Below are 72,089 nucleotides of genomic sequence, written 5' to 3' on the forward strand. Positions count from 1 at the left end.
TTGTGAAGATTAGCCTTACGTCACATCCAGACAGAATTGTGCATATTAGCTTGTGTCACTTCTAGACAGAACTGTGTATATTAGCTTGCGTCACATCTAGACTGAACTGTGAATATTAGCTTGTGTCACATCCAGACAGAATGGTGAATATTAGCTTGTGTCACATCCAGACAGAATGGTGAATATTAGCTTGCGTCGCATCCAGACACAACTGTGAAGATTAGCTTGCGTCACAACCAGACACAACTGTGAAGATTAGCTTGCGTCACATCCAGACAGAACTGTGAAGATTAGCTTGCGTCACATCCAGACAGAATTGTGAATATTAGCTCGCGTCCCATCTAGACAGAACTGTGTATATTAGCTTGCGTCACATCTAGACAGAATTGTGAATATTAGCCTCTGTCACATCCAGACAGAATTGTGAATATTAGCTTGTGTCACATCCAGACTGAATTGTGAATATTAGCTTGTGTCACATCCAGACAGAATTGTGAATATTAGTTTGTGTCACATCTAGACACAACTGTGAATATTGGCTTGCGTCACATCTAGACAGAACTGTGAAGATTAGCTTGCGTCACATCCAGACAGAAATGTGAATATTAGCTTGTGGCACATCTAGTCACAACTGTGAATATTGGCTTGCGTCACATCTAGACAGAACTGTGAAGATTAGCTTGCGTCACATCCAGACAGAAATGTGAATATTAGCTTGCGTCCCATCTAGACAGAACTGTAAATATTAGCTTGCTTCACATCTAGACAGATTTGTGAATATTATCTTCTGGCACATTCAGACAGAACTGTGAAGATTAGCCCGAGTCACACCTAGATAGAATTGTGAAGATTAGCATGGATCACCTCTAGATGGAAGTGTGGACATCACATGTGTCCCATCTAGATAATGCTGCCACTAGCCAACCCTATTAATTAAAAAAAACTCAACTCCTGTGGCGTACACCTCTCAAACTCTGAACTACACCCAACCATACCTTTAAAGCACAGCAAAGCGCACGCACTTCACTACACCGCAACAACAAAACAAAAATAGCCTCGCACAACAGCACATGAAGGCTAACAACTGAAAAACACACCTAATCTCAGCTAACGGTGCAAACCGAACTGAAGCTGCTAACAGCTCTTCTCCCGCTCAGTCCTACTAACTTACCCTACCCTTATGCTTTTCAGATCCGGCAGAGCACCAGGGGACCACTCCAGTGGTGACAGTGCGCGTTATAAATATCCTTTAACATAACATAAGAAACTTTAACATAACATCTTGCTCTAAACGCTGCACCTGTGAACGTAGTATGTATTATTTGGGCATTATGACCCAAGGAGGGGGGTCCCCGGAGCCATAGTTAGAAGCCAGAGTGAAGTGAGGGCTTTAACAGAGCCATGGGGGCATTACCCAACCGGTAATGCCCCCTTCCTTGGGTCCTATTGCCATTAGTACCCCGGCACGTCGTACCGGAGTACTAATAGCAATTATTCTCGAGTTGGGAAATGGCACTGCAACAGTTTCTCGACTTGAGAAAAAAAAGCAAACAAAAAATGTCTGCTAGGGCTTGGGGCAAAGGGACTACGCGTAGACCCTTCTGCCTTTCCATGGAGGCCATTAAAACCAATGGAAAAAAAAGTAAACAAAAAATGCCCGCCATGGACATGTAGTCCCTTCTCCCTTTCCATCGCAGCCACTCCGGGAAGTAGAGGCTTCAGAGCCTTGTAGCAAGCTGGTTGACCCTCGTCGGTTACTCCTTTCTTTAAATCTCATTGAACTCTTGATTAGGGCAATCCAATCATATTAGTACCAGACAAGGCCGATGGCCACCATATTGAGCTAAAGCAGTTGCATTATAAATTCTGACTCTCTACAATGAGTTGGTCTCAGGTCAGTGGGACCAGGCCATCAAATCCAGCTATCCAAAACTGATTTGTACAATGGAGCTCTTCTCCAGCACCAGACATTGTCAGAGGGGTGGAGACCAATGCCTCTCACCTGAGGGAGATGTCACTGTAAACGCATCACTGAAGCCATGTTTTAACTTGAACTGATTAGTCAGGTGGTCCATTCAGTGCACAGACAAACAGACTATTCCAAGGAGAAAATTAAATAATTAAGGCTAAGTGGGAATAGAAAACCGGAAGTCCTTTTAAGGGCCGTTAGACATCGTCGGGTCAATTGTCTGGAGTGCACAAAATTAGTTCTTCTGGAGGGCGGGGCGAGTTGGTTGGGAATGGATAAATGCTAGGATGCTATCTATTTTGTCTTGCAAGATGAAAACTGTAATAAACCTTTTACGCTCATCCCAGTAAGAGAAAAGAAGTCTATTTGTTTTCTGGCGTTTACACCTTGAAGTTGGTGACTGTGGTTTGTGCCAATCGATTGTGCCCAAGGCTTTGAAATCACCTAGTACTACCTCTTCAAATCCTCAGAAGGTTGGAGCTTGGAGGTGACTGAAAAATCCCTGGAGGCCCAAAAAAACCACCCAGAAAATGTCAAAAACACAGGAAGAGATTGTATCTCCTAAGTGACTCCTGGCATGCTTGTTCATATTCATCTAGAACAAAGAAAAAAGTATGGGCACTCATTCTCGACGGATTCTTCATTCGACAGACGTCAGGTGCATTTCCCATCCAGATCTGCCTCGGTAGTAAAATGGGATGAATTCTTTTTTTTTTTAAACGCTGGACTTGGGGCATTTTGATGCTAGAAATGCATTGGAGGGACAGGACCTCCCTGTACTTGTCCTGTAGTCCTTTTTCATTTGTGTTCTGTATTGTTTTCTACCCAGGGGTCCATATGGGACTCCTGGCAGTGCAGCTCTTCCTGTTTTTGGTTTGGTTTGGTGTACAGACCCATTTGATACCCTTATGGCACGCATGGGTGGGGATGCAACCCTGTGTCCCACAGAGCAGGGTATGGGCTGGTGGCAGCTCCATGCTGAATTTGACAGGTGCTCGGAGTATCCTTCCTTTTCGGATATCCAGGCTCTGCCATTGGAATCAGTTGATTCCTGATAGGAAACAAGATGGCCCCTGTGGCCTCTTACCTTGTTTTCCCAAAGCCCTGGGAAGCCCTGATTCTGTCCCTTCCCCCTGAATGGCTGTTCCATATATGGTGGTGTTGTGAAGTCCAGGCCAGACTGGCTGGAGCCTTCCCAGTGACTGTGTGTTGTGGGTACACCCTATGGGTGGGATCTGGGTGAATGGAGTGTGTGACCAATATGCACTTGTTGTGGATGTCTGGTTTCTGGTGTATGACACAATGACTGAGACAGCCCTGTCCGAAACTGGTATGAATGCAGTGTGTAGTGTTGAATGGCTGGGTACTTGTCCCAATACACATTCCTTGTTGTGAGTGAGAGGGAGGAGTATGGCCTGAATGCACAGTATGCCTGATTGGCTGGCTGACTGCATGAATGCCCTTCTGCATGATTGGCTGCTGAGTGTGACCTAGCAGTGTGGATGAGAGAGTAGTATATCTGGGGACCTCTCACCACTGGAAATTGTTAAGAAGCTGAGTTGACACTTGAAGAGTAACTGGAACTGCTTATCCTTGACGCCCAACTGGAAGAAGAACTGCTGCTGCATTTGTTTCAACCCAATCCGAAAGCTGTCGAGTTCATCAAGGACTGATCCGAGAGAGGGCCTGGTTAGGCACCCTCTTCCCATGCTTTGAGGGACCATCGAGCACCGCTAACCTTCGCAGAAGCTCCCTGGTAGTCAGACCCTCGAAAGGCTGCCGACCGGAGACGGGACCGCTGAGGAGAACGAAGTAAAGCACCTGGACATCGACGCCGTCGAAGTCCATTGTCGTCGACCAGGGATCGGAATATCGCCGTAACTGCTGGAGGCCCGGGTTGCCAAGAAGAGGGGACCAATTGACGCTGTACCGCCGACGACCAGAGCCGCACGCTCCTTTGCCTAAGACTTTTGATTCATGGACACGCTCATCCGCACCGCTGCCCGCCTTATCCCGCCGGAGAAAGCCAGGCCGTCGACGTGCCGAGGGTTCATCCGCCGGTTGGTTTCCCGCCACCCGATGACCACAAAGACTTCGACGACTCGACGCCCTTGTCGGGCCACAGTTCTTCAGAAACTCTTTGCGGTCCTGAACTATCAAACACAGAGGTGCCCGCACACAACATCCTCGCAGGACGTCACCGACGAGCACCGCCTGGATCGATGCGTGGTCTAGGCACCATCGAGAAACGAGAGTGAACCCGACATCAGGAATGCTTGTAAGGAGGAGAAAAGTGTAGCAGGAACGGAGGAGACTGCATAGAGCGGGGGAGAAGTACTCTGACCTCTAACGGAGAGTGGAGAAATGAGGAGTGGGTGAGACAGCTGCGGTGGTGCGAAGGGCCTGAGGGGAATATGGCTGGCGGCTCTCACTAACCCCGCAGAAGTGAGGCAGACTAGAGCGAGAAGGGACCCAGTGCTGAGAGGTCCCACCAGCAAGACGGGGAGGCAGTCCCATAAGGAGAAGAGGATGGCTGGTCCGTGACAGGTTCCGGGCGCTGGTGCGAGCAGAGCGATGGAGAGGTGATTTGTGAGGAGCCGACCGAGGTGGGAGACCCGGATAGAGGGGTGCGGCAAGCAGCGACCAGCCCAGCAGCACCGTAGGGGGCCAAAAGCTGAGGAGGAGCAGGCCAACGGGTGAAGAAGGAAGCAGGGCGATGAAGGTTGCCGGGAGTGGCGCGGGAGACAGCCAGGAGCGGAGGAGCTCATAGGAGCGGAGGAGCCGTGGGCAACCCAGGGAGCGGAATGCTGCTGGAGAGGACAGACAGTGTGGTGAAGTGAGGGAGAAGGCACCCGGACTGGCGAAGGCCCACCCACCAGTGCTGCTGTGGCCTGGAAGACGAGGAGGCAAGGAACAGTGACGGGAGAGGAGAGCAGCTGAAAAGAGGCTGCGGGAAGAGCGTGAAGTGCCGGAGAGACTCGGGAAGAGCCTTGGGAGTTCAGGTGAGGAGGAGCCCGGGTCGGAAAGAGTGATAGACTGCAAGACGAAAGGCAGGCCCATAACTCATCGGACAAGGATACAGAGAGAAAGGATGGTGGTGAAGAGTTGGGACACGGCCTGCCAAAAGGGGAAAGAGGGCACACATATTCAAGTAATCCAGAGGGCCAGGTCCTGGAGATAGCCCTGAAAGTTAGTGCAAGCTCAATGGAGTATAACACACCCCGGAGGGCCAGCTAACAATTTGACTACCAGAAGGCCTAGTGGGGCCTGGAAGTGTGTGGAGGTGTGATCTGCCTTAAGAGCCCTTTACTAACATGGGCCTGCTCAGGAAAGCCTGAGGGAATTAGAGGTATCAGGGGTCAAGAGGACTACGGGGAGAGGGGGGGGGGAGGACCCTCAAAGACTTAAGAGAAGCGGAAAAGGGGCCTTAGGCCCACGACAACGGGTATGAAAACGGTGGGGAAAAGGAAAGGCCCAGGGGGCACCAGGAGAGCAACCCTGGAAAAGACATAAAGGGGGCCTGCTGAAGAGGCGGTGCAGTAGGAGCCATCAAGGGGGTAACTCCTAAGGCAGGAAAAAGGGCCAGACAGGAGAGAGCAGAAAGGGGGTGGCAAGTAAGCGGAAAAAGGGCAAAGAAGAGAAATAGAACACCGGGGGGATAGCAGACAGGGGTGCCTCCAGGAATGGAATAAAGGAAAGTTGATGGGCCCAAAGAAGAGGAATACTAACCCAGGAGAGGGGGAAGGAGAAGGGCACCACAAGGGACATATTCAAACAAAGCTCCTCTTTGGAAACTCGACCGACCACAGCGACGGGAGAATACCGCTTACCAAAGAGGATCTACTGGTCGCACTGGCTCAATTAAAAGGTGAGCTCACGGAAACTGTCAAGGCGGAAGGAGCAAGCATAAGAGAAGAACTGACGTAGGCCATCACAAGCAACAGGAAAGACATTGACTCCCTAGGGGAGCGGGTAATGGAAATGGAGGAGCGCTTGACTGAGCTGGATACAAGAGGACAGGAATGGACACAGCAGATACAGGAAATGGAGGAGAATAAAGGCACTAAAGGAGAAATGTGAGGACATCGAAAATAGATTGCGGAGAGACGTTTGAATTAAAGATCTGCGGGAGGGAGAGGGGGGCCCGGATTTGGAAGTCTGCATCCGAGAAATGTTTGAAAATCTAGTGGAGGGGGAAGAGGCTCGTAGCATGGAGATAGAAAGAGCGTACAGAGTGGACATGCGGAGGATGGAGCCAGATGCGAGAACCCGGGACATACTAGTGAAAATGCATAATTACAAGGACAAAGCGTAGCCAGTAGGAGCGGCTAGGAAGATGGGGAAGATCTATGTGCAGGGGTGTGAAGTCCAGCTATTCAACAATTTATTCCAAGCTCCACTGGCAAGGAAGTGATCATTCAAACCACTCAGAGGAATTGAAAAAGAGGAAAATGAGATACCAGTGGCTCTTCCCAACAAGGTTGCAATTTCGCAAGGGCAATGTGGAAAAAACAGTGTCCCAGATGGAGGATGGTCTAAGAGCCCTAGGGATGGCACAAGGAGAGATAAGAGGGGACGGTGCGGAAAACCACCGGGGAGAGAAGTCCGATGAGGCACGAGCCGGGCCCCAAGGGTGGACCACGAAGAAAGCCAAGAAGACATGAAAGTGAGCACTGGGACCTGGGAAGAAATTTGCTACAAAAACATAAGGACTAGAACATAGCCTGTTGGGGTTAAGATGCAGGGATATATGGAGGCACGGGGTGTGGGCAAAACTATCCATGGTTCACTGAAGGGGACCATATCGAGAACCTGGACAATGAATGGATCAAGGGACAGTTACAAGTTGGGGGGAATAACCAGTTTGGGGGGGTGGCAAGATATTACAGGACAAATGCTTATGCCCTCAGAGGGAGCAGGGGGTGCAGGGGGCGACAAAGGGAAAATAGTGATGAGAAGGGATGTATAAGCTAATCTCATGGAATGTAAGGTGTGTGAATAGCCCTAATAGGAGGGCCACAATCCTGAGGGAGATTGATAAAGAGGGGCCTGTAATAGTCTGCCTGCTGGAAACACACTTGACAAAGGGAGATGAGGGGCGCCTGCGTAATAGGAACTACCCATTTTAATATTATGCCACTGCAGGGAGTAAGCGGGCAGCGGTGGCAGTCCTTTTGCATAAAAAACTGTACGAGTGGAAGGGGTCAAGGTAAAACGAGATACGGAGGGGAGGTATGTGATGATCAAAAGGGAATGAGGGGCCAGACATGCACGTTGGCCTCAGTATACACCTCCAATCAGAGGCAGGAAGGGCTCTTTGGCAATTTTCTGGAGGAACTAAGCAAGTTCGGGGAGAGGGAAAACATCAGGGGATTTTAACCTAGCAGCGGACCCCCGTACGGGATAGATAGGTCAAGAGGTCTGAGGGGACATGCGACAGGGATCATTTCCAATTATTTGTTAAGAGGTTCCAAGAAGAGGGGGTTAATGAAGCATGGAGGACGCACCACCCACAAGAAAGGGATTACTCCTACTCGCACGTCCATAAGGCATACTCTCGAATAGACTACATTATGGCAACACAAAGGGTAGTCCAAAAAACTAATGGAATACAGATTGGAAGTATGACAATATCCGACCATGCGATGGTCTCACTAAAATGGGAGGGAAGGCATGCGCGTAGGAGGGACTGGGGATGGAGATTAGAAGAATACATTATTAGAGACTGTGAGGTGAGGCAACAAACAGAAAACGAGATACACAAATTTATGGAGGACAGGGTGGATGAGGACAAGGGCCCTGGGGATAGATGGGACAGGTTCAAGCAGCACATTAAAGAGCACTTCATAGGGGTTGCCAAAGAGAAGCGGAGGAAAGGAGGGAAGCATAGGGGAGGCTAGAGAAAGATACGGGGGCTAGACAGGATGCATAAGGAGAAGGGAACAAAGTGGCCAGGAGACTAGCACATGCGAGTGGACAACTCAAACAGATGACCAAGAGGACGGTGGAGAGCACTCTACTAAGAAGCAAGCAGAGGTTTTATGAGCAAGGTAACCAGGTGGGGACAGCGTTAGCGTGGCAGATAAGGGTCAGGAAACAGAAGGCGTTTATAGACATCCTGGAAGACAAGGGGACAGGAAAGTGGGTGCAGGGGGTGCTAAAAGGAAGGTAGTGAAAGAGTTCTACAAGGACCTATACAGGATGGAAGCCGCGGTTGGGGAACAGCAGGCGGCATACCTAGCGGGTTGGGAAGGGTCACGACTAACTCCTGAGCAAAAAGACCAGTCGGAGGAACCCATAAAATACGAAGAAGTGCTAAGAGCGATGGCGCGACTGAAGGGAAACAAAAGCTCTGGGGAGGACAGGCTAACGACAGTGTTTTACACAACATTCAGGGAACTACTCGCCAAGGCCCTTACTGAGGTATTCAACTATTTTCGGGAGACTGGGGAGATAACCATATCAACGAACATAGCACATATCACTCATCCTGAAGCCGGGGAAGAACCCACACTAGTGCTCCTCATACCGTCCTACTGCGCTTATCAACGTGGATGCTAAATTATACACAAGGGTACTGGCGGCAAGGTTAGAAAGAATTCTACCGTGTCTGGTGAAGCAGGACCAATCAGGGTTTCTTAAAGGACGGAGTTCGTTTGTTAACATAAGAAGAGTACGGCACATCATAGATCAGGCGGGGGGGGCGTGCTACAACCACCTGTCTGATGATGCTAGACACAGAGAAGGTGTTCAACCGCGTCAATTGGGTGTTCATGGAGAAAACACTCAGCAGGGTGGGAGCTAGGACCGAACTTTATGAAGATGATACAAGCTAACTATCGGTATCCTTGGGCTAAGGTCAAGGTGAATGGGGGGGATGACCGACCCATTCTCAATAAGGAGAGGAACAAATCAAGGTTGCCTACTCTCCGCACTCCTTTTCGCTCTGGTGATGGAACCCTTTGTGCATTGGATTAGGGAGAACAGGGTGATCCGCGGAGTTGGATGGGCAGGTGCACACCATAAAATAGGCCTGCTTGCCGATGATGTGATCTGGGTGATCACTGAACCGAAGAAATCATAACCAGCAATAATGGAGGAGATAAAGGCTTTCTCTGCGGTGTCAGGTTTTAAAGTGAACTTCAGGAAGTCGGAGATCTTAAATATATCCATAGGGGAGAGGGAAAGGAGACAGCTGGAAAATAGTAACCCGTTCAGATGGGTGCCGGGTCAGATACCCGGGGGTAAATCTGACTGTGTCCATACAATAAATAGTGGAGGCAAACTACCCGATGTTAATTAAACAAATCAAGACGGATCTAATGAGATGGAGGATGTTTTATATATCATGCTTCTGAAGGATTGCCGTTGCCAAAATGAATATATTTCCCTGTCTTATATATCTTTTCCAGGCAATCCCCCTAGCAGTCTCTGGGAAAATGATGGACCTTCAGAAATGCATTATGGGATTCATCTGGGGAGGGAAGAAACCAAGGATATGGAGGAAGACCTGTAGTATTTAATTATATTGGGGCAGGCCTTCAAAACGTTACACAACCTAATCCTGCAACCACCCCATCGGCTCACACTCCGGCACCATTCAACTTCTCACCACTTACCATCTTAGAAGTTGAAAGTATCATCTGCAAACTAAAACCTTCCAATTGTTGGGGTGATACTTGTCCTGCTCCATCATCAAGGAAGCTGCTCACGAACTAGCCCCCTTCACCACGGCCCTTATTAATTCTTCCTTCAACACTGGTACTGTCCCTGACAACCTCAAGGACTCTTGGGTAATTCCCCTCTTTAAAAAAACGACACTGAGCCAACTATAGGCCCATCACCACTGTCCCTTTCATACTTAAAATCCTAGATCGTGCGGCTTATCTGCAGATACAGGACTATCTGGAATCAAACAATCTCCTTGGCCTTCGACAATCCGGCTTTCTCCCTAGGCACGGAACTGAGACTGCGCTTATTGACCTTAAGACGCACATTGAAGACCTTAAAGATAATGGTAAATTAGCCCTGCTACTTCTCCTTGATTTATCAGCGGCATTTGACCTGGTCAACCACCATATCCTCTATCACCTCAAAACTGCTGCCCATTTCTCGGACAAAGCCACTACCTGGATCAGATCATTCTTGAACAATAGGTCCATGAGGGTCTTCTCCCCCTCTGCCTCGGCCGAACCATCACCAGTCCTATGTGGGGTCCCCCAAGGATCTTGTGTTTCTCACACACTCTATAATGTGTTCACCAAACCTCTATTCGACATATTTGACTATCTGGGTGTCACATTCACCAATTATGCTGACGACACCCAGATGCTTACTCCTATTACGGGTGACCACACTATAGACACTAAGGCTTTGAATGAAGTCTATCAAGTCATACAGGCTTGGATGGCCCAATATGAGTTCTGTCTTAATGACAAGACAGAGCTCCTCATCCTTGGCTCACAGACCGGATTAACAAATTGGACCCGGCCTTCAAAGTTTTCAACATTAATGGTAACACTATCCAGGTCTCGAATAATACCAAAACTCTTGGAATCTACCTCGATTCCACACTTTCACTCAACAGACAAACTAACGTGGTCATTACAGCCTCTGCATACACCTGCAAACTGATCTCAGCCTGCCGCCCTTTCCTCACCACTCCCAAATGCATTATTCTAGCCAGGACATTGGTTATGTCTAAACTAGATTACTGCAATGCATTGTACCTAGGGACTAGTCAACGCAACCTAAACAAACTCCAGGTTACTAAACAAAATGCCATTAGGGTTGCCCTTAACTTTCCTAGATCTGCACACATCTCGGACACTAGACGAAGCCTTCACTGGCTATTGGTCACGCAAAGAATATCACTTAAAATGCTTGCTCTCGCACATAAATGTGTGAACAATCAAGCCCCCACTTATTTGGTAAAGCTGTTTGCATATCACTCTTCAACACGCCCACTGAGATCTGCCCAATCACATTGTCTCAACGTACCAAGATGCAAACTTCAAAAATCTGGCGGGGTGAGCTTCCCAGTCCTTGCTGCTAAATTATGGAACTCGCTGCCCTACCCCATCAGGAATGAGCCATCCTTCCACTCCTTTAAGCACAAAGCCAAGACATGGTTGGTATCCCAAGATATCTAAAGCCGTCTTGCTGTACATTAACTTTGTATTTTATACTGTAGCTCTCGTACTTTTGGTACTTTTTTAGCTCTTAATTCTAGTTGCTTCCCTAATGTATAATCTTTCACATTTCTACCTGTCTACTAGACTGCGTACCATTTGCTCATGCTTCTTGTACATTTGTGTAACTGCACCTTGTGGCTCATTTGCAACTGTAACATAAGGAAGAAGTTACTTACCTGTAACTGTTGTTCTCCAGCATGGATCTGGCATGGATTCACACGCTCATGAATATTCCCCGTCGTCAGGCTGGGAATCCTCGGTAAAGAAAAATCAGTATCAGTTTCGTTTCTGATCTGTCTTTCGTAGTAGTAACCAATCACTGATCTCTGCGTCATACTGACCACAGCCAATGACTGCCCTCTACCTAAGCCCCGCCTCTGGCAGCCATCTTCAGATTTGGTAGCACGTGAAGTGGCAGTATGACCAAGTGAAGAGCCGCAGAGGGGTAGGCGGGAGGGTTCGCATGTGAATCCATGCCAGACCCATGCTGGAGAACAACATTTACAGGTAAGTAACTTGTTCCTTCTCCAGCATGGGTTCTGGCATGGATTCACATGCTCATGAATATAAGAATAAATAGCAGTACACACATGCACAACCACGAGAGGTGGCAAAAGGCTCAACATTAAGCAATACAAAAAACTCAACATTAAGCATCTCTTACCTCCTCACCAGGCTCACCTTAAGCGAACAGGTTGCGCAGCACTGCTTGGCCGACCCTGGACTCCTCCCTGGAATCCCGATCGACGCAGTAGAATCTCGTGAAGGTGTGCGTTGACCTCCACGTAGCAGCCCTGCAGATGTCCAGCAGGGGCACACCAGATAAGAACGCCGTAGTAGCAGCGATTGCTCTGGTCGAATGGGCTCTCGGACGCCCTGGCAGCGGTCGGTTAGCCAACTGGTGGCAGTGCATGATGCAGCCGGAGAGCCATCTGGAAATAGAAGACTTCGAGAGAGCCTTCCCTTGATTCACAGGTCCAAAGTTCACGAACAGCTGTGATGTCCTCCGAAAACTCTTCGTGCGGTCCACGTAGAACTTCAGCGCTCTAGCCACATCCAGCGAGTGCAAAGTCCTCTCGGCCGGCGACGAAGGAGACGGGAAGAAAACAGGTAACACCAGGGGCTCGTTAAGATGGAAGTCCGACGGCACCTTATAAAGGAGGGGTGCGTCCTAAGCACCACCCTCAAGGCATGGAAAGTCAAGTACGGTGCTTTGCAGGATAGGGCCTGGATCTCTCCCACTCGTCGTGCGGAGGTAATGGCCACCAGGAATGCAGTCTTCCACGACACAAACTTCATCGGTGCGGAGTGCATCGGCTCGAATGGGGGCCCCATGAGCCTGGTCAGCACCACGTTAAGTTCCCACGCCGGGGCCTTCACCGGCGGGAACGACCGGAACAGTCCTTTCATAAACTCTTTTACCAGTCGATGGGACCACAGGGACGTCCGTCCTGTGGTTCTGGTATATCTGGAGATCGCCACCAGATGAATCTTAATGGAGGCATGGGCTAGCCCAGCCTTTGCCAGCGATAGCAGGTACGGCAGCAATTGAGGGGCCGTAATCTTCTGTGCTAAGCACCAGATAGAGAACCTCTTCCACTTATGACCGTAGCATTTGAGAGTCGAGGACGCCCTGGCCTTTGCAAGAACCTCTCTGCAATCGGCCGGTATATCGTAGCCTCCAAACTCTAGCGCTGCAGGAGCCAAGCCTGCAGGTTCAGCGACGCCGGGTCGTGGTGGAAGATGGCGCCTCCTTCTATGGAGAGAAGGTCCGCGTCCGCCGACAGCTTGATGGGAGGGGACATTGACAAGTCCAGAAGGTCCGGGAACCAGATCCTGTGCCTCCTTGGATAGGGCTGGGGATCTGGTGCCTCACTGCTTCCGTACGTATGTAAAACATTGTCGTGGTGTTGTCCGTGAAGATCCGCACCACCTTGCCCTTGAGCGACGGGAGGAACGATTTGAGAGCCCAGAACACGGCTCGGAGTTCCAGGACGTTGATGTGCAGGAGCCTCTCCTCCGGGAGCCAGAGGCCTCTTGCGTGGAGATCTCTGGTGTGGGCGCCCCAACCTTTCAGGGAGGCGTCCGTCGTCACCGTCTCCTGGTACGCGGGCGACTGAAAGTCCTTGCCCGCCGTGAGGTGCGCTCAAACGCCACACAACTGAATCGCCCGCCGGAACACCTCGTTGAGGGGGACCTTGTCTTCGAAGATGCCCGTCGCCTGCATCCAACGGGCGTCGAGAAATTCTTGAAGAGGGCGCATCCGTAGTCTGCAGAGGCGCACCAGGTAGATGCAAGAGGACATCATCCCCAGGAGGGACTTGATGGACCTCACCCTGGCCACGTCCGTGGCTAGCAGGCGCTGCACTTTGCCTAGAATGGTCTTCGTCCGTTCTTCCGACGGTGCCGCCAGGTGCCTCACTGTATCGAGCTTCGCTCCCAGAAACAGGGCCACCTGCGACGGCACCAGGTGGGACTTTGGGTAATTTATGGCGAATCCCAGGTCTGAGAGTAGCTGGACGGTCCTCGCAGTGTATTCGACGGCGAGTTCCCTCGTCCTTGAGCGGATGAGCCAGTCGTCCAGGTAGGGGTAGACGTGAATCCCCTGCAGGCGCAGCCGCGCCGCCACAGGTGCTAGGCACTTGGTAAAAACCCTGGGGGCCGACTTCAATCCGAAAGGCAGTGCTCTGAATTGGTAGTGGCGTCCCTGGACGACGAACCTGAGGAACTTTCGGTGATTTTTGAGGATGGGAACGTGGAAGTATGCATCCTCCAGGTCCAACGACGATAGAAAGTCGCCTTCCTCCAGCTGTCCCAGTACGTGCTGGAGGGTGACCATCCTGAACTTTCGCGACCTGATGTATTTGTTCAAACGATGAAGGTCCAGGATGGGGCGCCAGCCGCCCGTCTTCTTCCTGAGGAAGTACCTTGAGTACACCCCGGAGCCCCGGAGCCTCTTCGGGACAAGCTCGATGGCGCCTTTCCTGAGCATCGCCCGTACTTCCAACAGCAGTTGCGGGACGTGACTTTCCTTCCTGGCCACAGGTGGAACGTGAGGGCACTTCTTCAGGAATTCGATAGAGTGTCCTCTTGCCAGGGTATCCAGCACCCAACGGTCGATGGAGATGGACTTCCACACGCCGACGAACTTCGTCAGCCGGCCTCCCACCGGGGTGCTTCGGTGGGTGCCCGAGACCACAGCCAGTTCAGTCCTGCTTGGAGGTGGTGGCCTTGCCGCCCTGGCCACCTTGCCGACGGCGGCGAGGCGCTCCCTGCTTGCCGCGACCCCTGTAGGCCTCCTGAGACGAGGAGCGTGCCGCCTGGCGGTAGGACGACGAGCCACCGCTGGATCCCTTGGAGGCACCCTGTCTGCCTCCGGAGCTCCGAAAGGGCCATCGTTGCTGAAGGGCTCCTAGGGCGCGGGCCGTCTCCGTCTTTATGGCTTGGAGGGATTCGTCCACCGCCTTCCCGAACAAGTTGCTGCCGTCGAACGGCATGTCCAACATCCTGGTCTGGACGTCCTGACGGAAGTCGGTCGCCCGGAGCCAACCCCGTCGTCGTAGGCAAACACCGTAGCCCAGCTGGCGGAACCCGGTATCGGCAATATCGGTTGCCACCGTTATGGCGTGGTCCGACGCCACCTCGCCTTCCTGAAGTATTTCCAGGGCCTCGGACCTCTTGTTGTCCAGTAGGAAGTCCAATATGGGGGCCAGTTTAAACCAGAGCTCCCTGTCATAACGGCCACGATCGCCAGGGCGTTGGCCGCTTTGATCGTCGTCGCCGCCACGAAATGGCCCGCCGCCCCATGGCGTCCAACTTCTTTCCCTCGCCGTCCGGCGGGGAATTCGACGTCGAGGCTCCTGACCCCGCCGCTTTCTTCTTCGCCGCCACCGAGATGACTGAGTCTGCCGTTGGCTGGGCCCTGAGGCACAGGGGAGCAGTTTCGGGGACCCGGTACTTCTTCTCGTACCGGTCCCGTTTGGCTGGAGGGGTTCTTGAGAACCGACAGGCCCTCCTCCCAGATGTCATCGATTAGAGGCACCGCGATGACAGTCTTCCTCTTGGCCTCCCGGCGCTGATAGAGGAAACCTTCCTTTTTCTGCTCCTCCGGGCAGAGCTGGAACAATTCGTATGCCCTGGTGATCATGGCGTGGAATGAGCCAATCTCGTCGGGCGGCGAGGCCCGTGCGACGGGAGACCCGTTCCGTCGTCGTCGCCCTCAGAACCCGTTGTCGAGCCCATCGCACCGTCATCTCCCGACTCGTGGGAGGATAAGGAGGGAACTGTAGGCCTTACGGGGGTGAGTGGAGGAGAGGGTTGGGTCCTCCGTCGTTTGTTCTGAGGACTTCCCGACGGGCCAGGTTGCGGGTCCTCCGGCCTGGGCCGTGGGAATCTCGTCCTTACCTCAGAGCATAAGGACTTGATCGCAGACAGAATGGCCGCCGAGCTATCCTGAGGCCTATGTTCTGGCTGCGCCGGAAGGGAAGGCTGCTCTTCCTCGCAATCGTCATCTTCCTCGGTTATCTCCCGAGGATCTTCCTTACGGGATCGAACCTTCTCGAATTGGACTTCGAGGTTCCTCACGGCCTCGGTCAGTTTCTCCTCCGAGGCTGACTCCGAGCTCGAGGAGGCTACCGTGCCCTCCCTCGCTTCTTCCATCATGGTGGCCATGACGATGGGCTGAAAAGAGGATTCCCTCCTTGGCGGCAGGGAAACTCTAGTCCCGGAGGCAGTCTCCGCTGGCGGGGTCTCTGCCGGCTTGGCCAGAGTCGCCGCGATCGCCTCGATAGAGGCCTTTGCCTGCTGGGTAGGGGCCTTCACCACCTTAGGTGCGTCCCGGGCCTTCTCCTTAGGGGGGAAGGGCGAAGCCTCGCTCCCCTTCTTCTGAGATCGGACGGGCTTCTCCCGAAGCTTACCCGGGGTCTCGGACTTCCTCTTCCCCGAACCGGAGCGCTGGCTCGTGGTTGACCCTGCCGGGGAAGGCGCGCCCTGCCTGGCGACCGAAGAGCCCAACCTTTCGCCGCTCCCGGAGCCAGCGGACTCGCGGCGCTTGGCCTGGTGTTGGGCCCCCGTCACCGGGGCGCCCACACAGGACTTAGAAGCCCGCTCGGACCCTTTCTTCTTCTCACCCGTTGAGCCCTTCTCCAACCAGCTGGCGAGACGGGATCGACGGTCCCTCATGGTCCGCTCCGACAAGTTCTTGCAGAACTGGCAGTCTTTCTCTACATGAGTCTTGTCCCCATGAAGACAGTAGAGGCATCGCAAATGTTCGTCTTCCTTAAACACATTCAGCAGCCCGCATCCAGGGCAGCTGCGAAACAGCTTGGGTCCGGGTGACGAACTCGCGTCCTGGGCCATCTCGAAGTAGGCCGCGAATCTTCTGGAATCCTCCAAGAAGTTGATTCGACGAAATCTTCACCCTTGAGGGGCGTAGGAAAATCCTATAACGGGTAGCTGTTAACGGGAGTAGAAACGGTGGAGCTTGAGGCTCGATTAACCGAAAAAATGTGAAAATTCACCTGAAAAAGCGCGAAACACACAGTAAAAGCTCGAGAGCTAAGCACGAGGACTCCCAACACTTGAATGTGCAGTAAAAATCTGAAGATGGCTGCCAGAGGCGGGGCTTAGGTAGAGGGCAGTCATTGGCTGTGGTCAGTATGACGCAGAGATCAGTGATTGGTTGCTACTACGAAAGACAGATCAGAAACGAAACTGATACTGATTTTTCTTTACCGAGGATTCCCAGCCTGATGACGGGGAATATTCATGAGCATGTGAATCCATGCCAGACCCCATGCTGGAGAAGATACGAGTTTATGCTTTGTAAATATGTGTAACTTTACCTTGATGTTCATATGTAACTGAACATAAGATATGCGCCCAGATGCCTTTGGGCCAGGCACGCTCTACAAATAAAACAAATACAAATATTCAGTAGGGATATCGGGCAGTATGAGGCACAGTCTAGAGTATCTTTCCCTGCTTTGGGGATCACTATTTTTGTGTTGTGAAAATCCAGTCGAAAGAACGTTAACACTGTTAAGTAACTTGTTCTCCGAATGGATTGTGTCCTCCCAATTATTCCTCATCTTTGATAGACTCGGCTACATGAGGAGTTCTCCTCTGACCACTTTGTGAGAATTGTCCTCTTGCTCTAGAGATGGAAGAATAGAAACTAAAGGTGCATCCTCTCCACCCTTGTCCTGAAGGTTGTGGTTGTCTGATTGTCGCCCCTAAAGATTTAGCTGCTGCCCTAGAAGCTTGCAGCTTCTCTAAGCTGCTGTAAGCCTTTTTCGCCAAAAACGAAAAGTTCTGTCGAAGGGCATGTCAGGCAAATGCGCTTGGACATCTGCTGAAAATCTCGACTTCCTGAGCCATGCCATACGCCATAGCACAGTGCTGGCAGCCATGTATCTACGCAAGGAATCCACAGTATCAAGGCTGGACTGCAAAGATTGCCTCATGGCATCACTCTTCTCCCTCTGGTAGATGGTCTGCTGCAAGAGCAGTTACACCCCAGAGGGTGTGAGTGTACTTTGCCAAGGCACTTGTAGCATTGGCAGGCTTCAGTGCCATACTTCCTGCACCAACCATCCTTTTCCCTAATGAGTCAATCTTCCCATCGTCCTTGTCAGCAGGAATTGAAGGGTAAGCCGCGGACCTAAAGGATACAGTTGTGGTTTGCACCATCAGGGTCTCTGGTGTTGGGATGCCTGCTGAGGAAGTGAGGATCTACCGAAACAGTTCTGTACTTTAGTTTGATTTTTTTATTTTATTGAGCATTTGTTAGGTGCCTTATACATCAGAATAGTTTCTCAAAGCACCACAGGGCTAAATGGGAAGGGAACAGGGGAAATTATTACAATGGCAAAAACTGTAAAATACAGTCATGGTCGTACTAGGCTGTGTGGCATTTGGACATGCAAGTGCAGTGAGAAGTGCAGAAGAGGGAGGAGGGGGGGGCATAGGAGTGGACAAGTGCTGGGGGAGGGCCCGGGAGCAAAGTGCTAAGGGGAGCCAAAGAGAACCTCAGGCAAGGGCTAGTGCAGGCGACTCCCATGGTGCGATGCAGAGCTGCCATGCAGGGGCCCGCAAGGGCAGTGCAGTGTTAATGGTAATGTTAAAGGACATTTGTACCGCGCACTATCACCACCAGAGTGGTCCCCTGGCGCTCTGGCGGCTCTGCAAGAGGGACGGAGGGTGAGTTAGTGGGAGGAGGCTGGAAAAGTGCAGGAGTGCAGTGATGTGCTATTGGCAGTCTCAGCCCGGTGAGTCTGTCGGCTAGCCTTGCGGTGTTTGCGGCCGGTAGTCGTTGTGTACTGTTGTGCGAGTCGGTGTGTCTTTTTGTTTTGTTGTTGCAGTGTAGTGAAATTTGTGCGGTTTGTTGTGCTGGAGGTTTGTGGTTGTGTTTGGTTTGGAGTTTGAGAGGTGTATGCAGAGGAGGAAATTGTTAGTGGTGTTGGTTAGTTCGCATCTCTATCCTGAATTTAGGAGTTGGGCTTGCGTAATCTCACCCAATGGGGTGCTTGGACACCCTGTGCCTCTGGAAGGTCCATGCCCGTTCTGCATTTGAGGCCTATTTAACATCTCGCTGCCTCCTCCGCCAGGTCCGCCAACAACCCTGCATGTTCCTCACTCCCACTTACATAGCTAGTGCACCTGCCAGTGTCCACACCTCTGTGTGGTGATTGGTAGTATCTCAAGAGTTCCACAACCCAGTGGTACCTAGTAGCAGCAGTGGGAGGGTGGGTGCAGGTATTGACTGGGAGGAAGGGCGTGCAATCCTGTGAGTTTCATGAGGGTCAGGCTACTGGTCACAGCGGCAGTGGGGTGATCAACAGGGAAGGGAAAGAGGTAGAAAATAGAGTTTTGAACAGTTTCCGGAACTTAAGGTCAGGCTCAAGTCTGAGAGAAGCAGGGAGGCTGTTCCAAAGGGAGGCGCCAGCCGGGCAGAGAGACCTGCCCCTCCACTATCTGCTTGACAAAGAGTTTGACAGTCAAAGAGTTGGAGTTAAAGGAGCGTAGGGCACTAGCAGGGGACTATTTAGGGAGGGAAGTTGGAGATAACATGGCCCCAGAAGTCCTTGTGGATGATGCAGAGGGTCTTGAATTTGATCCTTGCAGCCACCGGGAGCCAGTGGACAGATTTTAGGGCTGGAGAGATACAGTCCCTGGGCTTGAGGCAAAGGATACGCCTTGAAGCCCTATTCTGGATTAGCTGGAGTGGGCATAGGGTGGAAAGAGTCAGATTGAGAAATAGGCTGTTGCAGTAGTCCAGCCTGGAGAGGACCAGAGCTCTAGAGATAGCTTCTGGGGGAAGGTAAGTAAAGGAAAAATGCCTCTGAGGAGGTGGAGCTGGAAGTGGTACTTCTTAGTAAGGTCCATGATGTGAGGGGTGAATGAGAGAGTGGAATCGAAGATGACCCCCCAGGTTTTGGGCCTCACAGGATAGTGGGGGTAGAAAGCCCAAAGAAGGTGGCCAGAGGGTAGGAGGAAAAGAGGGCACAGGTGTCCCAGTGAGAAGGATCTATGTCTTACTGGTATTAAGACAGATTGATAGCTGCAATCCATGCCTGAATGGCAGACAAACAGTCAGGGATCAGAGAGGAGGTAGTAGAAGAAAGTTTAAAGGAAAGCTGTGTGTCATCAGCATACCACTGGAAATGAGGAGAGAAGGAGGAAACCAGGTGAGCAAGAGGGGCAAGATAGATACTGAAGAGCCATTGTGATAGGATATAGAGCCCTGGGGGATACCATAGGTAGAGAGTCAGGTGGTGGAGCAGAAAAGGCCCAGTTGCAACTGGCAAGGGCGGTTAGTGAGAAAAAAAAAAAAGAAAAAAAAAAAAGTTCAGCGGTCCAGTGCCCGATCATTGTTGCCAAGGGTGTCATGGAGTCATTTTAGGAGAATAAAATGGTTGGCCGTGCAAAAGGAAACTACTTCTTAGTTAACAATTTACTAACAGGGGTATGGAATCAGGCTCCAACCAATCTTCCATTACTCCACCCTTAAGTCAGCATTAAAGGGTAACACAGCTTCCATTACTGGACCACTATCTAAAATATCAGTAAGGTAATCAGTTTCTACAACTGCAGCGGGTTTGAACCACCCTAAATATTCAGAAACATTACTCATCACCGACCTATAGGAAGGATCAGAATATCCAGCGATCTCTGGGTTCCCAAAGTCAGTTTCAGGAGATGTCTCCCAACTGCTGGTCTCTATAAGTGTCTTCTCCAGATTTTGCATCTTAGATTCTGGAGATATAAGCTCTTCTGGGACTTTGGGTGTTCCAAACTCGTATCCAAATGGAGCTTGGTCTTCCTCCTCATTTTCCTCGAAGATGGAACCCATAGACCTCAAGAAATCTGGTTGAGGTAGGGGTTTGTACGACTTGGTTTCAGTCCACAACAGGTTTTAAAGTCTTCGGAGGCACAGAATGCACCAATGGCGTCAAAGGCATTGAGGGTCTCGATGACTTTGCATAAGCGATCGGTGAACGTGCCGACTGCTTTGAATGCTTCGACGGTTTCAAATGGATTACATGCCTCAATGGTTCAGGCGACAAACTCAATGGTTTCGATACCTTCAATGAAGGCTTCGAGACCAGAGATGAAGGCCTCGAGGTGGAAGTCGTCTTTTTTTTCTGATGTGCTGATGAAGACTCCTTCGACTTGTGTCGAGGAGCCACTCTTCCCGGGCTCTTCGGCATGCAGGAAGGCAACACAAGAGACTCCATACTGGTCTTCGTAGACGCAGAGGGCTCGATTTCCCAGACTCCTTGAAAGGGGCACTCTGTGGAGCCTGCCCCTGAAAAACGTCAAGCATTTTTAAGCGGAAATCTTCCCATTCCGCCAGAGTTGAAGATTCTTTAGGGAAAGACACTATCAGGAGAGGAGGAAGAAGTCGACGAGGATCTGTGATGTTGCTTCTTACTTTTTTTGTGAGAAGACGAGTGTTGTGATCTCGAGCGTCCATGATATTCAGGACACATCTCTCGAGTCAGAGAACGACTTTCTTTTGGACGGGGTAATATATAAGGATTTGGGAGAGGGCTTACCTGCTTCAGGTTTCCCCTTCCTGTCCTGCAAGGCCTGGACTGTCATGGATTGACATGAGCCATAGTCGTACACCTTATGGCCTAGCCCCAAACACCAAAGACAGATGCACTGAGGGTCTGTTATGGACTTTGTTACCACACAGTCTGCACACTGCTTAAAATCAGTCTTCGTTGTCAAGGACATGTCGAACCAATATCGAATTGAACTTGAAGTGAAATGCAATCAAAATGTTGCAGAGGCGATGGCACCAAAGCACGCAGCAATGCAGAAAGAGGTAATGGTCAGCATGAGTGTTTCATATACCAGCGTCGATGTTATGTTAGAGTATTTCTAAAGTGCCAAAAGCCCGAAGGCATCCAGGTGCTATTCCTACCAGCAACTGCAAGCCAACTCGGGCAGAAGCAATTTATTTAAAAAGTCTGGTTTTCAACATTTTTCTAAAGGTCAGGTGGTTTTCCTCCTTACAAAGGGTTTCCAGCAACTCGTTCTGAGCCTGGGCTGCCAGGACTGGGAATTTGCAATTGTTTCCTTGTGCTCTTCTTATATGGTCAACTTGTAGGCGACCGGCCTTAGAAGATCTAAGATCCCTATTTGGTCGTTAAATGTTCACCCTTTCCTTGAGGTACTGGGGTGCAGAACCAAAGACACATTTATGACATACTGTCAGAAGTTTGAAAAGAACCTGGCCGTGACAGGCAACCAGTGCAGCTCCCTCCGAGCTGCAGAGGTGGGCTAATTTTGTCTCATCCGGTACACCATACGTACTGCAGCATTTAGTACTTTTTGTAGCTTCTGGATGTCCTCTCCATTTGCTCCGCCAAAATAGAGTGTAGTCCAGGCGTAACAGTATCACTGCGCTCGCTAGTTTTGCCTGATTTTCTTCTGAAACTAGCGGTGCAACCTGTCTTAGCACTCTGAGGTGATAATTGTTTTTTTTTACTATCGCCTCTATATGGGCACCTTCATTAAGGCTGGGCTCCATGTAAGTGCAAAGAGTTTTCACTCTAGAAGTGACTCATCTAACTACCATCGATCACAAAGCTATCAAAGTCCTGATTCAGGTAATCTCTGGCATGTTGTGATCCATATATCATGAGCTCAGTCTTGGCTGCATTTAAGCATAGCCAGTTGTTTGACATCAAACTCTTTATAGTTTGGTAGACAAGGTTCAGCTTTCTCTGGTCCTCCTCATAATTTCCACTGATCTCAAGCGACAGCTGGAAGTCATCTGCGTAGTTAGAAAAGAAAAGCCCCAGTTCTTCTAGTTCTATACACAGGGGGATGATATATATATTAAAGAGTAGGGGGGATGTGTTAATTTCCTCTTCGGATGAGTTTTCACCCCAATAGACCCTTGATCTCCGATCTCCGGTCCTCCAAAAAAGGTTTTTACCATTGGACCGCCTCCTCTGAAAGGCCTCCAACAGAGGCAAGCCTATCCAACAAGATTTGATGATCCAGCAGATCGAAAGCTGCCGATAGGTCCAATATAACCAGCAGGCCCGATCTACTTTTCTCCAGCATAGACAACATACGAGTCTGCAAATCCAGTAAAGTAGTTTCCGTGCCATGAAAACTTCTAAAACCGGACTGCTTATTGTGCAAGATTCCATTTACTGTGATGTAGGATTGAAGTTGTATAGTCGCAACTTTAATCAATCAATTTCAGGAAGAACAATGTGTTGGTGATGGGTCTTAAGTTGGCAGCGTCCTTTGGGTCCAAACCCACTTTTTTTTTTTTTTTTTAAAGCTGAGTTACTGCCACCCCTTTTATTAAATGAGGAAAAACACATGATCTACACAGGGCATTTACAAACCTGCACAGAAATAGCGCAAATATGTCCTTATATTCCAAAATGATCTTAGAGGGGAGGAGATCTCCAGGGCAATTAGTGGGCCGCATAGCTTTGAGGATAGAGGATTTCTACAGTTGACATAGTAGAAAACCCAAACCCCAAAGAAGGTGCCCCCTGATTCTGATCTTCCATATTATCCATCTTATTTCCCCCCTCCTTGCATCCTTGCTCGCCATCTGGTTTACCAGGTGTTAACGGTTGCTCCTGCTTAGCCAGGTCTTCTCTGATCTTACTTTGGGCATGGCGCAGTTTATCTGAGAAAGCTTTTTGTGCTTGTATGAAGTCATCCTTGGTAGGTTTAATAGTAGGATCTAAATCTCTGGCTTTTTCTCAAGATCTGAGAAGTCTAAAAAGCTCTTGTCTGGATGCCAGCTTAATTTATCTGATTATAAAAGCTATACTTTGCTTCAATGATCTTAGTCTTGTACTCCTTTTCCATGGCTTTCCAGGTTGGCTCATTACTTGGGGTTTTATCTTTCAACCAAGCCTGTTCCATCTGTCTCTTACTAGCTATTAATTGCGCTAAAGCCGGGGAAAACAATTTCTGGTGATTAGGGGTGTCTCTAATGTTTCTTATCCTCAAAGGGGCATGTCTAACATAGTAGTTAAAGCCTCATTACAACTGGTTATGAGGGTGTCGGGCCGTCTGAATCCTCATTAGTATTCATTAAAGCAGTCATACAAACTAGTAAATCTGCTGCCTTAATGCCCTGATAATTTCTAGTTTGAACTTTACGCACCGGTCTGTGCTGTTTTTTTAAAGGTGACGGAAGCTGAAGTTGACAAAGTAGAAAAGTGATCAGACCATACACAAGGTGTAGTTATAAATTCAGTGAGGAGGATATTAGCACACTCCACCCAATGAAATGTGTTCCCCCTTAATATGAGTTGGGCAAGTATTATGGATAGTTATATTGTGATTGTTTCGAAATGTTTCCAATTCTGTCTTTTTTTACTCTTTGGACTGCCCTTTCCAAAGGTTCAGGTCTCCTAACAGTACCAGAGCAGAATTAGTAGACTGCATGGGGGTTAGGATATTTATAAGGTCCTCATTAAAACTTGCCGATTCTCCAGTGTGTCTATAGAGTAGTACAAAAGTAATACTGTGGTTAAAATTCGGGATACGTTTTTAACGTGCAAGATATCACATCCGTCACATTCTATTTTAATGTTGTAAATACCAAGCTCTTTTTTGCATATAATGCCGACCCCTTAACCTCTGAAAACTTCCTTTCGATGCTTTCCGAAGAAAACATACCCAAGTGGGGTTGCTTGCTCCATGGTAGGACCGTGGGCATTCGAGAGCCAAGTTTCTGTGAGGCACATAACATCCACTTTATGTTCGATGATAAAATCATGCACATAGATGGTGTGCTTGACAAGAGACCTAGTGTCAAGAAGTGGCAGGTTCAAGTTTGCTGCTGGGGGTGATTTTGTTCAGGGTAAATTAGTTTCATTGACATTTTGTTTTATAGTGGGGCCGATTTGACTTGGAGCACTCAGGATATTTGACATGCATTGTGAAAAGTTAGGGAAAGGCACACTTCGTGGCCCAGCTTCGGTATCAACACCGACTAGTGTGCTGGTTGGCAGTGTGTTATCTATTTTACATCCTTTCTCCCCTTGAACTAATGGTTCCAAGTTCCGAGTCGGCTGGTGCTCTGCCTCATTACCCTCAGTGTAATTTGTACACCCCCCGGTGTTTAGAGTGTTAGGGACAGGCGCAATACACATTGCAGCTACATTATCAGCAGAAAGTTTAAGACTAGTAACTTGCTCAGTCCTCATCCCTGCCAATGGTGTTCTGTTTGTGGTTAAACTGTGCGCACAAGAATTCTGGCAATGGCGATTGCTTCAAAACCTCTCCAATCCCCATGAAGTCAGGAGCAGACAAAAAGTACAGCAGAGTAATTTGCTGCACCCGCACGTCCCTGCACGGACTGGCACAGACCGGCTAGGCTCCTTCGCGCTGGCGCATTTGCGCCGGGTTCAAAGAGAAATTCGCTGCTGAACTACAATAAGTATGGGAAATGTAGCTCAGAGCGTCTCGTGCGTGCAGAGTCAATAGAAGACTGTTTTAAATCGCACAGAGCAGCAAATGTAGCAGGAACACTATCAACGGCCTACAGGGGCACTTCGAGGAAGCACAGATAAAAATACAGAATTCAACACAATTTATTTAAAAAGCACTAAGCAGCTTTAAAGCAGATTAAAATGTATAATAAAACGAGAGTAGGACTAGCAGCAATACAAGGCAAAATCTATGAGGAAAGGGCGAGCAGTGCCCTTAAATATTGGCACAGACTAGAATATGCTACTGAACTACAACAAGTAGGGGAAATGTAGTTCAGAGCGTCTTGTGCGTGCACAGTCAACAGAAGATGTCACAGCGAAAGACGCTATGGAGGCCGTTGAAGACCATGATTCGATGCAGCACGACCCTATGATAAAAAAAATCCACAACAAGCTGCAAATAGACTTGGATATATCAAAGATGAGGAATACATGGGGGGACACAATACATTCGAAAGAACCTTACGGGAGGTAAACAATTTTTTCATCACGACTTAAAACAAATACATATTTGAGAGTTGAGCACAATCGTTAATCAGAGGGCAAGAACTCCATCCTATCACTTTCCTCCACAGATAGTATAGGAATGACAGATCAAAGAATTTTCTATATTTTTTAAATGTGTTTGTTGTCAAACATTACTCATATTCAACAATGTATGACATTATTTCCAACACATCTGTTCGTACACTTTATTCCTACAACTTCCAACACTCCTGATTGTTCACTCCCGGCCTATCCCCAACTGGACACAACCAATAACCTAAGACCACAGCCTGCTCTCCTTAAGAGAGTACAGAGTTCTCAAAGAACTATTTCTACATACGCAATATCCTATGTTCTTCCCGATGTATACTGCATTCAAGACAATCGCTTGTGTCGTATATGTAACCTGTACAAGGGGTTCAAGGAGGCTTATCAGGTGAACTGAACAGTGTTTGTACCAAAGTATTCCAAGATGTTACATCTGCTGCGCCCTCTCCTCCTCCTCTTTTAACCGCTTCATACCAGACTGTTGTCTCCGCCATTGACCATCTTTTTAAGTCAGCACACCATCGATCAACACTCAGACCTTGTTGTGACTTCCATGTCAGGCAATCTTCCTCTTCGCCAGGAGCCACACCAGGACTATCAGCCTATTTCAAGACTTTTCTTAAGACAATTCAGTACACTTATTTCTTTACTTTGTATAGCCCTCTGCTACTCCTTTAGGGTAGGCTCATGCTATTCAAATAACCAAAATAAATCACATGTTACTGTTGATACAACAATAATATGGTAGAGCAAGTTACTTACCCATGGTAACTTTCTTTCGACTGAATGTTCCTCCCACGTAGTCCTTATCTTTGATATTTTCAATATCCAGCTTGCTACCTCAGAATTTTTTTTTCAGCAGAGGGTGCTGTGTGTCGATGCGTGGTCGAGTCGATGTCCCCCAGAGGCCTCCGTCTCGACCTCTACGTCACTGCAGGTATAAGTAGCACGCAAAGCACCCGTTGGACTCTGTTCCGTTTTGACAAGTGGAGTATTACCTTGTGTTTGATAGTTACTCCCTCAGAGAGCGTAGACTGCAACCGCAAGAGAAGTTTTACTACGGGGTAGGATGGGAGGGGCGAAATACGTGGGAGGAACATCCAGTCGAAAGAATGATACCATGGGTAAGTAACTTGTTCTTTGAATGGATTGTGTCCTCCCCCGTATTCCTTATCTTTGATATACTCCCAAAGCAGTTTAGATAATTTGGGGGCGAGAGTAAAAATGAATCTGGTCATGTAGGCAAAGAGTGCAATACTGCGTTTCCAAAAGCAGAATCTTGGCTTGTGTAGGAGTCTAAACTGTAGTATTTAGTAAAGGTGTGCACAGATGACCATATGGCTGCTAAACATATATCCTTTATCGGAACTCCCCTCTGCAATGCAGACGAAATTGCAGACGAAATTGTCGAATGAGTTCTTTGGTGTTCTGGGGAGTCTTTGCCTGCCAGTCTGTAACATTCCGATATAGTTAATAGAATCCATCTGGAAATAGTTTGCTTGGTGATGGTCAGACCCAATTTGTGACCTAAATAGTCCACAAATAACTGGTCATTCTGCCGCAGTTTTGCCAATCTGGAGATGTAAAAGCGCAGTGCACGTCTAGGATCAAGTCTGAAGTCGTTCTTCCTCTTTTCCCGGATGTGGAGGAGGATAAAAAGATGGTAATGTTATCTTCTGAGTAATATGAAACTCAGAAATAATTTTGGGAAGAAAAGTAGGCTTCAATTTTAGTATCACTCTGTCTTTATGAAAGACAGTATGAGGAGCATTGCAGGGTAAAGCCTGTAGCTCACTCACCCTTCGGGCTAATGTAATTGCCACTAAGAATACAGTGTTCAGAGTTAGAAGGCTTAATGGGCAAGAATGTGGAGGCTCAAAAGGAGCTCCCATTAAGTAGTTTAACACCTAGTTGAGATCCCATAATGGGACTTGGAATGGGCTCGGAGGGTAAACATTAGTTAATCCCTTTAAGAATTGTAATACTAGAGGAATCTTTAAGTAGGAGACTTTCTCAGAAGTGCGCTTAAAAAAATAAAGCACTGCCAGGTATCCCTTGATGGTACCAATCTGGAGCCCCAGATTTGCCAGATTTAATAGAAAAGATAACACCATTGGTGTATTACATGAGAAAGGGTCAACATTCTTATCTCTGCACCAGCTGCAGAACTTATTCCAGCGGCAGCAGTATAAATATTTGGTTGCTGGCCTTCTGGCCGAAAGCAAAACCTCCATTATGTCGCCCAGGAGGCCCCAATCCTTGTATCTCAGCCTCTCAGAAACCAAGCGGATGGAGAACCCGACCCTCCTCTGGCGAGAGAAGGTCCTCGCTTTGTCGAAGACGAATCGGAGGGCAGATGGACATGTCCAGCAGGTCTGGGTACCACGTCCTCCTGGCCCAGTCCGGGGCAATTAGGATCATGGATTTCTTGAACCTTCTCAACCTCCAGATTACGCGAGCAATCACAGGGACTGGAGGAAACGCATACAGGAGTGGAAATTCCCAGTCCACCACAAACGCATCTCCAAGAGCTTCTCTTGAGGGAAATTCCCTTGAGCAGTACAGTTCGCACTTCCTGTTGGCACTGGTCACAAACAGATTCACTTGAGGGGTTCCCCAAAGGGTGAAGATCTCTTGAAGGACTTCTTGAGATAGTTCCCACTCGTGGGAGAGTGTGCTCTGCCTGCTCAGAGCGTCCAGCGTCGTGTTCTTCTCTCAGGCTAGGTGAACTGCCAACAGAGAGATTCCTTCTTTTATTGCCCAAAACCAGAGCTGCATCGCCTCTCTGTACAGATGTAGTGACCCTACACCTTTTTTGTTGAGGTAGTACATGACCACTGTGTTATCCGTCATTATCAGGACATTCTTTCCCCGTACAGATGGCAGGAAGACCTTCAACGCTAGTCTGATTGCCCTCAGCTCTAAAATGTTGATATGTAGTTTGGACTCTGATGGAGACCAATGACCGCTGATGGTTAAATCTTTGGATGGGCTCCCCACCCTGAGAGTGAGGCGTCCGTCGCTACGGATATCTACAGCCATGGATGCCAAAAAGGTTCTCCTTTCAGGACGTTCACCTGACAGGCCCACCACTGAAGATCCAGTGAGACTCTGTTTGGGATTTGTAGGAGATCCGACATCCTTCCTGAGAACTGTGACCACTGGGTCCTGAGAGCCCACTGGAGAGATCGCATTCTCAGGCGAGCCTCTGGCACCAGAAAAATGCAAGATGCCATGAAACGAGTAACCCCAGAAAATCGAAGGCCGGTAGATGTTGAGCATTCTGGAATTTCGTCACCATCTGCGGAATGTCTTGAGCCCTCACCTCTGGTGGCGAGGCTTTTCCCAGGGATGCATCCATGACTACTCCGATGAATTGGAGTCTTTGTGATAGTATCATGTGGGACTTCTTGAAGTTGAGGGAGAAGCCCAGCCTGTGAAGGGAGTGATAGGTGTAGCTGAGATGTTCCAGGGCCTGTTCTGGGGAACTGGCCCCGATCAGCCAATTGTCCAGGTAGGGGTAGACATGAATCCCCCCCTCTCCTGAGACTCGCTGCCACAACCGCCATTAGCTTGGTGAAAACCCTCGGGCGGAGGTCAGCCCAAATGGCAGAACCCGAAACTGATCATGAGAACCGCCAACGTCGAACCTCAGGTGCTGTCTGTGCTTGTGATGGATTGGCACATGATAGTAAGCATCCTGGTGGCCCAATGATACCATCCAATCCTGAAGCTGGGGAGCCTGAAGGATCTGAGAAAGGGGTTACCATCTTGAGCTTGTCCTTCCTGAGGAACTTGCTCAAGTCTCTAAAGTCTTGAGATGGGTCTCAATCCTCCGTCCTTCTTGGGGATTAGAAAATATGGGGAGTAACAACCCTTGTTCCCCTCTGCTACAGGTACTGGTTCTATCGCACCTTTCTCTAGCAGGGTTAATATCTCCTGCATAAGGAGCAGATTTGGAACTTTCAAAGAGTTGTTCCCCGGTGGATGACTGAGGCTTTTGCAGGAAAGGTAGGCAGTAACCATGGGCACCTGTTTCCAATGCCCAAGCATCTGAAGTAATACCTGACCATTCTTTCAGATGTTGAGTCAGTCTGCCTCCTACCGGAGAGTCGTGAGTCAAGACTTCAGAGGTTTTAAGGCGGCTGATGGTAAAGATGTCGCTGCTTAGGAGGGCTTTGCACCTCTCCCTCGTCCACCATGAGGGAATCTTTTTTGGCCTCTTTGACCAGCCATTCCTCTCAGTCTTCCAACTAAGGAGTAGTAGTGAAAGGATCTACCCCTCCATGAAGGTCCACTGGGGGTGAAAGGGCTGAGACTGCCTAATAGCGGCATCTAGAGACTTGGCTGCCGCCTTCAAGGTCTGCAGCTTCTCAAGGCTTTTGTCAGCCTTGCTGCCAAAAAGAGGAGACCGGTCAAAAGGCATATTAAGGAGTCTAGACTGCACATCTGGTACACATCCAGACTTCCTTAACCACGCAAACCTGAGTATCACAGTGCTTGCTGCTATGGCTCTGCTGATACTGTCAGCAGAATCCAAACCCGTCTGTAGTGTCCCACACATGGCCTCTGCCATCTTTTACAATGGCTAAGAAGCTGTCTCTTTCTTCCCCTTTTGGACTATGTTCAGCCATGTAAACACAGTCCCATAGGGTGAAGGTACATTTTGCAAGGGTGCATGTAGAGTTTCATGATTTGAGAGCCATGCTCCCGCAGAAAAGACTTTCCTTGACCAGGCGTCTATACGCTCATCATCCCAATCTGGTAGGATGTCAGATAGGCAGCTTGCTTGGAGGTAGCAGTTGCTGCTTGCACTACCAGGCTTTCTGGGGTAGGATGTCTAAACAAGTAGATGGGGTCACTACTTGACGGCCTATATTTTGTCACATTTTTTTTGACTGCCAGACTCGATTTAGGTGCCTCCCAGTTTGCACTTACTCTCTTTGTGAGGCCAGCCTGCTCGAAAGAGAGAGCAGGCCTGCTCCATCCCATAAAATCAGTGACCCTGGTCATTAAATGCCTGCAAGATGCACCTGCGGGCTCATCTGGTTCTGGCTTGCCAAAATCCAACTCTGGTGATGTGTCCACCCCACTGACTGTTTGTAAATTCTCACGCAGGTCCCGCAACCTAGATTCCTCCGATATAAAACTATCAGGAACATTAGGAGTGCCATATTGCAATCCCGAAAGTGGATTGTTGTTGTCTAAAGGCTCATTGTCTTCATAAATGGATGTGAGAGATTTAAAAAAAATCCTTTCTTGACAATGGTATAAAGTATTTTTGAATTACTGGTAAAGGAGTCGATGGCTTTGATGGTTTCGAGCCAGATGCCAATGGAGTCGTCACCAATTTTGATTTTTATGTCAATATCTTCAATGAAGACGTCTTGGGCTTCGATGGCACCAATGGCGTCAATGACTTGGACATCGACTTGTCCGTAACAGACTTTGATGGCTCGACGAATTCTTCAATGACTTTTCATTGTGTCGAGGCCTTGATGGCTCTCAATGAGAATCTGGCCTTGGTCCCGAGCTCGAGGGCATGCAGGATTTGGCTTGAGCCCTTTCCTTACTGGCTTCAGAAAACGCAGCAGTAGAATGGCCTTCTTGCTTCGAGGGATTCTGACTCTCTAATATTTTTAGCATTGCCTGCCTGAATGATTCCCATTCAGCCGGAATAGAGGCCTTAGTAGGGCAAGATATACTTCTCTCTGGAGAAGAGTCAGACGAGGAAGATGTGAAGCAGGCGATTTATGATGTCTTTTCTTCAATTTCATCGAGGAAGACGAGTGGTGAGAGCCACTCCGTGACCTAGACCTTTTATTCTCAAAGTAATGTATGAAGTGCGCTGTAGTTAACAAAGCATAAGCTTACTTGGAAAAAGGGAACTGAAGCCAACTGGCACTGTGCGTTCCATATGTACCTTTGATGACGTTATCCTCGAGACGGAGGCCCTCAAGGGACATCCAGTCCACCGCACTGACGCACAGTGCCCTCTGCCAAAATTATTTTGCTGAAGCTTCATATTGGAGATGTCATGAATGATAAATACATGGGAACACATTCGAAAATGTACTGCAGCCGGCACTAATTGACCTATTAGAAATTTGATAGAATTGTTATATTAATAAACTCCTGCTCATGTTTAGATTGCATTTTAGAGGAAGATTAAAGGCCAAGAATGTATGGCCCTACTACTACAAAGTAGTTCATACAACTGTAAAAGCTGAACAAATGACTAAAACATAATTGCTATGAGAGTTGTTTGTTTATTTATAAAGCTTGCGTTGTGCAAGTTGTGCAACAGCAGCAAAGGGGGGGGGTGGTACTCACAGAACCATAGCATAATCAAAGTAGTGCTATAAGTGAATGAGCACAATAATGAAAACATGAGAAAGTAAGGGTTTCATAAAAGAAGGGAGGGGGCTTGTCTGGGAAAAACTTCCTTGACGAAAGAAAAAAAGGAAGCGGTATTGGGACTGAGATGTAGGCCAGACCGGAGTGGAGTGCAAGGATGTTGTGAGACATCTGAATGGAAGGGAGACCTAGGTGTACCAGTCTCCCCGTAGACAGTCAAATGAGAAATAGGGGAGAGATATAGGTCCTACTTAATTGGATGACAGATGAAAAAAGGGAGAGAGGTGTACTGATCTAGGAAGTGATGGACCACAGGGCACAGGCAGCACTGCCCCCCCACCCCCCGCACCCTGGCTTTCCTCGAAGGAGCTTGTGGGGGTGGTTACTGCACACATGGGTGTGCTAGGGGTGGGGGAAAGGATGTGGGTGGCAATTGTTCTGAACACTGGGGATAGAGAGGGTGCTGACTCTGAATAGCCCTGTTGAGGACCCATACTTCTGCACACAACATAGGAGCAATAATTGAGGCACACCTGAATGTACGACAGGGGAAGGGAAATGTGCCACTGGCAATCAAAACAGAGGGGGTAGGATAGGGCACTGCCACTAACCAACACTACTAAAAAAAAAACACATTGTTCTGCCTACACCTCCCAAACTTTGAACTAAACACAAGCGTACCGCAGCAGCACAACAAACCGCATGCACTTAACTACACCACAACAAAACAAACCACACGTAGCCTCGCCAAACAGCACATGGCGGCTACCAATCGAAAAATACACCTATGCTCATCGAACGGTGTAAACAGAACTGAAGCTGCCAACAGAATATCACAGCTCTCTTGCTCTTTTCTCCCGCAAGGTTCTACTAACTTATCCCACCCCCTACCCCTTGCTTTACAGATCTGCCAGAAACCACGCAGGTGGCAAATCTAGGTGGCTAGGGAATCCGCTATGGGGTGCAGCGCAAGATGGCCGCGGGCTAGAGGAGCTCCAGCTGCAGGGGGGCGGAATCGTGAAATGATGCAGGAAGCAATAACTAGGGTCAACATAAATGGCATAATATTCAAGATAATCTGTCCAGGATACAGAGGTCACCTTGCACACAAAAATTGGTCCACGAAAACCGAAGTTCCTAAGCGGCGGCTTCCCCAGACCCGCGACACAACCAGAAGCCCACCATTTTTGCACCGCAGCAATAACCGACGGTGGGAACGCCGACAACGAACTGCAGGGGGAGGGCTCCCACCGGCCGAACTGGAGACCGAACCGGGCCGCCAGAAGTACCCACAAGTGTCCTGGTGAGCCCCTGACACCACAGCATACCTCCAGCAGAGAGTACCTCCCGAGCAAGAGGAAAGGCGGCCGCAGGCAGGAATGGAGGGGGGCAGAAGACCTCCCCAGAAGCAAAGGCGAGGAAACAGCGACGAGACTGGCAGCGCTACAACCAGTCTTCCCCAGAGAACCTCTATCGGTGCTGGCCGAGGATTGGAACTTCCCACACGCCCAACAGCCAGCACTTGGGCACGAGCGGCCCCTGCCAGAGCACCCCTCTGCGACGTGCCCCGGCAAACCGACAGCGGCCCGCTCAGCGACACCTCCACCAGCGGAGCCCACAACACCAAGAAAGAGGGCAAAGGTGGGGAAGAGCCCGGCACAGACCCGATGTGCCAGAGACAAATCAGAACTAATTAAAAACTAACAGCTGCCCCCAAGCGCTGCACGGCCCGCACCTCCCCCCAGAGCGGAACTCAACACACCCGCAGACGTGACCCCGGTGGGCAGCTCAAACAGCGCCCGCCTGACCCCCCCAGTGAACCGCTCCCCTGGGGCTGCCCAACCTTCCAGCTGCACAAGCAATTCTACCATCACGCACTACCTTCACGCAGCCTTAGGAGATCTGGTGGGCGGCATACAAGTGGACCTGCCAACATCAGCTAGCGCTTCTGACCAACGACCCCTGCTGGGCCCCTACGCACCTGCAATAACCAGATCAGACAGCGCACAAGCATTCAGCGCAGCCAGACTAAAGCCCGGAACTACATAAGGCGCCCACACACCTGGGCCAACCTCACCAAGGCGGCAGACCGCGCACCTCAACTCGCCACCCCCCCTCACAAATAAGGGGGCATCTGCCTCACCAGGGATGCAGTCGATCGCATCGACGCAAGGGGGAGTAAAACTAAAGGCCGAGCCAAGCAGCTGACCAACCAAGACAGACAGGCCGCTTCACTCACCCAGGCTGCCATTGCCTACTGCGCATAAGGACCAGCGAGGGCAGCGCCTGAAGCAGCTCAACTGCAGTAAAAAGGTGGTACCAGTCCGCACGTACAGGAGGCCTTGGCAATACCAAAGCGCACAGAGTCAGCCACTCACCACAACAAAGCTCTCCACCCAAAAGTGAATTGGGCGAGTGGGGAGAAAGAGCAAAAAGCACTTCAGCCCTCCATCCAGATCATCCCGTGCTGCTGGCCTGGCACCGGAGCCCACAAGGGCATGCAAAGAGAGGGTCACGCCCCCCAGACTGCGGAGCCAACGGTCACCGCCTCACCCAGCCTGCCACGAAGATCCAACAGGAACAAGGCGGCGATGGATATGCAAACGCAACTACAAGCCATCCTGGCACAAATGAGAAGCATATGACAGAGAACCCAAGAAACAAATACCACGGTGCAGGGCATTAAGCGCGATTTACAAGATGTCCAAGCCTGCATAACTGCCCAAGCAGAGTGCATCACAAATAACGAACAGTGGATTAGCGCATTAGAAGACAACCAGGCAACAACAGACAATGAGCTGGACGGGGTCATTAGAGAGGTTCAAAGACTGGGCGAAACACTTGATAAGGAAAATCGCTCCAGGCGTAACATGCTGCGGGTGGTGGGCCTGCCCGAGAATGCAGAGGGCGCGAACCTCGAGAACTACATACATGATCTCCTCCGAGATGCTCTCAAAATTGAGAACCTGCAGGAACTCACAAATAAGCGGGTGCATAGGGCCCCAATCCTGAAACCAGCACCAGATCAACGACCCCGAATCATAACCATGCGCCTGCTTAATTTCCAGCATAAGATGGTGATCCTTAAAGCATTCAGAGCGGTGCCGCCGATCAGAGTCCGAACGGCAGACATCCAGACTTTCAACGACATGCTAGAGGTCTCCAGGAAGCGCAAAGAATTCAGCCCACTATTCGAAGCATTGAAGGCCACTGACTAGCGCCACTATCTAAAATTCCCTGCAACATGGTATGTACAAATTGACAAACAATGGCACTCCTTTGAGGACCCGGAAACAGCATGGCGCTTCCTCCAGAAGCACAACATACTCACCACAGAATTTGAACAACCACTGCCGATGGCCCAGAACCCAAACCACCGCCCCCCCGCCAAAATCGGACGGACCACAGCCAAGTGGGAAGTGGCAAAAGAACAGCCAGAGACCGTAAGGATGGGGGCCAAAGCAAGGTGAGCGATAAGCCATACAACAATATCTCTTTTTATTGGACCAGTCGGGCCCAGTCCTGGCCTGACCTACAAACAAACTCCGGATCCATGCACCCGCCGCAATCTCCATAACATCTTCAGAAAACCAACCGCGCAGACTAACTCTACAGCAACCGTCCCCGGACAACAGAGGCGTGCCGCAGCCTCGATAGGAACTGGAAGTGGCAGAAAGCACTCGTTGGCGAGTGTAGCACAGAAGTAGGGGCCCCTCGCTGGCAAAGGGACCCCTCATGCTTCGTGCAAGGGCATCACTGCCCTTTGTTGGGACAGGGTGGAATGTTGTGCCCACCCAACGTTGGAATCAATTGGTTTGTTTCAGGGTTGTTACAGGCTCAGGTTGGAGCCTATCTGAGTTGCACGTTTTTCGCCACAAAGCAGCGCTGGTCCTCCCACAAGTACAAAATGCCCTTGCACACCAAACACGACACGTTTGCCCAGCAGCACACGCGTATTGTTACACACAAATAGACAATGAACTCTCGGATCACCCTAATTACTCTTAACATCCAAGGCCTGGGCCATCCTATTAAGCGCCAGAGAATGTTCAACCACATGCAAGATCTACAAGGGGACAATCTTCCTCCAAGAAACTCACCTTGATGCCACAGAATCGGGGAAACTTCAAAGGGGATGGGTGGGTTCAGCCTTCCCCTCTCCACATCACGGGAAGAGAGGGGTCCCATTCCAGGCACTAAATACAATTGCGGACAAAGGGCAGATACATTCTCGCCCAGGGACTCGTGTACCACCACCTACTACACTCCCCAATGTTCATGCCCCCACATCGGACACACAACTAACTTAGAGAGACCAGAGGTAATATTTTCAACGACCACTTGTGAACAGTCCTCTACCAAAACTTTTGTTTAACAATACACTATGTTCACAGGGTCACTTGCTTCCCCAAATCCATTCTTGGTTATTCCTTTTTATATATATGATTAGTAGTTATTAAATTCTCATATACTACACCGATTTGTATCAAAAATAGTAATTTTTTTAATAGCATATCATCAATAACATTTTTTACCTTTTCTAAGAAATTTTTGCAAGCTTTATCAAGCAATTTATAAACAACAAACATTTTTTCAATAAATCTCAATTTAGCTATGCACATTCAATATCCTGTAGTTCTCAATTATTTAACAATTTTAAAAAAATGGTAATTTCATTAGGATCTGTTGTTTGCTCTCCTCTTTCATAGAGAAGTGCATCCCAGTCCATAAAACTTTCACTTTGTATTCATATCACCCATGCTTACTTTCATACTGCATTCATACCATACCCGACATGTTTCATTCCTTTCACACTTTCACACTATTCACAAGGAAATTCTTCAGGGGTAAAATTCTACCACATTCCATTGATATGTACAATTATGTTTGTCTTCTTTTTGGTATTTTCTATGGGATCGACTGTCAATGAGGTCCCATTACTCTTTTCTTAAGGTCCAACCATCAGACGGATAGCTGTGGGAAGCAAGTGTGGGATAGTCGAATATTAATGCTCAAACATATCCTGGTTGACATTTTTAATACGTACAACATGCTGCATCTAGTAGCAGCAGAAAGGAGTAATTGTTTCTACTAACTCTTTCTCCACATCTGTTCTGACATCATCCATCTATCTTGCTAAGTGCAGGTTTCACATGAGTAGTTAATTATTGGTAAATCTTATATCGTCCTTCATAAGATCAATCATATGGCACTCCACATCGGACACACCATCTTTCTTCACTAAGCTGTTTGCAGCATGCGCACAATATATGGGCAGCATTACACTCATCAGGGGGATCTCAACATTGCCTTAGACCCCATACCAGACCGCCAGGCCACCATCTCAGGCTGCTTCAGCACTTTAAAGAAGCGGGCAGCCCTCCAAGCTTTATTGCAAGATCTTTGCCTGGTCGATATCTGGAGGGACACACAGCCAGAACCAAGACTTCACCTTCTATTCTCATCCACACAATAGTTATTCTCGCCTAGATTACTGGATCGCTCCAGCCACCTCAAAATACTTAGTATCGGACTGCACAATCCTTCCGACTGTGCTCTCAAACCATGCCCCGGTCCTTCTACGCATAGCCCTCCCAGACACCCCTCGCAAGCCCGCCACATGGAGATGAAACCTCTGTACGCTCCAATACCCACACCTCCTGGACCAAATCACAGCCGATGCCGAGCAATTCTGGGAGACCAATTTAGTACAGGGCTACACAACCCATGTATGTTGGGATGCCTTTATGGCGTACATAAGGGCCGGGTGGGAGGAGATTGCGCTGGGTGCACAAGCGTAAGGCCTGGGTGGGAGGAGATTGCCCGCCTCACGGCAGAACTAGAAAAAACAGAGGGCCCACAAGCGATCTAGGGACAAACTCCTCAAACCTCAGCTGAACAAGCTCTTACCGCGGGGAAAGCAGCCGGGCCAGATGGGATCTCCATAGATCTCTATAAGGAGCTCAGCAGGACATTGCACCCCGGCTCGAGGAAGTATTCAATGAGGCAATCTCCCAAGGCCACCTCCCCCAGTCCATGCTCGCGGCAAATATAGTTGTCTTCCACAAGGAAGGACGAGACCCCGAATTATGTGGTTCCTATAGGCCCATTTCCCTCACAAATGCCGATGCCAAGATCCTAGCGAAATGCCTAGCTTAACGTATAGAACACAGTCTACCACACATCATCCATAAAGATCAAACGGGATTCATACGCAACAGGCACTCCAGTGATAACATTAGAAGGCTCCTACATCTGGTAGCAGGGAATAGGGACCTCGCGGACTTGGTCCTTGCCGTTGAGGTGGAAAAAGCTTTTGATAAAGTGCAGAGGCCGAGATATGGCTTCCCCCCACACCTGGTCCAACTAATCAGGCTACTGTATACAGCCCCCAAGGCGGCGGCCGTGACCAATGGCATTACATCTCCGTCCTTCGAGCTGCAGTCAGGAACACGTCAGGGATGCCCGCTGTCACCACTGTTATACGCACTATCCATAGAACCTATAGCAATCAAACTTCGGACAGACACGGGATGGGCAGGCATCACACAGAGGGGAGGAACACTGTGTATCCCTTTATGCAGACGATATGCTGCTCTATGTAAGCAAAGGCCCCTCATCCCTCGCATATATGCGTACCCTATTACAGGCAGTGGGCCCAATGGCGGGGTACATAATCAATTGTAGCAAGTCGGAAGGTATGCCGCTGCGCCCGGATATTCCTTGGGAACTCAGGCGGAGTGGCCCCATTCTCCCGGCAAATTGACCACATTAAATACCTCGGTATTAACATCAGCGCCTCATTCAACTCCATAAGAGACCTCAACTATCCTAAGAAAATATCTGGTATTTGCCAAGACCTTAAAAGATGGTATATGCTAGCCCTTTCCCTGACCGGTCGAATAAACGCCCTGAAAATGAACTTGTTCCCCAAGCTTACATACATCGCTATGAAGATCTCAGTCAGTTCTTCTACCGACTCCCTGAGGGACCTAGATAGGGCAGTCGACAAATTCATTTGGAGAGAAAAGAAAACGATAATCCGCCCCCTCTTTAAAAGCTTACTACCAAGTGGCTCAGAGCTGCTGGATTAAGAGGTGGCTGGTCACATCTGACGAATCTAGATGGCGGTGCATGGAGGTAGGGATGATGAAACCACTCAGCCCAATAGAAATCATGGCCATACCCCCAGGCGATCTCCCAGTGCACTTAAGGAAACATCCAATAATCAGGCCCACTCTAACCCAGTGGCATAAACTAAGGGCGGTACGGGTATCTAAAGCAGGCACGCACCACCATGTTCCAGCATCAGGGCAATATTATCCTATGGACTTGGACAAAAAAATACACCACAAACAAGATTCGGAGTGGGCCAGCATTCGATTAATGGACATAAGCAATGAGGGCCATCTACAGCTGTTCCAAGATGCACACATCAAACTGGGCCTCAATAGTGGCAATTGGCTTACATACCACACCATCTGCACCACTATCCACCAACATATGGCACAAAGCCCCCAACCACCGAATCCGGCCCCCTGCGAGCCGGAGATGGAACATCGTCTGGAAGTGCCCCCACGCTTGCATACCTTTAACTAAATGGCGATATCAGGAAACTTGGGGCGGAATCACTCACTAGCGCATTCCTGGTCTGAAGACCTGGGTACCCAAATAGGGATTACCGACATCCTGAAGTACTTTGCAACCATCCCCCTGTTAACCACCAACAGCAAAAATTGAGAGATCCAATATAAAATTATACAACGGTTATATTTCACCCGTACAACACTTCACCAGATGGGGATCGCACAATCAAACGGGTGCTGGAGAGAGTGCGGCTCCATAGGCATGGTGGGCCACATACTCTGGCACTGACACAAGATTGATCAACACTGGCATTATAGTGATATCGTAACCATATTTTTCGTAGTGTACAATGCTATGTGATGCCACTTCCTGTTTTGTCAACGGATGAAAGGTCATGTTCCATCACTTCCTGCGATATCACTTCAGGGTGGGGTCAAATGACATCACTTTCTGTGATGTCATCAGGGGGTAATGGGTCATGTGATGTCACTTCCGCTACCTCTGGTATTTTGGTGAAATGATGTACCTGGGAAGTCCTCAGGCAGATTGGGGGCATAGACGGGGTCAGACTAGCTTTCACACCTGAGGTAAAGCTTCTGGGGGCAGAAGCCGACGACTGGCACAAGGAACCCCTAACCCGCAAACTCATAGGCCTAATGATATTCACGGCCAGAAAATTACTGATCATTCACTGGAAGGCTAAGATCTCCCCCCCACCGACCCCCTAACAAACGAGCGGCTGGCACTCCTAGCGAAAACATGTAGAATGGAGTTGGCGGTGATGGCGAGAAAGCAGACACAACCCCATGCGGGTAACAAAATTTCGCGGATTAACAGACAAGTACACAGAAAAGGTGAGGGAAGAAACGGGAGGGCCCCCAACACAACCTGGCGGGGCAACCACATCCCGACAAGGGCCAACAGGACCCAGCGCTATGGACATTGGACTACCAAGCCTGCAATTGCAGGAGCTACAGGAACTAGAAGCAACTCACAGTTTTGGGGGTGAGGGGGGGGGGGAGGGAGTTCTGTTGATTGTTTAATCGTTCAGTTGCTATTGGTGACCTATGGACGTGGGATCACTTTGGGGGGAGGGACGCAAGAGAGAAGCGGATGAAGTAGACGCTGACTAAAAACATTACGCAAAGGGATACTTAGCTTCTGCAGTTGCAGTCATGAACCACCCCTTGGTCCAGTATGCATTGTTTTATGTTTAAGAAATGCCAATAAAAAGATGTTTAAAAAAATAATAATATAGGTGCCTAGGTAAATCTCAAAACCAAGTTCGGTTTTATTAGATAAACTGGCCCTAGTTTCAGTCTTCCCACCTTCTCTATGAGTAATTCTTTGTTTCGGGTGTTTTCCAAGGCCATCAGTACACCATCATAACCAGAAGAAGCAGCTCCAGTCCATGTTGGCCCATGTTTGCCTGTGAGGCCTTCAGCCATCGACCAGCAGCTACTGACAAGTTAAGTGCGATTCGAGCAAGGGTGTTCAGCTGCCCATGTACTGCTCCTCACTAAACTGAACAACCCAAGCCATTCCCATCTTATTCTCGATTGGCTGGTTGTCTGATGCGTCCAGCCCACAGTTTGTATAGTAATCTTATCTCACATTTAGCCTGATTGTGTTAGTCAGCCATTACTGTACCCCATTAACTACTCCAACCATCTCATTACCCAACTTTCCTACTACCCAGGCACTCAGCCTATTTGTTGGTAATCAGCCATAGTCAGCATTTACCCCACTTGTATAAGGAAGCCCTTCTGAAAATAGCCTCAATGTGTAAGGTTACCATACATTGCATCAAACCAATTGGGTTAGTTAGCCACAGTTTACACTTGGGGCAGTTATGGATGGGGTGGAGTTGTGAAGATTAGCCTTACGTCACATCCAGACAGAATTGTGCATATTAGCTTGTGTCACTTCTAGACAGAACTGTGTATATTAGCTTGCGTCACATCTAGACTGAACTGTGAATATTAGCTTGTGTCACATCCAGACAGAATGGTGAATATTAGCTTGTGTCACATCCAGACAGAATGGTGAATATTAGCTTGCGTCGCATCCAGACACAACTGTGAAGATTAGCTTGCGTCACAACCAGACACAACTGTGAAGATTAGCTTGCGTCACATCCAGACAGAACTGTGAAGATTAGCTTGCGTCACATCCAGACAGAATTGTGAATATTAGCTCGCGTCCCATCTAGACAGAACTGTGTATATTAGCTTGCGTCACATCTAGACAGAATTGTGAATATTAGCCTCTGTCACATCCAGACAGAATTGTGAATATTAGCTTGTGTCACATCCAGACTGAATTGTGAATATTAGCTTGTGTCACATCCAGACAGAATTGTGAATATTAGTTTGTGTCACATCTAGACACAACTGTGAATATTGGCTTGCGTCACATCTAGACAGAACTGTGAAGATTAGCTTGCGTCACATCCAGACAGAAATGTGAATATTAGCTTGTGGCACATCTAGTCACAACTGTGAATATTGGCTTGCGTCACATCTAGACAGAACTGTGAAGATTAGCTTGCGTCACATCCAGACAGAAATGTGAATATTAGCTTGCGTCCCATCTAGACAGAACTGTAAATATTAGCTTGCTTCACATCTAGACAGATTTGTGAATATTATCTTCTGGCACATTCAGACAGAACTGTGAAGATTAGCCCGAGTCACACCTAGATAGAATTGTGAAGATTAGCATGGATCACCTCTAGATGGAAGTGTGGACATCACATGTGTCCCATCTAGATAATGCTGCCACTAGCCAACCCTATTAATTAAAAAAAACTCAACTCCTGTGGCGTACACCTCTCAAACTCTGAACTACACCCAACCATACCTTTAAAGCACAGCAAAGCGCACGCACTTCACTACACCGCAACAACAAAACAAAAATAGCCTCGCACAACAGCACATGAAGGCTAACAACTGAAAAACACACCTAATCTCAGCTAACGGTGCAAACCGAACTGAAGCTGCTAACAGCTCTTCTCCCGCTCAGTCCTACTAACTTACCCTACCCTTATGCTTTTCAGATCCGGCAGAGCACCAGGGGACCACTCCAGTGGTGACAGTGCGCGTTATAAATATCCTTTAACATAACATAAGAAACTTTAACATAACATCTTGCTCTAAACGCTGCACCTGTGAACGTAGTATGTATTATTTGGGCATTATGACCCAAGGAGGGGGGTCCCCGGAGCCATAGTTAGAAGCCAGAGTGAAGTGAGGGCTTTAACAGAGCCATGGGGGCATTACCCAACCGGTAATGCCCCCTTCCTTGGGTCCTATTGCCATTAGTACCCCGGCACGTCGTACCGGAGTACTAATAGCAATTATTCTCGAGTTGGGAAATGGCACTGCAACAGTTTCTCGACTTGAGAAAAAAAAGCAAACAAAAAATGTCTGCTAGGGCTTGGGGCAAAGGGACTACGCGTAGACCCTTCTGCCTTTCCATGGAGGCCATTAAAACCAATGGAAAAAAAAGTAAACAAAAAATGCCCGCCATGGACATGTAGTCCCTTCTCCCTTTCCATCGCAGCCACTCCGGGAAGTAGAGGCTTCAGAGCCTTGTAGCAAGCTGGTTGACCCTCGTCGGTTACTCCTTTCTTTAAATCTCATTGAACTCTTGATTAGGGCAATCCAATCATATTAGTACCAGACAAGGCCGATGGCCACCATATTGAGCTAAAGCAGTTGCATTATAAATTCTGACTCTCTACAATGAGTTGGTCTCAGGTCAGTGGGACCAGGCCATCAAATCCAGCTATCCAAAACTGATTTGTACAATGGAGCTCTTCTCCAGCACCAGACATTGTCAGAGGGGTGGAGACCAATGCCTCTCACCTGAGGGAGATGTCACTGTAAACGCATCACTGAAGCCATGTTTTAACTTGAACTGATTAGTCAGGTGGTCCATTCAGTGCACAGACAAACAGACTATTCCAAGGAGAAAATTAAATAATTAAGGCTAAGTGGGAATAGAAAACCGGAAGTCCTTTTAAGGGCCGTTAGACATCGTCGGGTCAATTGTCTGGAGTGCACAAAATTAGTTCTTCTGGAGGGCGGGGCGAGTTGGTTGGGAATGGATAAATGCTAGGATGCTATCTATTTTGTCTTGCAAGATGAAAACTGTAATAAACCTTTTACGCTCATCCCAGTAAGAGAAAAGAAGTCTATTTGTTTTCTGGCGTTTACACCTTGAAGTTGGTGACTGTGGTTTGTGCCAATCGATTGTGCCCAAGGCTTTGAAATCACCTAGTACTACCTCTTCAAATCCTCAGAAGGTTGGAGCTTGGAGGTGACTGAAAAATCCCTGGAGGCCCAAAAAAACCACCCAGAAAATGTCAAAAACACAGGAAGAGATTGTATCTCCTAAGTGACTCCTGGCATGCTTGTTCATATTCATCTAGAACAAAGAAAAAAGTATGGGCACTCATTCTCGACGGATTCTTCATTCGACAGACGTCAGGTGCATTTCCCATCCAGATCTGCCTCGGTAGTAAAATGGGATGAATTCTTTTTTTTTTTAAACGCTGGACTTGGGGCATTTTGATGCTAGAAATGCATTGGAGGGACAGGACCTCCCTGTACTTGTCCTGTAGTCCTTTTTCATTTGTGTTCTGTATTGTTTTCTACCCAGGGGTCCATATGGGACTCCTGGCAGTGCAGCTCTTCCTGTTTTTGGTTTGGTTTGGTGTACAGACCCATTTGATACCCTTATGGCACGCATGGGTGGGGATGCAACCCTGTGTCCCACAGAGCAGGGTATGGGCTGGTGGCAGCTCCATGCTGAATTTGACAGGTGCTCGGAGTATCCTTCCTTTTCGGATATCCAGGCTCTGCCATTGGAATCAGTTGATTCCTGATAGGAAACAAGATGGCCCCTGTGGCCTCTTACCTTGTTTTCCCAAAGCCCTGGGAAGCCCTGATTCTGTCCCTTCCCCCTGAATGGCTGTTCCATATATGGTGGTGTTGTGAAGTCCAGGCCAGACTGGCTGGAGCCTTCCCAGTGACTGTGTGTTGTGGGTACACCCTATGGGTGGGATCTGGGTGAATGGAGTGTGTGACCAATATGCACTTGTTGTGGATGTCTGGTTTCTGGTGTATGACACAATGACTGAGACAGCCCTGTCCGAAACTGGTATGAATGCAGTGTGTAGTGTTGAATGGCTGGGTACTTGTCCCAATACACATTCCTTGTTGTGAGTGAGAGGGAGGAGTATGGCCTGAATGCACAGTATGCCTGATTGGCTGGCTGACTGCATGAATGCCCTTCTGCATGATTGGCTGCTGAGTGTGACCTAGCAGTGTGGATGAGAGAGTAGTATATCTGGGGACCTCTCACCACTGGAAATTGTTAAGAAGCTGAGTTGACACTTGAAGAGTAACTGGAACTGCTTATCCTTGACGCCCAACTGGAAGAAGAACTGCTGCTGCATTTGTTTCAACCCAATCCGAAAGCTGTCGAGTTCATCAAGGACTGATCCGAGAGAGGGCCTGGTTAGGCACCCTCTTCCCATGCTTTGAGGGACCATCGAGCACCGCTAACCTTCGCAGAAGCTCCCTGGTAGTCAGACCCTCGAAAGGCTGCCGACCGGAGACGGGACCGCTGAGGAGAACGAAGTAAAGCACCTGGACATCGACGCCGTCGAAGTCCATTGTCGTCGACCAGGGATCGGAATATCGCCGTAACTGCTGGAGGCCCGGGTTGCCAAGAAGAGGGGACCAATTGACGCTGTACCGCCGACGACCAGAGCCGCACGCTCCTTTGCCTAAGACTTTTGATTCATGGACACGCTCGTCCGCACCGCTGCCCGCCTTATCCCGCCGGAGAAAGCCAGGCCGTCGACGTGCCGAGGGTTCATCCGCCGGTTGGTTTCCCGCCACCCGATGACCACAAAGACTTCGACGACTCGACGCCCTTGTCGGGCCACAGTTCTTCAGAAACTCTTTGCGGTCCTGAACTATCAAACACAGAGGTGCCCGCACACAACATCCTCGCAGGACGTCACCGACGAGCACCGCCTGGATCGATGCGTGGTCTAGGCACCATCGAGAAACGAGAGTGAACCCGACATCAGGAATGCTTGTAAGGAGGAGAAAAGTGTAGCAGGAACGGAGGAGACTGCATAGAGCGGGGGAGAAGTACTCTGACCTCTAACGGAGAGTGGAGAAATGAGGAGTGGGTGAGACAGCTGCGGTGGTGCGAAGGGCCTGAGGGGAATATGGCTGGCGGCTCTCACTAACCCCGCAGAAGTGAGGCAGACTAGAGCGAGAAGGGACCCAGTGCTGAGAGGTCCCACCAGCAAGACGGGGAGGCAGTCCCATAAGGAGAAGAGGATGGCTGGTCCGTGACAGGTTCCGGGCGCTGGTGCGAGCAGAGCGATGGAGAGGTGATTTGTGAGGAGCCGACCGAGGTGGGAGACCCGGATAGAGGGGTGCGGCAAGCAGCGACCAGCCCAGCAGCACCGTAGGGGGCCAAAAGCTGAGGAGGAGCAGGCCAACGGGTGAAGAAGGAAGCAGGGCGATGAAGGTTGCCGGGAGTGGCGCGGGAGACCGCCAGGAGCGGAGGAGCTCATAGGAGCGGAGGAGCCGTGGGCAACCCAGGGAGCGGAATGCTGCTGGAGAGGACAGACAGTGTGGTGAAGTGAGGGAGAAGGCACCCGGACTGGCGAAGGCCCACCCACCAGTGCTGCTGTGGCCTGGAAGACGAGGAGGCAAGGAACAGTGACGGGAGAGGAGAGCAGCTGAAAAGAGGCTGCGGGAAGAGCGTGAAGTGCCGGAGAGACTCGGGAAGAGCCTTGGGAGTTCAGGTGAGGAGGAGCCCGGGTCGGAAAGAGTGATAGACTGCAAGACGAAAGGCAGGCCCATAACTCATCGGACAAGGATACAGAGAGAGAGGATGGTGGTGAAGAGTTGGGACACGGCCTGCCAAAAGGGGAAAGAGGGCACACATATTCAAGTAATCCAGAGGGCCAGGTCCTGGAGATAGCCCTGAAAGTTAGTGCAAGCTCAATGGAGTATAACACACCCCGGAGGGCCAGCTAACAATTTGACTACCAGAAGGCCTAGTGGGGCCTGGAAGTGTGTGGAGGTGTGATCTGCCTTAAGAGCCCTTTACTAACATGGGCCTGCTCAGGAAAGCCTGAGGGAATTAGAGGTATCAGGGGTCAAGAGGACTACGGGGAGAGGGGGGGGGGGGGGAGGACCCTCAAAGACTTAAGAGAAGCGGAAAAGGGGCCTTAGGCCCACGACAACGGGTATGAAAACGGTGGGGAAAAGGAAAGGCCCAGGGGGCACCAGGAGAGCAACCCTGGAAAAGACATAAAGGGGGCCTGCTGAAGAGGCGGTGCAGTAGGAGCCATCAAGGGGGTAACTCCTAAGGCAGGAAAAAGGGCCAGACAGGAGAGAGCAGAAAGGGGGTGGCAAGTAAGCGGAATAAGGGCAAAGAAGAGAAATAGAACACCGGGGGGATAGCAGACAGGGGTGCCTCCAGGAATGGAATAAAGGAAAGTTGATGGGCCCAAAGAAGAGGAATACTAACCCAGGAGAGGGGGAAGGAGAAGGGCACCACAAGGGACATATTCAAACAAAGCTCCTCTTTGGAAACTCGACCGACCACAGCGACGGGAGAATACCGCTTACCAAAGAGGATCTACTGGTCGCACTGGCTCAATTAAAAGGTGAGCTCACGGAAACTGTCAAGGCGGAAGGAGCAAGCATAAGAGAAGAACTGACGTAGGCCATCACAAGCAACAGGAAAGACATTGACTCCCTAGGGGAGCGGGTAATGGAAATGGAGGAGCGCTTGACTGAGCTGGATACAAGAGGACAGGAATGGACACAGCAGATACAGGAAATGGAGGAGAATAAAGGCACTAAAGAAGAAATGTGAGGACATCGAAAATAGATTGCGGAGAGACGTTTGAATTAAAGATCTGCGGGAGGGAGAGGGGGGCCCGGATTTGGAAGTCTGCATCCGAGAAATGTTTGAAAATCTAGTGGAGGGGGAAGAGGCTCGTAGCATGGAGATAGAAAGAGCGTACAGAGTGGACATGCGGAGGATGGAGCCAGATGCGAGAACCCGGGACATACTAGTGAAAATGCATAATTACAAGGACAAAGCGTAGCCAGTAGGAGCGGCTAGGAAGATGGGGAAGATCTATGTGCAGGGGTGTGAAGTCCAGCTATTCAACAATTTATTCCAAGCTCCACTGGCAAGGAAGTGATCATTCAAACCACTCAGAGGAATTGAAAAAGAGGAAAATGAGATACCAGTGGCTCTTCCCAACAAGGTTGCAATTTCGCAAGGGCAATGAGGAAAAAACAGTGTCCCAGATGGAGGATGGTCTAAGAGCCCTAGGGATGGCACAAGGAGAGATAAGAGGGGACGGTGCGGAAAACCACCGGGGAGAGAAGTCCGATGAGGCACGAGCCGGGCCCCAAGGGTGGACCACGAAGAAAGCCAAGAAGACATGAAAGTGAGCACTGGGACCTGGGAAGAAATTTGCTACAAAAACATAAGGACTAGAACATAGCCTGTTGGGGTTAAGATGCAGGGATATATGGAGGCACGGGGTGTGGGCAAAACTATCCATGGTTCACTGAAGGGGACCATATCGAGAACCTGGACAATGAATGGATGAAGGGACAGTTACAAGTTGGGGGGAATAACCAGTTTGGGGGGGTGGCAAGATATTACAGGACAAATGCTTATGCCCTCAGAGGGAGCAGGGGGTGCAGGGGGCGACAAAGGGAAAATAGTGATGAGAAGGGATGTATAAGCTAATCTCATGGAATGTAAGGTGTGTGAATAGCCCTAATAGGAGGGCCACAATCCTGAGGGAGATTGATAAAGAGGGGCCTGTAATAGTCTGCCTGCTGGAAACACACTTGACAAAGGGAGATGAGGGGCGCCTGCGTAATAGGAACTACCCATTTTAATATTATGCCACTGCAGGGAGTAAGCGGGCAGCGGTGGCAGTCCTTTTGCATAAAAAACTGTACGAGTGGAAGGGGTCAAGGTAAAACGAGATACGGAGGGGAGGTATGTGATGATCAAAAGGGAATGAGGGGCCAGACATGCACGTTGGCCTCAGTATACACCTCCAATCAGAGGCAGGAAGGGCTCTTTGGCAATTTTCTGGAGGAACTAAGCAAGTTCGGGGAGAGTGAAAACATCAGGGGATTTTAACCTAGCAGCGGACCCCCGTACGGGATAGATAGGTCAAGAGGTCTGAGGGGACATGCGACAGGGATCATTTCCAATTATTTGTTAAGAGGTTCCAAGAAGAGGGGGTTAATGAAGCATGGAGGACGCACCACCCACAAGAAAGGGATTACTCCTACTCGCACGTCCATAAGGCATACTCTCGAATAGACTACATTATGGCAACACAAAGGGTAGTCCAAAAAACTAATGGAATACAGATTGGAAGTATGACAATATCCGACCATGCGATGGTCTCACTAAAATGGGAGGGAAGGCATGCGCGTAGGAGGGACTGGGGATGGAGATTAGAAGAATACATTATTAGAGACTGTGAGGTGAGGCAACAAACAGAAAACGAGATACACAAATTTATGGAGGACAGGGTGGATGAGGACAAGGGCCCTGGGGATAGATGGGACAGGTTCAAGCAGCACATTAAAGAGCACTTCATAGGGGTTGCCAAAGAGAAGCGGAGGAAAGGAGGGAAGCATAGGGGAGGCTAGAGAAAGATACGGGGGCTAGACAGGATGCATAAGGAGAAGGGAACAAAGTGGCCAGGAGACTAGCACATGCGAGTGGACAACTCAAACAGATGACCAAGAGGACGGTGGAGAGCACTCTACTAAGAAGCAAGCAGAGGTTTTATGAGCAAGGTAACCAGGTGGGGACAGCGTTAGCGTGGCAGATAAGGGTCAGGAAACAGAAGGCGTTTATAGACATCCTGGAAGACAAGGGGACAGGAAAGTGGGTGCAGGGGGTGCTAAAAGGAAGGTAGTGAAAGAGTTCTACAAGGACCTATACAGGATGGAAGCCGCGGTTGGGGAACAGCAGGCGGCATACCTAGCGGGTTGGGAAGGGTCACGACTAACTCCTGAGCAAAAAGACCAGTCGGAGGAACCCATAAAATACGAAGAAGTGCTAAGAGCGATGGCGCGACTGAAGGGAAACAAAAGCTCTGGGGAGGACAGGCTAACGACAGTGTTTTACACAACATTCAGGGAACTACTCGCCAAGGCCCTTACTGAGGTATTCAACTATTTTCGGGAGACTGGGGAGATAACCATATCAACGAACATAGCACATATCACTCATCCTGAAGCCGGGGAAGAACCCACACTAGTGCTCCTCATACCGTCCTACTGCGCTTATCAACGTGGATGCTAAATTATACACAAGGGTACTGGCGGCAAGGTTAGAAAGAATTCTACCGTGTCTGGTGAAGCAGGACCAATCAGGGTTTCTTAAAGGACGGAGTACGTTTGTTAACATAAGAAGAGTACGGCACATCATAGATCAGGCGGGGGGGCGTGCTACAACCACCTGTCTGATGATGCTAGACACAGAGAAGGTGTTCAACCGCGTCAATTGGGTGTTCATGGAGAAAACACTCAGCAGGGTGGGAGCTAGGACCGAACTTTATGAAGATGATACAAGCTAACTATCGGTATCCTTGGGCTAAGGTCAAGGTGAATGGGGGGGATGACCGACCCATTCTCAATAAGGAGAGGAACAAATCAAGGTTGCCTACTCTCCGCACTCCTTTTCGCTCTGGTGATGGAACCCTTTGTGCATTGGATTAGGGAGAACAGGGTGATCCGCGGAGTTGGATGGGCAGGTGCACACCATAAAATAGGCCTGCTTGCCGATGATGTGATCTGGGTGATCACTGAACCGAAGAAATCATAACCAGCAATAATGGAGGAGATAAAGGCTTTCTCTGCGGTGTCAGGTTTTAAAGTGAACTTCAGGAAGTCGGAGATCTTAAATATATCCATAGGGGAGAGGGAAAGGAGACAGCTGGAAAATAGTAACCCGTTCAGATGGGTGCCGGGTCAGATACCCGGGGGTAAATCTGACTGTGTCCATACAATAAATAGTGGAGGCAAACTACCCGATGTTAATTAAACAAATCAAGACGGATCTAATGAGATGGAGGATGTTTTATATATCATGCTTCTGAAGGATTGCCGTTGCCAAAATGAATATATTTCCCTGTCTTATATATCTTTTCCAGGCAATCCCCCTAGCAGTCTCTGGGAAAATGATGGACCTTCAGAAATGCATTATGGGATTCATCTGGGGAGGGAAGAAACCAAGGATATGGAGGAAGACCTGTAGTATTTAATTATATTGGGGCAGGCCTTCAAAACGTTACACAACCTAATCCTGCAACCACCCCATCGGCTCACACTCCGGCACCATTCAACTTCTCACCACTTACCATCTTAGAAGTTGAAAGTATCATCTGCAAACTAAAACCTTCCAATTGTTGGGGTGATACTTGTCCTGCTCCATCATCAAGGAAGCTGCTCACGAACTAGCCCCCTTCACCACGGCCCTTATTAATTCTTCCTTCAACACTGGTACTGTCCCTGACAACCTCAAGGACTCTTGGGTCATTCCCCTCTTTAAAAAAACGACACTGAGCCAACTATAGGCCCATCACCACTGTCCCTTTCATACTTAAAATCCTAGATCGTGCGGCTTATCTGCAGATACAGGACTATCTGGAATCAAACAATCTCCTTGGCCTTCGACAATCCGGCTTTCTCCCTAGGCACGGAACTGAGACTGCGCTTATTGACCTTAAGACGCACATTGAAGACCTTAAAGATAATGGTAAATTAGCCCTGCTACTTCTCCTTGATTTATCAGCGGCATTTGACCTGGTCAACCACCATATCCTCTATCACCTCAAAACTGCTGCCCATTTCTCGGACAAAGCCACTACCTGGATCAGATCATTCTTGAACAATAGGTCCATGAGGGTCTTCTCCCCCTCTGCCTCGGCCGAACCATCACCAGTCCTATGTGGGGTCCCCCAAGGATCTTGTGTTTCTCACACACTCTATAATGTGTTCACCAAACCTCTATTCGACATATTTGACTATCTGGGTGTCACATTCACCAATTATGCTGACGACACCCAGATGCTTACTCCTATTACGGGTGACCACACTATAGACACTAAGGCTTTGAATGAAGTCTATCAAGTCATACAGGCTTGGATGGCCCAATATGAGTTCTGTCTTAATGACAAGACAGAGCTCCTCATCCTTGGCTCACAGACCGGATTAACAAATTGGACCCGGCCTTCAAAGTTTTCAACATTAATGGTAACACTATCCAGGTCTCGAATAATACCAAAACTCTTGGAATCTACCTCGATTCCACACTTTCACTCAACAGACAAACTAACGTGGTCATTACAGCCTCTGCATACACCTGCAAACTGATCTCAGCCTGCCGCCCTTTCCTCACCACTCCCAAATGCATTATTCTAGCCAGGACATTGGTTATGTCTAAACTAGATTACTGCAATGCATTGTACCTAGGGACTAGTCAACGCAACCTAAACAAACTCCAGGTTACTAAACAAAATGCCATTAGGGTTGCCCTTAACTTTCCTAGATCTGCACACATCTCGGACACTAGACGAAGCCTTCACTGGCTATTGGTCACGCAAAGAATATCACTTAAAATGCTTGCTCTCGCACATAAATGTGTGAACAATCAAGCCCCCACTTATTTGGTAAAGCTGTTTGCATATCACTCTTCAACACGCCCACTGAGATCTGCCCAATCACATTGTCTCAACGTACCAAGATGCAAACTTCAAAAATCTGGCGGGGTGAGCTTCCCAGTCCTTGCTGCTAAATTATGGAACTCGCTGCCCTACCCCATCAGGAATGAGCCATCCTTCCACTCCTTTAAGCACAAAGCCAAGACATGGTTGGTATCCCAAGATATCTAAAGCCGTCTTGCTGTACATTAACTTTGTATTTTATACTGTAGCTCTCGTACTTTTGGTACTTTTTTAGCTCTTAATTCTAGTTGCTTCCCTAATGTATAATCTTTCACATTTCTACCTGTCTACTAGACTGCGTACCATTTGCTCATGCTTCTTGTACATTTGTGTAACTGCACCTTGTGGCTCATTTGCAACTGTAACATAAGGAAGAAGTTACTCCCTGTGGTCCCATCGACTGGTAAAAGAGTTTATGAAAGGACTGTTCCGGTCGTTCCCGCCGGTGAAGGCCCCGGCGTGGGAACTTAACGTGGTGCTGACCAGGCTCATGGGGCCCCCATTCGAGCCGATGCACTCCGCACCGATGAAGTTTGTGTCGTGGAAGACTGCATTCCTGGTGGCCATTACCTCCGCACGACGAGTGGGAGAGATCCAGGCCCTATCCTGCAAAGCACCGTACTTGACTTTCCATGCCTTGAGGGTGGTGCTTAGGACGCACCCCTCCTTTATAAGGTGCCGTCGGACTTCCATCTTAACGAGCCCCTGGTGTTACCTGTTTTCTTCCCGTCTCCTTCGTCGCCGGCCGAGAGGACTTTGCACTCGCTGGATGTGGCTAGAGCGCTGAAGTTCTACGTGGACCGCACGAAGAGTTTTCGGAGGACATCACAGCTGTTCGTGAACTTTGGACCTGTGAATCAAGGGAAGGCTCTCTCGAAGTCTTCTATTTCCAGATGGCTCTCCGGCTGCATCATGCACTGCCACCGGTTGGCTAACCGACCGCTGCCAGGGCGTCCGAGAGCCCATTCGACCAGAGCAATCGCTGCTACTATGGCGTTCTTATCTGGTGTGCCCCTGCTGGACATCTGCAGGGCTGCTACGTGGAGGTCAACGCACACCTTCACGAGATTCTACTGCGTCGATCGGGATTCCAGGGAGGAGTCCAGGGTCGGCCAAGCAGTGCTGCGCAACCTGTTCGCTTAAGGTGAGCCTGGTGAGGAGGTAAGAGATGCTTAATGTTGAGTTTTTTGTATTGCTTAATGTTGAGCCTTTTGCCACCTCTCGTGGTTGTGCATGTGTGTACTGCTATTTATTCTTATATTCATGAGCATGTGAATCCATGCCAGAACCCATGCTGGAGAAGGAAGAAGTTACTTACCTGTAACTGTTGTTCTCCAGCATGGATCTGGCATGGATTCACACGCTCATGAATATTCCCCGTCGTCAGGCTGGGAATCCTCGGTAAAGAAAAATCAGTATCAGTTTCGTTTCTGATCTGTCTTTCGTAGTAGTAACCAATCACTGATCTCTGCGTCATACTGACCACAGCCAATGACTGCCCTCTACCTAAGCCCCGCCTCTGGCAGCCATCTTCAGATTTGGTAGCACGTGAAGTGGCAGTATGACCAAGTGAAGAGCCGCAGAGGGGTAGGCGGGAGGGTTCGCATGTGAATCCATGCCAGACCCATGCTGGAGAACAACATTTACAGGTAAGTAACTTGTTCCTTCTCCAGCATGGGTTCTGGCATGGATTCACATGCTCATGAATATAAGAATAAATAGCAGTACACACATGCACAACCACGAGAGGTGGCAAAAGGCTCAACATTAAGCAATACAAAAAACTCAACATTAAGCATCTCTTACCTCCTCACCAGGCTCACCTTAAGCGAACAGGTTGCGCAGCACTGCTTGGCCGACCCTGGACTCCTCCCTGGAATCCCGATCGACGCAGTAGAATCTCGTGAAGGTGTGCGTTGACCTCCACGTAGCAGCCCTGCAGATGTCCAGCAGGGGCACACCAGATAAGAACGCCATAGTAGCAGCGATTGCTCTGGTCGAATGGGCTCTCGGACGCCCTGGCAGCGGTCGGTTAGCCAACCGGTGGCAGTGCATGATGCAGCCGGAGAGCCATCTGGAAATAGAAGACTTCGAGAGAGCCTTCCCTTGATTCACAGGTCCAAAGTTCACGAACAGCTGTGATGTCCTCCGAAAACTCTTCGTGCGGTCCACGTAGAACTTCAGCGCTCTAGCCACATCCAGCGAGTGCAAAGTCCTCTCGGCCGGCGACGAAGGAGACGGGAAGAAAACAGGTAACACCAGGGGCTCGTTAAGATGGAAGTCCGACGGCACCTTATAAAGGAGGGGTGCGTCCTAAGCACCACCCTCAAGGCATGGAAAGTCAAGTACGGTGCTTTGCAGGATAGGGCCTGGATCTCTCCCACTCGTCGTGCGGAGGTAATGGCCACCAGGAATGCAGTCTTCCACGACACAAACTTCATCGGTGCGGAGTGCATCGGCTCGAATGGGGGCCCCATGAGCCTGGTCAGCACCACGTTAAGTTCCCACGCCGGGGCCTTCACCGGCGGGAACGACCGGAACAGTCCTTTCATAAACTCTTTTACCAGTCGATGGGACCACAGGGACGTCCGTCCTGTGGTTCTGGTATATCTGGAGATCGCCACCAGATGAATCTTAATGGAGGCATGGGCTAGCCCAGCCTTTGCCAGCGATAGCAGGTACGGCAGCAATTGAGGGGCCGTAATCTTCTGTGCTCGGCACCAGATAGAGAACCTCTTCCACTTATGACCGTAGCATTTGAGAGTCGAGGACGCCCTGGCCTTTGCAAGAACCTCTCTGCAATCGGCCGGTATATCGTAGCCTCCAAACTCTAGCGCTGCAGGAGCCAAGCCTGCAGGTTCAGCGACGCCGGGTCGTGGTGGAAGATGGCGCCTCCTTCTATGGAGAGAAGGTCCGCGTCCACCGACAGCTTGATGGGAGGGGACATTGACAAGTCCAGAAGGTCCGGGAACCAGATCCTGTGCCTCCTTGGATAGGGCTGGGGATCTGGTGCCTCACTGCTTCCGTACGTATGTAAAACATTGTCGTGGTGTTGTCCGTGAAGATCCGCACCACCTTGCCCTTGAGCGACGGGAGGAACGATTTGAGAGCCCAGAACACGGCTCGGAGTTCCAGGACGTTGATGTGCAGGAGCCTCTCCTCCGGGAGCCAGAGGCCTCTTGCGTGGAGATCTCTGGTGTGGGCGCCCCAACCTTTCAGGGAGGCGTCCGTCGTCACCGTCTCCTGGTACGCGGGCGACTGAAAGTCCTTGCCCGCCGTGAGGTGCGCTCAAACGCCACACAACTGAATCGCCCGCCGGAACACCTCGTTGAGGGGGACCTTGTCTTCGAAGATGCCCGTCGCCTGCATCCAACGGGCGTCGAGAAATTCTTGAAGAGGGCGCATCCGTAGTCTGCAGAGGCGCACCAGGTAGATGCAAGAGGACATCATCCCCAGGAGGGACTTGATGGACCTCACCCTGGCCACGTCCGTGGCTAGCAGGCGCTGCACTTTGCCTAGAATGGTCTTCGTCCGTTCTTCCGACGGTGCCGCCAGGTGCCTCACTGTATCGAGCTTCGCTCCCAGAAACAGGGCCACCTGCGACGGCACCAGGTGGGACTTTGGGTAATTTATGGCGAATCCCAGGTCTGAGAGTAGCTGGACGGTCCTCGCAGTGTATTCGACGGCGAGTTCCCTCGTCCTTGAGCGGATGAGCCAGTCGTCCAGGTAGGGGTAGACGTGAATCCCCTGCAGGCGCAGCCGCGCCGCCACAGGTGCTAGGCACTTGGTAAAAACCCTGGGGGCCGACTTCAATCCGAAAGGCAGTGCTCTGAATTGGTAGTGGCGTCCCTGGACGACGAACCTGAGGAACTTTCGGTGATTTTTGAGGATGGCAACGTGGAAGTATGCATCCTCCAGGTCCAACGACGATAGAAAGTCGCCTTCCTCCAGCTGTCCCAGTACGTGCTGGAGGGTGACCATCCTGAACTTTCGCGACCTGATGTATTTGTTCAAACGATGAAGGTCCAGGATGGGGCGCCAGCCGCCCGTCTTCTTCCTGAGGAAGTACCTTGAGTACACCCCGGAGCCCCGGAGCCTCTTCGGGACAAGCTCGATGGCGCCTTTCCTGAGCATCGCCCGTACTTCCAACAGCAGTTGCGGGACGTGACTTTCCTTCCTGGCCACAGGTGGAACGTGAGGGCACTTCTTCAGGAATTCGATAGAGTGTCCTCTTGCCAGGGTATCCAGCACCCAACGGTCGATGGAGATGGACTTCCACACGCCGACGAACTTCGTCAGCCGGCCTCCCACCGGGGTGCTTCGGTGGGTGCCCGAGACCACAGCCGGTTCAGTCCTGCTTGGAGGTGGTGGCCTTGCCGCCCTGGCCACCTTGCCGACGGCGGCGAGGCGCTCCCTGCTTGCCGCGACCCCTGTAGGCCTCCTGAGACGAGGAGCGTGCCGCCTGGCGGTAGGACGACGAGCCACCGCTGGATCCCTTGGAGGCACCCTGTCTGCCTCCGGAGCTCCGAAAGGGCCATCGTTGCTGAAGGGCTCCTAGGGCGCGGGCCGTCTCCGTCTTTATGGCTTGGAGGGATTCGTCCACCGCCTTCCCGAACAAGTTGCTGCCGTCGAACGGCATGTCCAACATCCTGGTCTGGACGTCCTGACGGAAGTCGGTCGCCCGGAGCCAACCCCGTCGTCGTAGGCAAACACCGTAGCCCAGCTGGCGGAACCCGGTATCGGCAATATCGGTTGCCACCGTTATGGCGTGGTCCGACACCACCTCGCCTTCCTGAAGTATTTCCAGGGCCTCGGACCTCTTGTTGTCCAGTAGGAAGTCCAATATGGGGGCCAGTTTAAACCAGAGCTCCCTGTCGTAACGGCCACGATCGCCAGGGCGTTGGCCGCTTTGATCGTCGTCGCCGCCACGAAATGGCCCGCCGCCCCATGGCGTCCAACTTCTTTCCCTCGCCATCCGGCGGGGAATTCGACGTCGAGGCTCCTGACCCCGCCGCTTTCTTCTTCGCCGCCACCGAGATGACTGAGTCTGCCGTTGGCTGGGCCCTGAGGCACAGGGGAGCAGTTTCGGGGACCCGGTACTTCTTCTCGTACCGGTCCCGTTTGGCTGGAGGGGTTCTTGAGAACCGACAGGCCCTCCTCCCAGATGTCATCGATTAGAGGCACCGCGATGACAGTCTTCCTCTTGGCCTCCCGGCGCTGATAGAGGAAACCTTCCTTTTTCTGCTCCTCCGGGCAGAGCTGGAACAATTCGTATGCCCTGGTGATCATGGCGTGGAATGAGCCAATCTCGTCGGGCGGCGAGGCCCGTGCGACGGGAGACCCGTTCCGTCGTCGTCGCCCTCAGAACCCGTTGTCGAGCCCATCGCACCGTCATCTCCCGACTCGTGGGAGGATAAGGAGGGAACTGTAGGCCTTACGGGGGTGAGTGGAGGAGAGGGTTGGGTCCTCCGTCGTTTGTTCTGAGGACTTCCCGACGGGCCAGGTTGCGGGTCCTCCGGCCTGGGCCGTGGGAATCTCGTCCTTACCTCAGAGCATAAGGACTTGATCGCAGACAGAATGGCCGCCGAGCTATCCTGAGGCCTATGTTCTGGCTGCGCCGGAAGGGAAGGCTGCTCTTCCTCGCAATCGTCATCTTCCTCGGTTATCTCCCGAGGATCTTCCTTACGGGATCGAACCTTCTCGAATTGGACTTCGAGGTTCCTCACGGCCTCGGTCAGTTTCTCCTCCGAGGCTGACTCCAAGCTCGAGGAGGCTACCGTGCCCTCCCTCGCTTCTTCCATCATGGTGGCCATGACGATGGGCTGAAAAGAGGATTCCCTCCTTGGCGGCAGGGAAACTCTAGTCCCGGAGGCAGTCTCCGCTGGCGGGGTCTCTGCCGGCTTGGCCAGAGTCGCCGCGATCGCCTCGATAGAGGCCTTTGCCTGCTGGGTAGGGGCCTTCACCACCTTAGGTGCGTCCCGGGCCTTCTCCTTAGGGGGGAAGGGCGAAGCCTCGCTCCCCTTCTTCTGAGATCGGACGGGCTTCTCCCGAAGCTTACCCGGGGTCTCGGACTTCCTCTTCCCCGAACCGGAGCGCTGGCTCGTGGTTGACCCTGCCGGGGAAGGCGCGCCCTGCCTGGCGACCGAAGAGCCCAACCTTTCGCCGCTCCCGGAGCCAGCGGACTCGCAGCGCTTGGCCTGGTGTTGGGCCCCCGTCACCGGGGCGCCCACACAGGACTTAGAAGCCCGCTCGGACCCTTTCTTCTTCTCACCCGTTGAGCCCTTCTCCAACCAGCTGGCGAGACGGGATCGACGGTCCCTCATGGTCCGCTCCGACAAGTTCTTGCAGAACTGGCAGTCTTTCTCTACATGAGTCTTGTCCCCATGAAGACAGTAGAGGCATCGCAAATGTTCGTCTTCCTTAAACACATTCAGCAGCCCGCATCCAGGGCAGCTGCGAAACAGCTTGGGTCCGGGTGACGAACTCGCGTCCTGGGCCATCTCGAAGTAGGCCGCGAATCTTCTGGAATCCTCCAAGAAGTTGATTCGACGAAATCTTCACCCTTGAGGGGCGTAGGAAAATCCTATAACGGGTAGCTGTTAACGGGAGTAGAAACGGTGGAGCTTGAGGCTCGATTAACCGAAAAAATGTGAAAATTCACCTGAAAAAGCGCGAAACACACAGTAAAAGCTCGAGAGCTAAGCACGAGGACTCCCAACACTTGAATGTGCAGTAAAAATCTGAAGATGGCTGCCAGAGGCGGGGCTTAGGTAGAGGGCAGTCATTGGCTGTGGTCAGTATGACGCAGAGATCAGTGATTGGTTGCTACTACGAAAGACAGATCAGAAACGAAACTGATACTGATTTTTCTTTACCGAGGATTCCCAGCCTGATGACGGGGAATATTCATGAGCATGTGAATCCATGCCAGACCCCATGCTGGAGAAGATACGAGTTTATGCTTTGTAAATATGTGTAACTTTACCTTGATGTTCATATGTAACTGAACATAAGATATGCGCCCAGATGCCTTTGGGCCAGGCACGCTCTACAAATAAAACAAATACAAATATTCAGTAGGGATATCGGGCAGTATGAGGCACAGTCTAGAGTATCTTTCCCTGCTTTGGGGATCACTATTTTTGTGTTGTGAAAATCCAGTCGAAAGAACGTTAACACTGTTAAGTAACTTGTTCTCCGAATGGATTGTGTCCTCCCAATTATTCCTCATCTTTGATAGACTCGGCTACATGAGGAGTTCTCCTCTGACCACTTTGTGAGAATTGTCCTCTTGCTCTAGAGATGGAAGAATAGAAACTAAAGGTGCATCCTCTCCACCCTTGTCCTGAAGGTTGTGGTTGTCTGATTGTCGCCCCTAAAGATTTAGCTGCTGCCCTAGAAGCTTGCAGCTTCTCTAAGCTGCTGTAAGCCTTTTTCGCCAAAAACGAAAAGTTCTGTCGAAGGGCATGTCAGGCAAATGCGCTTGGACATCTGCTGAAAATCTCGACTTCCTGAGCCATGCCATACGCCATAGCACAGTGCTGGCAGCCATGTATCTACGCAAGGAATCCACAGTATCAAGGCTGGACTGCAAAGATTGCCTCATGGCATCACTCTTCTCCCTCTGGTAGATGGTCTGCTGCAAGAGCAGTTACACCCCAGAGGGTGTGAGTGTACTTTGCCAAGGCACTTGTAGCATTGGCAGGCTTCAGTGCCATACTTCCTGCACCAACCATCCTTTTCCCTAATGAGTCAATCTTCCCATCGTCCTTGTCAGCAGGAATTGAAGGGTAAACCGCGGACCTAAAGGATACAGTTGTGGTTTGCACCATCAGGGTCTCTGGTGTTGGGATGCCTGCTGAGGAAGTGAGGATCTACCGAAACAGTTCTGTACTTTAGTTTGATTTTTTTATTTTATTGAGCATTTGTTAGGTGCCTTATACATCAGAATAGTTTCTCAAAGCACCACAGGGCTAAATGGGAAGGGAACAGGGGAAATTATTACAATGGCAAAAACTGTAAAATACAGTCATGGTCGTACTAGGCTGTGTGGCATTTGGACATGCAAGTGCAGTGAGAAGTGCAGAAGAGGGAGGAGGGGGGGGCATAGGAGTGGACAAGTGCTGGGGGAGGGCCCGGGAGCAAAGTGCTAAGGGGAGCCAAGGAGAACCTCAGGCAAGGGCTAGTGCAGGCGACTCCCATGGTGCGATGCAGAGCTGCCATGCAGGGGCCCGCAAGGGCAGTGCAGTGTTAATGGTAATGTTAAAGGACATTTGTATCGCGCACTATCACCACCAGAGTGGTCCCCTGGCGCTCTGGCGGCTCTGCAAGAGGGACGGAGGGTGAGTTAGTGGGAGGAGGCTGGAAAAGTGCAGGAGTGCAGTGATGTGCTATTGGCAGTCTCAGCCCGGTGAGTCTGTCGGCTAGCCTTGGGGTGTTTGCGGCCGGTAGTCGTTGTGTACTGTTGTGCGAGTCGGTGTGTCTTTTTGTTTTGTTGTTGCAGTGTAGTGAAATTTGTGCGGTTTGTTGTGCTGGAGGTTTGTGGTTGTGTTTGGTTTGGAGTTTGAGAGGTGTATGCAGAGGAGGAAATTGTTAGTGGTGTTGGTTAGTTTGCATCTCTATCCTGAATTTAGGAGTTGGGCTTGCGTAATCTCACCCAATGGGGTGCTTGGACACCCTGTGCCTCTGGAAGGTCCATGCCCGTTCTGCATTTGAGGCCTATTTAACATCTCGCTGCCTCCTCCGCCAGGTCCGCCAACAACCCTGCATGTTCCTCACTCCCACTTACATAGCTAGTGCACCTGCCAGTGTCCACACCTCTGTGTGGTGATTGGTAGTATCTCAAGAGTTCCACAACCCAGTGGTACCTAGTAGCAGCAGTGGGAGGGTGGGTGCAGGTATTGACTGGGAGGAAGGGCGTGCAATCCTGTGAGTTTCATGAGGGTCAGGCTACCGGTCACAGCGGCAGTGGGGTGATCAACAGGGAAGGGAAAGAGGTAGAAAATAGAGTTTTGAACAGTTTCCGGAACTTAAGGTCAGGCTCAAGTCTGAGAGAAGCAGGGAGGCTGTTCCAAAGGGAGGCGCCAGCCGGGCAGAGAGACCTGCCCCTCCACTATCTGCTTGACAAAGAGTTTGACAGTCAAAGAGTTGGAGTTAAAGGAGCGTAGGGCACTAGCAGGGGACTATTTAGGGAGGGAAGTTGGAGATAACATGGCCCCAGAAGTCCTTGTGGATGATGCAGAGGGTCTTGAATTTGATCCTTGCAGCCACCGGGAGCCAGTGGACAGATTTTAGGGCTGGAGAGATACAGTCCCTGGGCTTGAGGCAAAGGATACGCCTTGAAGCCCTATTCTGGATTAGCTGGAGTGGGCATAGGGTGGAAAGAGTCAGATTGAGAAATAGGCTGTTGCAGTAGTCCAGCCTGGAGAGGACCAGAGCTCTAGAGATAGCTTCTGGGGGAAGGTAAGTAAAGGAAAAATGCCTCTGAGGAGGTGGAGCTGGAAGTGGTACTTCTTAGTAAGGTCCATGATGTGAGGGGTGAATGAGAGAGTGGAATCGAAGATGACCCCCGAGGTTTTGGGCCTCACAGGATAGTGGGGGTAGAAAGCCCAAAGAAGGTGGCCAGAGGGTAGGAGGAAAAGAGGGCACAGGTGTCCCAATGAGAAGGATCTATGTCTTACTTGTATTAAGACAGATTGATAGCTGCAATCCATGCGTGAATGGCAGACAAACAGTCAGGGATCAGAGAGGAGGTAGTAGAAGAAAGTTTAAAGGAAAGCTGTGTGTCATCAGCATACCACTGGAAATGAGGAGAGAAGGAGGAAACCAGGTGAGCAAGAGGGGCAAGATAGATACTGAAGAGCCATTGTGATAGGATATAGAGCCCTGGGGGATACCATAGGTAGAGAGTCAGGTGGTGGAGCAGAAAAGGCCCAGTTGCAACTGGCAAGGGCGGTTAGTGACAAAAAAAAAAAGAAAAAAAAAAAAAAGTTCAGCGGTCCAGTGCCCGATCATTGTTGCCAAGGGTGTCATGGAGTCATTTTAGGAGAATAAAATGGTTGGCCGTGCAAAAGGAAACTACTTCTTAGTTAACAATTTACTAAGAGGGGTATGGAATCAGGCTCCAACCAATCTTCCATTACTCCACCCTTAAGTCAGCATTAAAGGGTAACACAGCTTCCATTACTGGACCACTATCTAAAATATCAGTAAGGTAATCAGTTTCTACAACTGCAGCGGGTTTGAACCACCCTAAATATTCAGAAACATTACTCATCACCGACCTATAGGAAGGATCAGAATATCCAGCGATCTCTGGGTTCCCAAAGTCAGTTTCAGGAGATGTCTCCCAACTGCTGGTCTCTATAAGTGTCTTCTCCAGATTTTGCATCTTAGATTCTGGAGATATAAGCTCTTCTGGGACTTTGGGTGTTCCAAACTCGTATCCAAATGGAGCTTGGTCTTCCTCCTCATTTTCCTCGAAGATGGAACCCATAGACCTCAAGAAATCTGGTTGAGGTAGGGGTTTGTACGACTTGGTTTCAGTCCACAACAGGTTTTAAAGTCTTCGGAGGCACAGAATGCACCAATGGCGTCAAAGGCATTGAGGGTCTCGATGACTTTGCATAAGCGATCGGTGAACGTGCCGACTGCTTTGAATGCTTCGACGGTTTCAAATGGATTACATGCCTCAATGGTTCAGGCGACAAACTCAATGGTTTCGATACCTTCAATGAAGGCTTCGAGACCAGAGATGAAGGCCTCGAGGTGGAAGTCGTCTTTTTTTTCTGATGTGCTGATGAAGACTCCTTCGACTTGTGTCGAGGAGCCACTATTCCCGGGCTCTTCGGCATGCAGGAAGGCAACACAAGAGACTCCATACTGGTCTTCGTAGACGCAGAGGGCTCGATTTCCCAGACTCCTTGAAAGGGGCACTCTGTGGAGCCTGCCCCTGAAAAACGTCAAGCATTTTTAAGCGGAAATCTTCCCATTCCGCCAGAGTTGAAGATTCTTTAGGGAAAGACACTATCAGGAGAGGAGGAAGAAGTCGACGAGGATCTGTGATGTTGCTTCTTACTTTTTTTGTGAGAAGACGAGTGTTGTGATCTCGAGCGTCCATGATATTCAGGACACATCTCTCGAGTCAGAGAACGACTTTCTTTTGGACGGGGTAATATATAAGGATTTGGGAGAGGGCTTACCTGCTTCAGGTTTCCCCTTCCTGTCCTGCAAGGCCTGGACTGTCATGGATTGACATGAGCCATAGTCGTACACCTTATGGCCTAGCCCCAAACACCAAAGACAGATGCACTGAGGGTCTGTTATGGACTTTGTTACCACACAGTCTGCACACTGCTTAAAATCAGTCTTCGTTGTCAAGGACATGTCGAACCAATATCGAATTGAACTTGAAGTGAAATGCAATCGAAATGTTGCAGAGGCGATGGCACCAAAGCACGCAGCAATGCAGAAAGAGGTAATGGTCAGCATGAGTGTTTCATATACCAGCGTCAATGTTATGTTAGAGTATTTCTAAAGTGCCAAAAGCCCGAAGGCATCCAGGTGCTATTCCTACCAGCAACTGCAAGCCAACTCGGGCAGAAGCAATTTATTTAAAAAGTCTGGTTTTCAACATTTTTCTAAAGGTCAGGTGGTTTTCCTCCTTACAAAGGGTTTCCAGCAACTCGTTCTGAGCCTGGGCTGCCAGGACTGGGAATTTGCAATTGTTTCCTTGTGCTCTTCTTATATGGTCAACTTGTAGGCGACCGGCCTTAGAAGATCTAAGATCCCTATTTGGTCGTTAAATGTTCACCCTTTCCTTGAGGTACTGGGGTGCAGAACCAAAGACACATTTATGACATACTGTCAGAAGTTTGAAAAGAACCTGGCCGTGACAGGCAACCAGTGCAGCTCCCTCCGAGCTGCAGAGGTGGGCTAATTTTGTCTCATCCGGTACACCATACGTACTGCAGCATTTAGTACTTTTTGTAGCTTCTGGATGTCCTCTCCATTTGCTCCGCCAAAATAGAGTGTAGTCCAGGCGTAACAGTATCACTGCGCTCGCTAGTTTTGCCTGATTTTCTTCTGAAACTAGCGGTGCAACCTGTCTTAGCACTCTGAGGTGATAATTGTTTTTTTTTTACTATCGCCTCTATATGGGCACCTGCATTAAGGCTGGGCTCCATGTAAGTGCAAAGAGTTTTCACTCTAGAAGTGACTCATCTAACTACCATCGATCACAAAGCTATCAAAGTCCTGATTCAGGTAATCTCTGGCATGTTGTGATCCATATATCATGAGCTCAGTCTTGGCTGCATTTAAGCATAGCCAGTTGTTTGACATCAAACTCTTTATAGTTTGGTAGACAAGGTTCAGCTTTCTCTGGTCCTCCTCATAATTTCCACTGATCTCAAGCGACAGCTGGAAGTCATCTGCGTAGTTAGAAAAGAAAAGCCCCAGTTCTTCTAGTTCTATACACAGGGGGATGATATATATATTAAAGAGTAGGGGGGATGTGTTAATTTCCTCTTCGGATGAGTTTTCACCCCAATAGACCCTTGATCTCCGATCTCCGGTCCTCCAAAAAAGGTTTTTACCATTGGACCGCCTCCTCTGAAAGGCCTCCAACAGAGGCAAGCCTATCCAACAAGATTTGATGATCCAGCAGATCGAAAGCTGCCGATAGGTCCAATATAACCAGCAGGCCCGATCTACTTTTCTCCAGCATAGACAACATACGAGTCTGCAAATCCAGTAAAGTAGTTTCCGTGCCATGAAAACTTCTAAAACCGGACTGCTTATTGTGCAAGATTCCATTTACTGTGATGTAGGATTGAAGTTGTATAGTCGCAACTTTAATCAATCAATTTCAGGAAGAACAATGTGTTGGTGATGGGTCTTAAGTTGGCAGCGTCCTTTGGGTCCAAACCCACTTTTTTTTTTTTTTTTTTAAAGCTGAGTTACTGCCACCCCTTTTATTAAATGAGGAAAAACACATGATCTACACAGGGCATTTACAAACCTGCACAGAAATAGCGCAAATATGTCCTTATATTCCAAAATGATCTTAGAGGGGAGGAGATCTCCAGGGCAATTAGTGGGCCGCATAGCTTTGAGGATAGAGGATTTCTACAGTTGACATAGTAGAAAACCCAAACCCCAAAGAAGGTGCCCCCTGATTCTGATCTTCCATATTATCCATCTTATTTCCCCCCTCCTTGCATCCTTGCTCGCCATCTGGTTTACCAGGTGTTAACGGTTGCTCCTGCTTAGCCAGGTCTTCTCTGATCTTACTTTGGGCATGGCGCAGTTTATCTGAGAAAGCTTTTTGTGCTTGTATGAAGTCATCCTTGGTAGGTTTAATAGTAGGATCTAAATCTCTGGCTTTTTCTCAAGATCTGAGAAGTCTAAAAAGCTCTTGTCTGGATGCCAGCTTAATTTATCTGATTATAAAAGCTATACTTTGCTTCAATTATCTTAGTCTTGTACTCCTTTTCCATGGCTTTCCAGGTTGGCTCATTACTTGGGGTTTTATCTTTCAACCAAGCCTGTTCCATCTGTCTCTTACTAGCTATTAATTGCGCTAAAGCCGGGGAAAACAATTTCTGGTGATTAGGGGTGTCTCTAATGTTTCTTATCCTCAAAGGGGCATGTCTAACATAGTAGTTAAAGCCTCATTACAACTGGTTATGAGGGTGTCGGGCCGTCTGAATCCTCATTAGTATTCATTAAAGCAGTCATACAAACTAGTAAATCTGCTGCCTTAATGCCCTGATAATTTCTAGTTTGAACTTTACGCACCGGTATGTGCTGTTTTTTTAAAGGTGACGGAAGCTGAAGTTGACAAAGTAGAAAAGTGATCAGACCATACACAAGGTGTAGTTATAAATTCAGTGAGGAGGATATTAGCACACTCCACCCAATGAAATGTGTTCCCCCTTAATATGAGTTGGGCAAGTATTATGGATAGTTATATTGTGATTGTTTCGAAATGTTTCCAATTCTGTCTTTTTTTACTCTTTGGACTGCCCTTTCCAAAGGTTCAGGTCTCCTAACAGTACCAGAGCAGAATTAGTAGACTGCATGGGGGTTAGGATATTTATAAGGTCCTCATTAAAACTTGCCGATTCTCCAGTGTGTCTATAGAGTAGTACAAAAGTAATACTGTGGTTAAAATTCGGGATACGTTTTTAACGTGCAAGATATCACATCCGTCACATTCTATTTTAATGTTGTAAATACCAAGCTCTTTTTTGCATATAATGCCGACCCCTTAACCTCTGAAAACTTCCTTTCGATGCTTTCCGAAGAAAACATACCCAAGTGGGGTTGCTTGCTCCATGGTAGGACCGTGGGCATTCGAGAGCCAAGTTTCTGTGAGGCACATAACATCCACTTTATGTTCGATGATAAAATCATGCACATAGATGTGTGCTTGACAAGAGACCTAGTGTCAAGAAGTGGCAGGTTCAAGTTTGCTGCTGGGGGTGATTTTGTTCAGGGTAAATTAGTTTCATTGACATTTTGTTTTATAGTGGGGCCGATTTGACTTGGAGCACTCAGGATATTTGACATGCATTGTGAAAAGTTAGGGAAAGGCACACTTCGTGGCCCAGCTTCGGTATCAACACCGACTAGTGTGCTGGTTGGCAGTGTGTTATCTATTTTACATCCTTTCTCCCCTTGAACTAATGGTTCCAAGTTCCGAGTCGGCTGGTGCTCTGCCTCATTACCCTCAGTGTAATTTGTACACCCCCCGGTGTTTAGAGTGTTAGGGACAGGCGCAATACACATTGCAGCTACATTATCAGCAGAAAGTTTAAGACTAGTAACTTGCTCAGTCCTCATCCCTGCCAATGGTGTTCTGTTTGTGGTTAAACTGTGCGCACAAGAATTCTGGCAATGGCGATTGCTTCAAAACCTCTCCAATCCCCATGAAGTCAGGAGCAGATAAAAAGTACAGCAGAGTAATTTGCTGCACCCGCACGTCCCTGCACGGACTGGCACAGACCGGCTAGGCTCCTTCGCGCTGGCGCATTTGCGCCGGGTTCAAAGAGAAATTCGCTGCTGAACTACAATAAGTATGGGAAATGTAGCTCAGAGCGTCTCGTGCGTGCAGAGTCAATAGAAGACTGTTTTAAATCGCACAGAGCAGCAAATGTAGCAGGAACACTATCAACGGCCTACAGGGGCACTTCGAGGAAGCACAGATAAAAATACAGAATTCAACACAATTTATTTAAAAAGCACTAAGCAGCTTTAAAGCAGATTAAAATGTATAATAAAACGAGAGTAGGACTAGCAGCAATACAAGGCAAAATCTATGAGGAAAGGGCGAGCAGTGCCCTTAAATATTGGCACAGACTAGAATATGCTACTGAACTACAACAAGTAGGGGAAATGTAGTTCAGAGCGTCTTGTGCGTGCACAGTCAACAGAAGATGTCACAGCGAAAGACGCTATGGAGGCCGTTGAAGACCATGATTCGATGCAGCACGACCCTATGATAAAAAAAATCCACAACAAGCTGCAAATAGACTTGGATATATCAAAGATGAGGAATACATGGGGGGACACAATACATTCGAAAGAACCTTACGGGAGGTAAACAATTTTTTCATCACGACTTAAAACAAATACATATTTGAGAGTTGAGCACAATCGTTAATCAGAGGGCAAGAACTCCATCCTATCACTTTCCTCCACAGATAGTATAGGAATGACAGATCAAAGAATTTTCTATATTTTTTAAATGTGTTTGTTGTCAAACATTACTCATATTCAACAATGTATGACATTATTTCCAACACATCTGTTCGTACACTTTATTCCTACAACTTCCAACACTCCTGATTGTTCACTCCCGGCCTATCCCCAACTGGACACAACCAATAACCTAAGACCACAGCCTGCTCTCCTTAAGAGAGTACAGAGTTCTCAAAGAACTATTTCTACATACGCAATATCCTATGTTCTTCCCGATGTATACTGCATTCAAGACAATCGCTTGTGTCGTATATGTAACCTGTACAAGGGGTTCAAGGAGGCTTATCAGGTGAACTGAACAGTGTTTGTACCAAAGTATTCCAAGATGTTACATCTGCTGCGCCCTCTCCTCCTCCTCTTTTAACCGCTTCATACCAGACTGTTGTCTCCGCCATTGACCATCTTTTTAAGTCAGCACACCATCGATCAACACTCAGACCTTGTTGTGACTTCCATGTCAGGCAATCTTCCTCTTCGCCAGGAGCCACACCAGGACTATCAGCCTATTTCAAGACTTTTCTTAAGACAATTCAGTACACTTATTTCTTTACTTTGTATAGCCCTCTGCTACTCCTTTAGGGTAGGCTCATGCTATTCAAATAACCAAAATAAATCACATGTTACTGTTGATACAACAATAATATGGTAGAGCAAGTTACTTACCCATGGTAACTTTCTTTCGACTGAATGTTCCTCCCACGTAGTCCTTATCTTTGATATTTTCAATATCCAGCTTGCTACCTCAGAATTTTTTTTTCAGCAGAGGGTGCTGTGTGTCGATGCGTGGTCGAGTCGATGTCCCCCAGAGGCCTCCGTCTCGACCTCTACGTCACTGCAGGTATAAGTAGCACGCAAAGCACCCGTTGGACTCTGTTCCGTTTTGACAAGTGGAGTATTACCTTGTGTTTGATAGTTACTCCCTCAGAGAGCGTAGACTGCAACCGCAAGAGAAGTTTTACTACGGGGTAGGATGGGAGGGGCGAAATACGTGGGAGGAACATCCAGTCGAAAGAATGATACCATGGGTAAGTAACTTGTTCTTTGAATGGATTGTGTCCTCCCCCGTATTCCTTATCTTTGATATACTCCCAAAGCAGTTTAGATAATTTGGGGGCGAGAGTAAAAATGAATCTGGTCATGTAGGCAAAGAGTGCAATACTGCGTTTCCAAAAGCAGAATCTTGGCTTGTGTAGGAGTCTAAACTGTAGTATTTAGTAAAGGTGTGCACAGATGACCATATGGCTGCTAAACATATATCCTTTATCGGAACTCCCCTCTGCAATGCAGACGAAATTGCAGACGAAATTGTCGAATGAGTTCTTTGGTGTTCTGGGGAGTCTTTGCCTGCCAGTCTGTAACATTCCGATATAGTTAATAGAATCCATCTGGAAATAGTTTGCTTGGTGATGGTCAGACCCAATTTGTGACCTAAATAGTCCACAAATAACTGGTCATTCTGCCGCAGTTTTGCCAATCTGGAGATGTAAAAGCGCAGTGCACGTCTAGGATCAAGTCTGAAGTCGTTCTTCCTCTTTTCCCGGATGTGGAGGAGGATAAAAAGATGGTAATGTTATCTTCTGAGTAATATGAAACTCAGAAATAATTTTGGGAAGAAAAGTAGGCTTCAATTTTAGTATCACTCTGTCTTTATGAAAGACAGTATGAGGAGCATTGCAGGGTAAAGCCTGTAGCTCACTCACCCTTCGGGCTAATGTAATTGCCACTAAGAATACAGTGTTCAGAGTTAGAAGGCTTAATGGGCAAGAATGTGGAGGCTCAAAAGGAGCTCCCATTAAGTAGTTTAACACCTAGTTGAGATCCCATAATGGGACTTGGAATGGGCTCGGAGGGTAAACATTAGTTAATCCCTTTAAGAATTGTAATACTAGAGGAATCTTTAAGTAGGAGACTTTCTCAGAAGTGCGCTTAAAAAAATAAAGCACTGCCAGGTATCCCTTGATGGTACCAATCTGGAGCCCCAGATTTGCCAGATTTAATAGAAAAGATAACACCATTGGTGTATTACATGAGAAAGGGTCAACATTCTTATCTCTGCACCAGCTGCAGAACTTATTCCAGCGGCAGCAGTATAAATATTTGGTTGCTGGCCTTCTGGCCGAAAGCAAAACCTCCATTATGTCGCCCAGGAGGCCCCAATCCTTGTATCTCAGCCTCTCAGAAACCAAGCGGATGGAGAACCCGACCCTCCTCTGGCGAGAGAAGGTCCTCGCTTTGTCGAAGACGAATCGGAGGGCAGATGGACATGTCCAGCAGGTCTGGGTACCACGTCCTCCTGGCCCAGTCCGGGGCAATTAGGATCATGGATTTCTTGAACCTTCTCAACCTCCAGATTACGCGAGCAATCACAGGGACTGGAGGAAACGCATACAGGAGTGGAAATTCCCAGTCCACCACAAACGCATCTCCAAGAGCTTCTCTTGAGGGAAATTCCCTTGAGCAGTACAGTTCGCACTTCCTGTTGGCACTGGTCACAAACAGATTCACTTGAGGGGTTCCCCAAAGGGTGAAGATCTCTTGAAGGACTTCTTGAGATAGTTCCCACTCGTGGGAGAGTGTGCTCTGCCTGCTCAGAGCGTCCAGCGTCGTGTTCTTCTCTCAGGCTAGGTGAACTGCCAACAGAGAGATTCCTTCTTTTATTGCCCAAAACCAGAGCTGCATCGCCTCTCTGTACAGATGTAGTGACCCTACACCTTTTTTGTTGAGGTAGTACATGACCACTGTGTTATCCGTCATTATCAGGACATTCTTTCCCCGTACAGATGGCAGGAAGACCTTCAACGCTAGTCTGATTGCCCTCAGCTCTAAAATGTTGATATGTAGTTTGGACTCTGATGGAGACCAATGACCGCTGATGGTTAAATCTTTGGATGGGCTCCCCACCCTGAGAGTGAGGCGTCCGTCGCTACGGATATCTACAGCCATGGATGCCAAAAAGGTTCTCCTTTCAGGACGTTCACCTGACAGGCCCACCACTGAAGATCCAGTGAGACTCTGTTTGGGATTTGTAGGAGATCCGACATCCTTCCTGAGAACTGTGACCACTGGGTCCTGAGAGCCCACTGGAGAGATCGCATTCTCAGGCGAGCCTCTGGCACCAGAAAAATGCAAGATGCCATGAAACGAGTAACCCCAGAAAATCGAAGGCCGGTAGATGTTGAGCATTCTGGAATTTCGTCACCATCTGCGGAATGTCTTGAGCCCTCACCTCTGGTGGCGAGGCTTTTCCCAGGGATGCATCCAGGACTACTCCGATGAATTGGAGTCTTTGTGATAGTATCATGTGGGACTTCTTGAAGTTGAGGGAGAAGCCCAGCCTGTGAAGGGAGTGATAGGTGTAGCTGAGATGTTCCAGGGCCTGTTCTGGGGAACTGGCCCCGATCAGCCAATTGTCCAGGTAGGGGTAGACATGAATCCCCCCCTCTCCTGAGACTCGCTGCCACAACCGCCATTAGCTTGGTGAAAACCCTCGGGCGGAGGTCAGCCCAAATGGCAGAACCCGAAACTGATCATGAGAACCGCCAACGTCGAACCTCAGGTGCTGTCTGTGCTTGTGATGGATTGGCACATGATAGTAAGCATCCTGGTGGCCCAATGATACCATCCAATCCTGAAGCTGGGGAGCCTGAAGGATCTGAGAAAGGGGTTACCATCTTGAGCTTGTCCTTCCTGAGGAACTTGCTCAAGTCTCTAAAGTCTTGAGATGGGTCTCAATCCTCCGTCCTTCTTGGGGATTAGAAAATATGGGGAGTAACAACCCTTGTTCCCCTCTGCTACAGGTACTGGTTCTATCGCACCTTTCTCTAGCAGGGTTAATATCTCCTGCATAAGGAGCAGATTTGGAACTTTCAAAG

This window comes from Ambystoma mexicanum, chromosome 9, assembly GCF_040938575.1.
Source record: "Ambystoma mexicanum isolate Mex_15411 chromosome 9, UKY_AmexF1_1, whole genome shotgun sequence".
In the NCBI taxonomy this organism is placed as follows: domain Eukaryota; kingdom Metazoa; phylum Chordata; class Amphibia; order Caudata; family Ambystomatidae; genus Ambystoma; species Ambystoma mexicanum.